The following is a 68,724-nucleotide window of genomic DNA, read 5'->3' as shown; positions in this document are numbered from 1 at the left end:
AGTTAACAAAAGTCTCTCAGTACGTTGGCTGAAGGCCACACGTTATGCATTTGATTAGGGTTTAACTATGCTAGATAGTTAAAGAGATAAATTTACCCCTCGGCGGCTTGGCCGCAATAATAGTAAATAAAACACTTCTGGTTTTGAAGCATAAAAGTTAAGGTAATAACTTTGAGCCCTGGTCTTGGGCTGTAAGTGTCCTTTGGATAAAGGAACTTTAATATTAGTGACTCTTTGAGTCGAACGTTTTCCTCTGACGCTAAAGCTACGGCAGCCCCGCTGCACTTGTCGTCAGTATGACGAGGGAAACCCGCTACGAACCGTCTCCCCTAAAGTGCTGGGCGAGCTAGCTCTTGCAAGTACTCGCCGGATGCTTCTAAGCGCAGTGTTGCCGAAGCTCGAAACATCGCACGTCTGCGGGTCGACGACGACGTCGAAGTGCTGTATGCCTTCCGGGCCGCCGACCCCGACTTCATAGATGACGGTACCGAGGACTACCCTGTGGCGTTCCAGCCTCATATACCGGTCGAAGTGTCTAACGGCGGTGTGAATATGGCATACGTGAGGAGCCTACGCAGGGAATCCGCTCGCCGATGACGGCAAACGACAAGTCGGGGAGAATGTCCCGTACCCGGAAACGAAGGGGTCATTCCAGAAGCTGTGCATCCCGACGAGATGACCCGAGGTCCTGTGACTACCCCTCGCCCGGCCGTCCAGTCAGGGTGGCTCCCGTTGAGCTCGACGGCTCACGTGCCCCTGGCCGAGCCCGTTAGAGTGGTTCTATAAGGTGGTCTAAGAACGCTGATTCTCAGGTATCGTAAGACCAAAACACCTAGCGTCATCGAGTCCCTTCCCAGAACTCCTTGTTGTCCCACGAGGGCGGACGACAGGTGAAGTGAACTCTTCATTCAAGTATAAGTGAAGTGGTGTAGTGTATGTAAGGAAGGGAAGGTGTTAGACCTCTTTTCCAAATAGCTCCCAGTCTTATATTTCCCTCCTTCTACTCAAGAGGCAGCCAAGTCAATAAACAAGCTTATATTCTTTTAAGTGTTCCTGTCTACCGTTCCGGCCACTGAGCAAGACCGTACTCCCTGAACAACCGCAGACTACTCGACCCTTAAAGGAGCAGGTATATGACACAGATGATTAATTGGCTCATTCCATTTACGGTGTCGCTTTCAAGGAGGCCCTTGATGCGAAGGTACTAACGAAGAGCAAATCAAATCGTGTCAAAGTGTGAGTCGTGTTGATCGTTGGTTAGTGTATGTTGCTCGCTAAACATTGTCTACTGGAGATCAATGTCGGCGAGGTTTGTCGATGAAGTTATCTGCGGTCAGCTTCGATCGCAGTTAGAGCAGTAGCACGCACAATATTTCGCACGAAACGCGCCTCACTAAGTACGTATCGACGCAGATTATTGTCGTTTCGGCAGTGATCACCCTGATACACGCTTGAAAGTTGTTTGCTTTGAAAACGACTGGTAGGCAGCAGCAACGACGTAGAGCAAGACGTGCTGGATCTCCATCCGCCCGAGATTGTCTGAGACCTAGGAAGAGATAACTTCATCCATATTGAAACATATATTTTTGCGTATTGTGTTATTGTTGCGTATTTATCAGACGATCTTCATGTTCTCTCCGTCCGGCGCGAACGTCGGCGACGTGGCTAAGACACGAAGTTCCTCTTCTTCTCCTTCTGCTAGCATTGCGCCGCCGTCTACGTCGCTGGCGTCTATTTTCCACAGCAAGTCGATGGAGTCTCCTACTGCGTCTGAATCTTGTCTTAAGCACGTACTTATTCGTGATATGTTTAAAAAAAAAGAACGTTGATTGATCAACTGGCTCGTGTCCGATTCGAAACCTCGTGCAGAGAGTAACTTGGCAATCCATCATACACTCGTGCGTACCTGAAACTTCGATAAAGGATCAAAAAGAATGACGCTATTCTCTTGTTTCCGTAGATGAGCGTGTAGGTCGACTTGGATGTTGAGGATGGTTTCCGCGACACCCACTTTGGTAACGCACAAGAACTGTATCAAAGCCAATCGCGTAGGGAGTACAGTCCACTTTATAGTTCTCCCAGGATGCCGCTCACCGGACTTTCTCCAAATGAGTTAACGAGTCGCGAGTCGATTCACGTCGATACGGATTTGCTGCTTATACGCCACAATCTACCTTTGGGCACCGTTAAAACAAGTCGGCCGGAAACACGATGCTGACTTTGACCGATAAAAGCGCACACGTACTTCGCAACACGATGTCGGTATGGAATGTTATTATTTGCATCGTATGGCATCGTGTACTTACGGTAGAATCCATAAAGGGTCTAACACCAGATGGGTCTGGGTCAGACGTAAAATACGGATACATTCTGATCTACTAGCCGGACCAATAATATAGTCACGAAATTAGTACATAATAGTTCTGACTAGTTCAATGTAAAAGTCACTCAATTTGGTCATTTGGTGGTACCGACCTTAATTTACATCCGCTCGTAGACGTGACGAATATGTAAAACTTATGACCACCTGTTTAATTTCACCTCTCCAACGCGTAAAACGCACGTAATTAGCACTTGGCTATCCAATAAATCTAGAGATGTTCGGCCGTTATGCCTCCAACTTCATTAGCAAGAATTAGCAACAAGTTTGAAAATACAAGGTACAGACAACGACGGAGAAATCCGACAGACACAAAAATCCAAATAGTGATTGTAAGCACACCTCTTTCCCATAGTAACTATTTTTGTATTTTTACCCAGCCATATATTTATACAATAAGTTTTTAATCCAATTACTTACAAAAAAAGGATGAATGGCTGGAGATAAAATGCTTCTTGGGCGTCGGTAATTTTCAAGTCCTTTTGCGCGATGAAGCGCGTTGAGCGGGGGCATTCTAAATGTCGATGAAGCAGCCATACTGTTCGACATGCCGCCAATAAAGTCGTGGGCTGGCAAATGGCGCAAGGACTCCGCGCGAATTTTGGGTGCGGATAAGCACGCCGGTCGAATGACCGCAGTGCTAACCATTCGCGATACCGGTATGTTATTTGATTTTGCAAAAAAAATATGTATTTTTGCTAACCTATTTTTAATTTGTTAGGGATGGAAATGCCTATTTTGTTTATCATCCGTGGCGTCCCTGGTGGCCGCATCGAGAAAAATGAAATAAAGCAGTACCCTGACGACCACTTCTACGCCAAGCAGGAGAACGCATGGATGGACACCAGTGTGTGGAAATTTTACGTAGAAAAACTTTCAAAGGTTGAAATTGATGGTCCCGCTGTCCTTCTAGTTGACAGCTTTAAATGTCACGTTTCCGAAGAAGGACAGCGGCTTGTGGCTGAAGAAGCCAATGCTACTTTGGTCCCACTACCTCCAAGTATCACTGCTGTGTGTCAGCCGCTAGATGTGGGTGTGATGAGACCATTAAAAGCATAAATACGGAACCGTTGTGGTAGACGCACTGATGGAACCGCTAAGGAAAAGCGCATCCGTGCTATAAAGTCTACTAACGTAATTTGCCAGCTGAGTGCGTGATGCCAATTGCGTGCACGATGCAGAATTTCTGCCAATTGTGATGCTTAAAATCAAAATTGCGCAATTGGATTGGTTGATCTCATTTCAGTCAGTTCAGTGCACGCTTTTCAACAACCAGCTAAATAAAATCCACATTTTTCAGACTCATCATTTTTAGAGGGTATTCGATTCTGGCCAACCGCAACCTATTCATTTCAAAAGACACGAAGCAATGGAAGCAGACGACGAAGACGTGGAGTCTACAGCGCTGCGCCGAGGGGTTACCTACACGCTTAAAAAAATACTGGTATATTTAAGCTCTGGATGAAGACGTTTGACTCGTATTTGACAAACAAAAACGTGAAGCGTCCGGTGGTGCTGGTCCTGGACAACAGTTCGACTCATGTCGAAATCGGTAAGTGCTTTTATTTTTATCAAAATTATTTTAATTATTATCAAGGATTTTGTATAAATCAATTTGACGGGTAAATTTATTTTAGGTGAAGTTTCCGTTTGATCACACAGAGGAATTGTGCTCGTCGGTCTCCCTCCAAATGCCACTCACCCCTATCCGCCTCTTGACGTGGCTGCTTTCAAGCCTTTCACGAGCATGATGAAATCTACTTTACTGGCCAAAATGCTGCACAGTTCGGACTGTACTATTGCAAAATCGGATACCATCGAGATAGCGTGCCATGTGTATCGTAACGCGGTGGTGACAAGCCCTGAAAACGCTGTAAATGGCTTCAGAACCATGGGAATCTATCCATCATCCTTGCCTAGTATGAAGGCTTGTTTACGACTATTTGCGAGCGATGGAGCACGCGGAGATATTGGAAGGGCGGCATGGCTCAAGCGAAAGCGTGAAATTCAAGAAGAAATACACAGCAGCATTATACAGCTGCCAACAGCACCTCGCACTAAAAGCAAACGCTCCCGACACACCCTGGACTTTGTAGGGCGTCTTGTAACCAAGGAGATGCTGCTTCAGGGTGAGCTTTAGTCGATAGCCAGAACCGTGCACAAAACCGATAGCCTCAAATTCCATCCTCATCTTTTGAATAACCATTGCACCTCACATGTTCGTTTGTAAAAAACGCAAAAATAAGTATTAGATGCGTTGGTTTTCCCTTTTTGATTTCCAAAGACCCAATTCAAACAACAATTGGTGCCTTTTTTGCTAGATGCACCTTTTGAACATGCCCAAAATCAGGCACTTAACTGGCAAATTACGTTATTACTGCTTAGGAAAAGCTAGAAAAGAAAACGATAATTCGTAGCTTCGAAAAGGCTATCCCGAGGTATCCGGAAGTGAGAAAATAGTACAAACACTATGCGAAATGCAGCCAGCACACACACAGTCTGGGTGCCACACAGATCGTGCGCATGCTGGCTGCTCTGCCGTGTGACAGACTGTCAGTGCCTCTGTACAGTCTGTACAGAGGAATGAATGGTCCATGGATGCGTCCCAATTAACAGCTAATCATAGCTGACTAAGGCAAGGAAGTCAGTGGCTTTCATAACCTTTGTCAGCTCATTCCACAACCTTGCCAGCTGGGCACAAGCGGCGCGGCCTGCCTCGGAACCGATCACCGGTACGGCGGCGCCCATGCGCCATCCCTGACGACCCCCACGACATGCGACGCGTACGTACGGACTACTACGACATGCATTTGTGTATCTGTGCGGCTTACACCTGTCATTGCCAACACGGAAGAGACATTACGGGCTTGTGCGGGGCATGTTGAAGGGTCTAGTCCCTGTACTGTACTTGCGGATGGTCTGGGGTACTGCTGACATGGGGATGACAAGCAGAAAAAGACAGCACCAATGCATTATAAAAAAATATATGTATTATGAGGCTGTTTATACTTGTTTATTCTTCAGAAGCTTCCGCTTCAATGTAGGCATGCGCTACACGGCGGCGCTGGCGCCTTCGGAACGACCGTATTTCGTTTGAAGGAAGGTTAGTGGCCGGCTCCCATGTTGGTTCCCACGAGGAGCGAAACTGCACGTGACCATTAATTCGGCGATCTGCCAGGATGGTTCGCATTTGGTAGGTAGGCCGACCACTTAAGTCAGTTCCTGATGGCAAGACCCATTCTGCCTCACCAGCATCCTTTCATTGAGCAGCTGCCTCGGTGAGGCGGGCCTTGGTGATGCGACCTTGTGGTACGGCATCTAATAGACGCTTAATAGCATCTCCGGTATTTGAGGCACTACCTCGTTGGAAATGTACCCACGACCTCAGGTAATGGGCCGCAGCCTCATCGAGGCGCCCCCACTTACGCGCGCGGAGGTGGGCTTGGTACCACTTGAAGAAGGCTGGAAAGGCTGTTGGTGGGGCTGCGTCAGTGGGGGGCCCGTCGTGTTGGCTTGCCATCGTTGAGGTGAGTTGGAGAATGATAGCTAACCAAGAGTAGTTTAAATTGAAGTTAAAATTAAAGCTGAACGTGATGCTGATATTAACCTAAAAAAATAGACACGAAGCTAAAGTTTCTTTGTTTAGCGAGATGCGACTGTACTTACGGGTAACGAATTTCACTCCGTATTCAACGCATGTCGGTTTACCTGTGGGCGACCAGCAGGCACTCGGACACTAGGAGTATCAGATCGGCGGCGTTTTTTCGTCACGGAACGATTGACTAGAGTCCTTCTTCCATCCAGCCCCGTGTGGTTTTTAATCTGCAGAGCAAAATGCACGTGGATGCAGATTGCAAATTTGAAGTAGTACTTGCATCCGCACGAATTCGTACTCAAATCCACATGCCATCCTCCATCAGGCTGCCCAAACACCTTCATTCGCGCGTAATTAACACCCATCTGGGCCGACACTGGGGCTACTTCGCGACTGCGTCCTAGTTCCGGAAGATAGATACGCTCACAGCCACGTGACATCACACGAATCACGTCTGGGTTTGGGGAAACAAGTAAGATGTCGATGCTGGACCGGCTGGGAGTCGTGTCCACAAGAAGATCTCGATTGCGAAAATCCTTAACCCTTGCATTCAACTGCTGTGTGGCTTCAGGGGATTCCTTGAAGATTCTTGAAGTTACCGACTGGCGTGCGCAACAATCCGCCAGCAGCTGGAACAGTGTTCCACTCTTATGTTTGGTCCGGAGAGTGTAGTCACGCTTGATCAAACGGTTGAACTGCCCCACCGGGTTGTTTGTAGTGGCGTATCCACTAGGGAATATGGAAGCATTGTCATCGCCAAAATGAACTTCGCACCCACATACGCTCAAAATAGCCTTGAAACCAAATCAGCTGCTCTTTTTCCGACCACTTGGTTAGAATCTGTATCACTTGTTCGTCATAGACATCTTGGCTATCCGTGAAATGGAGATCATAGATGTCCGCCATCACTTGCTTGGACAAGTGCTCCGGTACGCCCTTGAGGTTTTCGTGAGCCTTGGCCATCACATGATAGAAACACATCAAGTATACAAATTCACAATCGACACCAAAAACTCGTTTCACTGCGTTCTGTTGGGCAGCTTCAGAATCGGCCATGACGAACTTGACCAGCAGTTGGCGCCCACCAGACACGGAAGTAAAAACCCTGTGGAGCTCGGCCAGCGCTGTCACGTAAATTTCCTCCAAACGTTGCAATGTAATGAAAAGTGCCACGAGATGAAACGAACGACACATGTCAGAGATCCCGCAGACAATGACAGGATACCCGACTTGATTCAACTTAAACGTGGCATCCATGTGAAACACAAATGATTCTGGGTCGCGGGCAGCACTCAGTATAAGACGCTTCGTTGTCAATCCCACCAAAAATGGGTTTTCGTCAGAGCCGTTCCCCCCATCTGGTTTGCCGCGTGCGTCACGTTTCCATCCGAACGAAGATGGAGTTGTCTCTGATATGGTCGGGCCATAAACCAACTGGTCGATCTGGCCCAATTCCTCGTCGAAATCGTCATCACGGTGCAGATGTTTCGTCGAATAACTACTGACGAACCACTGCACTTGACGTTGTGTCAGCATCTCCGTCTCCGTCAACCCAAATCGCGGAGCCATGTCAGTGCAAATCCGAGCGGGCTCCAACCCTTGAGTTGCCATTTCCCGGCCGTAGTCCTTGAGTCGTGGGGTCATTTTGTTTTTTGAGGGCCCCTCACCAGCGTCTCGTGAGCACCAGTCTCCATTATGGTGACGCAATAAGACTTTGGCACGTGAGCACCTTACCCTGCCACCGACACGCGTCATATGGCGTGGCTGCTTTGCATGTTTCTGAGGAACAACGCAGTAGTTGGTACCGCATCTTGTGCGGCTTGGTCAGAGCACACACCACACATGGAACCAGCTGACTCTTCACAATGATATACACCTTCATGTCTTCCATACGCAGCTGGGAATCCTCGCGAGCCATGTCGCTGCAGATAGTCGTCCACTTGGTCGTAGTTGGCATCTTTCGTTGGGGAAGGGGAAGGAGGGCTTCAGAAATTCAGCGTTTTACTGAATGAAGGATATTTGCTGTTAAGAAAGGGTATAAAGGGTGGTGATTGGCTCACGGATTGTCATAGCACTGGCCGTGATTCGCAAATATTCACTGGTGTGTAGACGCCCTAGGTTGGTGTGTTTTGGCCAATGCAAGTGTGGCACACATATAGATTGTGTAGTGTGATGTGACGTTGATGTGTCACACGAATAATGATTTACTCCGGAAGTAACCGTCTGAATATAATCCCTTTTTCATTCACATGTTTTTTCTGTGCTGTATTTGTTTTTTAGAGTGCGTTATTAAACTATCAAATGAAGCGTCGGATTTTTGTGTCGGGCTCTGTGTTTTTTCTTCTACTATGGTTGGATGCTATTCAATGGTGTCCGATTTCTCCGTCGTTGTCTGTAGAACTGGTGAGGTAGATTGTTTTCATTTCACAGCTATCTGTGTTGTGCACAACGTGGATGAAACGGGAGACAAATGTTGTGCTTTTGATTAGCGAATTTATACAATAGCAATATTTGATATACTTAAGTAAGTGATTATCGAACATTTTTCTTGATATTATGACATTTGTGAGAACTTTTCAAGTAACGGTTTTTACAGCAACGCCATGAACGACGGCGCAACGTTCACCTCCTCCGTGTCGAGACTCTACAGCCGTCGAGCGACTATCGAAAAGCGTGGTAAGAAGCCGGGCAAATCCGCTATGGTGGTCGCCGTGGACAGTTATCTTGAGTCCCCAAGTGGTGGTACAGCCTCCGATCTGTATCGAGCAGCGCGGAAACTTTCAGCACACAACGAATTTTTCGCTGCAAACCACACTGCGCTGAGTTTGCAGCTGCTCGATACGTTGGCAGAGCATCTTCTCGCTGTTGTGGCGTCGAATAAGGCAGCAGGCGTACAGGACGAGGCATCAACAGAGTAGGCGCAGTCGACCCAGTAGACTCCAGAGGACTCGCTGCAACTGCTAGAGCTCTGTTACTTGTTTGCAAGGAAAACGGCAATTGGGTATCCGTCACATGTGCTGTGTAAGCTGTTGCAATGGTCGAGAGCGTTTCAGTCTCAGCATTGTGGAATGGTTGCGAAGTGGACACAGGACTGAAGCTGCAACTTCTCGTATTGGCTGAGATGATTAAGATAAGTGCTGGTGTTAGGATTTACGCCAAGGAGATGAAGAAGATTAAGGATTTCTACCGTTCGTTGACGATCTTACTTAACAGCACGGAGGACGCTGAGCTGCTGGTTTTTAGCATGGCTATCCTCGCACGTCTTGTGCTTACGGAGTCTAGCCTGCTTCTACAAATTAGCATATGAGCTATTTTAAAGTCCAAGCAACCAGATTTCAAAATTTTCACTGAAAAATTTGCTTCCCAATTTGTAGAAGCAGGCTAGCTAAAACCTCCAGGGCCGTTTACACTATTTCTATGGTCTGGATCCGGACCTTGATCAGATTTTATCCTTTTGTATCTACACTAATCACAATTGGGACAAAATATTTTCTGGTCTAGACCCTGACCAATTCGGTAATAGACCCTTGAAATGAGACTGCGTCAAACAAAATGTTACTTATGAACCTAAGTACGAATCGCGATTTAAGCACTCTAAACGAAAGCGGGGCGTCTCCTCTATTTTTTGAGCCCTTATAAGCTGCAGAATGCTTAAAACTGAAGAAGTTGTGGTCGCTCAAAAATATTATCTTCATTTATGGGCCCTCGAAATGACGATACATATACTTTTTCAATTTAAGAGATTTAAAAGGCTCTTGTTAAAAGCAATTGAATAAGGGTGGTTTTACAGTTTTTTCGATGGAAGTTTACAATAAATGTCACTGTTTCGGTCAAGTGCGAAAATCAATTCTAAGCTCGATTATCTCGATAACTCTCAAAGGTTCGTAAGTAACATTTTGTTTGACGCAGTCTCAAATATGTAACCGTACTTTAGTAGACCTCACATTAGCGAAGGTGATCTTAAGTCGGGTTCGGAGTCCGGAAAGCTCAGTCTCCAGAAGTCATCCGGTGTCTGGTACGGCTCGAACCTTGCTCGATGACGTGAGCATTTGTTCTTGTGCGCCGCAGCGTCTACCGCACCAAGTGCGCCTAGTGCATCGTAATACTTCTTGCACTCCATGCAGTCGTGTCCTGGCAGCGCCTTCCTCTCTTCCCGATTACGCACCACCTCAACATACGCAAAACCCTTCCGCTTGTCTGTGGTCTGCGCTGTCCGCACGTTCTCCTTGTTGGCACCCGAATTTGTCAGCTCCAGTGTCTTCTCCCATTTGGGTTTCTTAAACATCCTCCGCTTCTCCTCGGCCCATGTGGCAGCCAGTGCGCCACTTCTTCTCTTTACTGCAAGCTTGAATATTGTTTTCTTCTCTTCTTTTGCCTCCTGAACCTCCTGCTTCTCTAGAGCTGGTGCAGGTGCTTCTCTAATAGTTTCTAACCCCGATACATCGCTTGTCTTCTTCTTCATCCACGTCGAAGTTGCCTCTTTAGGTTTGACAATAGTCGTAGTGGTTTTGGTATTGTTACTTGCTTTGTCAATTGTTGTGGCAGTTTGCTGGTTCTTCAAAGAGGAGGTCTGTGCGGTGCGGAGCGCGTGCTGGTACCTGTCAAGCAGCTTCTGCTGCTCCTTGAGCGTCTTCTGCAGCAGTTTGAAGCGCTTAGCGAGGGTCGCGGCCTCCTCTTCCTGCCTACGGATCGTCGCCAGCAACACCTCCTTCTCGTCCGGCCACTCCATACTCAAAGGAAGTCAAAACTGGACGCGCGCAAAAAAGGTTGTCTTTACAAAAGAATACCGTGTTACACCAATTTCACGCCAATATAGTGTTGAGTCAATGTGGAAGAAAATGGCCCGGATGGGACTGTCATTGAGACCATGTGGCTGCAATCTCCCTGACCTCGCACTACCCCCGCCAGCGCAACAACATAGTCAACTAAATGTATTTTTCTAAAGAAAAACACCATGGGCTCCGAGAGCTCAGCATTTTTCTTTCACCCGTCTCCGTTCTTTTAAGGTGCGTATAGCAGTGAATTGACGATTTTAGCCTCGCTGGTCGCACCTACAGTTGGCCAGTCTACCCGCCGCCTTTTCGACAAAACAATCACTCCCGCCCTGTTTTAGTTCACTCGTAGGCCGGATCTCGCGCACAACGCAACAACGTTTCTGCGGCCCAATCCAGCCAGTGTATCACTTCAGTAAATTCTCGTTGACGGTCGGAAGAAACGATTGTCATGCGCTTCGACGGCCTGCGCACGCGCAGCGCCAGCGCGCGGCCCTCGCCTAAGCCCGCGGCGTCTGACGTGCGTCCGAACCGCGGACACAGCGTCATGCCGCCGGCCACGATGCCTATCCCGCACACCATGACGCGTAATATGTCGCGTCCGGCGCCGCCTCCGTCCGTGGCTTCGGCCAAGTCCCATTCAGAGCCGACGCTGCCTCCGGTGGACGAGCTCTTCCCTCGGCCAGATCTGGAGCCGCGTATGAAGAAGCATCTCGTGCGTGTGGCCAATGAGACGTCTAATGCTCTGATCAAAGACACATTGGCTCAGGACGAGCCGGGCAGCGTGCTGTGGCGTCCGGCACAGCGGCCTCGAGGCGCGCCGGGCAATATCCACGTGCTGCGTGGCGCTGCTCGAGACGTTAGTGAAGCCAAAGACGCCACGTGCGTACGAGCCATCAGCGACGACGTCCACGCGAGTATCGAGGAATTCGCGCTCTTGTTCAAACTGGACTCGAGTCGGGAAGCTGCGGACCATTTGTTGCTGTTCAACGCCGACTTGGTGCAACACTCTACGCTGTATACACTCGTATCTCCTTCCGGGCAACAACCACGTCGATATGTGGGCGTGAAATGGGCTCTAGTGGCATCTCCGTCCAGGTTCTTTAGGAACCGAGACTTCTGCTACTTGGAGTGTCAAAAAGAGTTTACAGATGCAAGAGGGAGACGCGGATGGGTTCGATCGCTGCATTCATTAAAGCTTCCTTGCTGTCCGTCATTAGAGAAGGAGCACGGGGTTGTACGTGCCAGTATCTATCGATCTGGCCTTACAGCAGTGGAGACGGACGAACCAGGCGTGCTCAGTGTGACGTACACCATGGAGTTGGACTTGAAAGGTAAAATGGCATTGGAATTACTGCAGCCTACATTCTTAGCGCAACGGGTTGCAGCTCTGGCAACAGTAGACAAGCTGTTGCAGCAACAGCGACTAAGTAGCAGCCCCTTACTAGGCGATCTGGATATCCCAGCGAGGAAACGCACACGTGGCAGTTGCAACTTGTGTTTCCGTGAGTTTGTGACTGCTGGGGGCCTCCGAGACACACTGGCCTCGATTACCAACATGTCGACCAAGTCTAAGCGCTACGTGTGCCGTAAATGTGGCGAGGGTGTGTGTCGACGATGCAGCGACGACTGGTGGCTTGACGTTCCAGTTGTAGGACGCACCAAGGTTCGTATCTGCACTGTGTGCTCCGCAGAAGCCAAGCAGTCGCACATTTCAGCACACACGACGCGTGCCGGCACGTGTCCGGTAAGAGGACACGGCAAGGAGCCGGTAACGGAAGTGGAAGGTGTCACGCATCCTGGTTTACTGGAGCCACCGCAACACGAACGGAGACGCTCGTTATCGATGCTGGACCGACCGAGCGACGCGGCATCTTTTTTTGCGCAACAAGATGAGATCAAACGCGACTTGGAGGTGCGTGCCACTGAGCTAAGTCGACGTGTTCAGCTATGGGACGAGATGCAGGTGTACGACCGCGACTCCGGTATCGTGCTAGACGAGCAGGAATTGGCACAGAAATTGTTTTTACGTGAGGAACTTGAACGCGAAAAGAAGCGTGAGAAGGAGCAGGCTAGAAGTCGTATTCCTTCTTCCCGAGTGGCGGAGCAGCAAGAAAAGGAAGAACCGGAGGCGGAAGTGATGCCTCAACACCCCCAGACTCGCAGTGTGTCCACGAGTGAGAAAGCCGGACGTCAACCGATCGATCGGTTCCCTTCGTTTATGTCGTCGGAGCTCAGTAGTAACCAGGAGCCCAGCGACAACGAAGGCGAGGAGGCTGTCCGTCTCACAGCTGGAGCTGGCGCGCGACTGTCTTCTGACTACCGCGACAGTGACTTGACGGACTATGAAGAGCACACGATCGATGGCTTGGGGGAGATCCGCACTACCACGGACCTCACGCGTTGGTGGCAAGACCAACAACGCGCAAGTGAGACTGGTGAACAGCCAGGTACCCTACCGCAAGGACCTCTATCTCCTGTGGCGTCTCCGAGGAAGGCAAAGCGTCGTGCCAGTGATGATGAGAAGAACAAGACGCATCCAGGCCAGAAACCTCGGGCCTCAGTGGCCGCTGCATCAGTGAAGAAGCAGGAAATGGTTGATTTGTTTAACCACTGGAAGCGGGAGTCTACGAACGAGATGTCTCAGCACCAGAGACACAATTTTCATTCCGAGCAGATGCAGGAGTTCGAAGAGCAGGCTCGTTATCAGGAGGAACAGGCACGTCGTCGTCAGCAGTCCGACTTTGAGGAAATGGCGCAGTATCAAGAGGAGCAAGCTCGTCGTCGACAACAGTCTCTTGAGTCGCCGGTTCGTCGATCCGAGTCCGTTAAACAGCGTGAACCTCAACCTGCTGCGTCGGTGCTGCAACAGATCCAGCAACGCCAAAAGGAGCTGGAGAACCTGCGTCGCCACCGTCAACAACCGCGTGATGACGAGCCACCAAGCAGCCAGTTTTCAGTCGACTCGCAATCGTCTATAGCGGTTAAGGAGCGGTATCTCCAGGAACAGCGACAGCAGCAGCTGGATACTGCTGCAGAACGCAAGAAACAAGATCGTCTACGTGCGAATAAAGCGCTGGATCAAACTGCCGGCGAGGATGTAGAGCTAATGGAAACGTCTCAAGGTGAGTGGGTCCCGGCGCGAGCCAGCAAGGAGACCGACGTTGCGTCGGTGGTGAGCTCACCCCGACACGGACCGGGGTTGTGTGACCACTGCGGATGTCCCGAGTATATGGAGAACGGAACCGTGAAACCTAGTTGCAAGTGCAACACCGTTACGACTCCTACGAAGGCTGCCGGCACTGTTCTATTCGACGGCAAATGGATCAGCAGCCCCACGCCTCAGGAATCGTAAGGCGTACTGTAGTTAAGACAGTGTGTATGTCGTCGACCTACCGGGCGACTGCATGTAGATAGTCCCCAGTCTGTTGGTACCAAGTAAAATATCTGTTGTCCAAGTGAAAAAATCGAAGAAGCAATCTCTCGGTGTAGTTAGACGTCATGGTGCATGTACCTTCAACGTCCTGACGTGCCTTCCCGTTGGGAATGTCAATCCGACACGGAACTTTTTTTCGAGGAGGCTGTCGCTACGATACCTCGGTCGATGACTTGGCCAACGCGAGCCAGTCACTGCAATTGGCGACCCACAACACCCCGAATCCAACACATTCTCGGTGTCGTTGTTGACGAGCGGTCGAGTCGTCAATGACGACTCGACCGACTCTGCGAGACATTCTCGTCCACTGGACGACGACGTCCAGAGCCAACCTCCCAAGGACAATCATGTCCGCTCACGGTGATGTTACAGTATGTATTAGTACAAGTTGCTTGTTGGTCCATTACACGCGCATGCATCGCTCCCAGCGTCTGGATCACTACGATGGACATCATCGCCGCCGCAGACAGGAAATGGGCTATCTGCTATGCCAAATCGCAAAAACTGTCAATTGCGATACAGTAGCCCCCCCCCAGCAAAATAGGCATTTGATGATGACGTTGAGAACCATTTTGCCGTGCCCAGGCGGCGATGCCATCATCGATGGTGGTCAAGGTAGAATCGGCTATGCCGCCTGACCTGAAGGGAAGTCGACCATAGTACAACCTTTGCGCGCAGATAATACTCCTGCAGGAACATTGCCTTCTACAATTCTTGAGGTACTGGTACATGTACATGAGACTCCCAAATTTTGGTCCCAACGACATTTTTTACGACGCTTTAGTATTTTTCAAAACAGATTACCCGAGTATTGTATGCTGGACAGTGGCATTCCTCATTTGATGAAATTATTCATTAATGCCATCTATAGGTTGAAAAGCATTCGAAGCGACATTGACACGGAGGGGATGGGCAATTCCGACCCGACTCTGGTTCAACATTTCATTGTGCACGTCCAGGCAACTCCACAGCGAGAGGAGGGAAGAACGTCAGAGACTGCGCTCGCTTCTTATAACAGCAGGCCGTCACCGCCGCGCCGACCTCAACGCAACGGAGCTCGACTGGCGGTCAAAGTGTGGTTGTGTTGCCGGTCAACAAGCTCCGTCGCTCCAGCCAACTCTGTCGCCTTCCGTGCAACTGGCTCTTTGCATCGCGCGCAAGAGATCCGTGCTTGGTGCGAACTTCCTCAGTCGGCTTCGTGTTCCAAACCTGTTGCGTCAAACAGTGTCGGCAACTTGCAATTGTCTTTTGTGGCAGCTGAGGACGTAGACCCACCGAGACCTTTTGCTCACTCAGGTGTAGGTGCTTGCTTAACACCTGCCACTCACCTTCACAACCGTCTGGCAACAGCGCAATTAACTGTCGGGAATGGCAAGTTTCGGCGCCGACTTCATTCGGGGCTCGACGCACTCGACGTCGCACTCCGGTCGCTCCGGTCGATCTGGACGGTCTGGACGAGGCTCCGGTCGGAATGACATGGACTCATCCATGGCCAACTCGACCAACTGTGCCAACCTGAAACATGGCTACAACAGCTCCGCAGACGGCTACATTCCCGGCAAATTGCCACTACCTGACGACTTTTTCCCCGTGCCACAACTCAGCTCCAAAGAGAACAAATATCTACTAGGTCTCGCGAAACACGCCTGCAAGGAAGTCGTGTACTACTCGAGACAAGACGATGGGCCTATGAAATGGCTACATTTATCATCAGAAGACGGTGTGGACGTATTTCAAGGTGTGGACAACTCCGGGACCAGTGATACGCAACAAGATGCCAAGGCACTTACCTATTTGCGCGGGTCTTGCAAAATTCGTGCAACAATCGATGAGATTTCGGACTTTTTCAAACTTGACACCCCCGAGAAATTATCAGGTTTTGCGCAAACCGTAGGCAAAGACTTGCTGGATCAAAAGACGCTGCTGACTCTTGCAACTCCCACACCGGATAACCCAAAACATTACGTCGCAGTCAAGTGGACAGCAGTGGAATCTCCTAATAAACTCGTTCGACCCCGCGACTTCTGCTACATCGAGTGTCACGACGAGTTTATTGACGCCAACACGAAGCGACGGGGCTGGGTGAGGAGCATCCACTCCATCCGTCTACCATTCTGTCCACCTTTGAACCGTAGCCACGGTCTCGTCCGTGGCAGCTTCTATCGATCCGGATATATCTTCACCGAGTCGGCCGAGAAAGGGTGTGTGGACGCAGTGCACACGTTGCATGTGGACATCAAAGGGAACGCCCCTAATTGGCTAAAAATTCTGGTGATGAAGCGTCGCATCAAGAATATTGCCCAAGTGAATCACCATTTCCAATTACAGCGCTTGACACAAGAAAAGTTACTCGGAGACTTGGAGTTGCCTGGGAAAGAGGGCGTTACGCACTGTCAGCTCTGTGAGACGCGGTTCGGGTTGTTCCATCGTCGGCGGCTGTGTCGAAAGTGTGGCAAAGTCGTCTGCAACCCTTGCGGCAACGAATATCTGCTGGATTACGCCCGCGTTGGTGCTAAAAAGGTGCGCATCTGTTTGGAATGTTCCGAATCCGTAGTGTATGGTGTCAGTGTACCCATGATGGACGGTTCGATTCGAATTGTCGACAGTGGCGTCAAAAAGCTAGACGACAGTCAAGTGCGCCCTGCATACGATGAGTCGATGATTATTCTTGAGAACCGACACCATTCTATCGACGAGAATGAATTTTATTTCGAGAACGAAGATGTCAATGGATTGGCTGATATGGAGGAAGCGAAGCGTATGAATAAAGAGTTCGAGGACATGTTGAAGAAATCCAATAACGCGTTTAACGAGTCCAGAGTGCAGACAGAACGGAGATTCGACAATAACGCCAAGTCTTTGCTTGGTATGAACAGTGCGTCGGGTGAGACGTTGCCAGTTGATACTCCATTAGGTGCAAGCGCATGGGAAGAGCAACTTAAAGACGACGATATGGAAGATGACGAGGAACTAGGCCTGCCACCTAGTAAGAGTGAACAGATGCGTAAACAGTTGCAGTACGAAGAGCAAATGCGTCGCGAACATATTGAACGTGCGAAGAAAATGCACCAGTATGCAACAGGATCGAGTGAACACTGTGACCCGCCTACGAGGCCTCGTGCGCATGGATTCGTACGTAATGAGTCGGGAGATTTCCTTGGATTAAGCTCTGAATATGGCGAAGAGGATCACGCCGGTGTTGGTGCTGTCGGATCCGATGGCTTCAATTCTAATTCTGGTCGTGGGGTGTCTAGATCTGAGCTTTCAGATGATGGACGTTCTAGATCTAGATCTAGAAGTAGTCACGAGTTTCGACACCTTCCTCGTCGTCGTGACACTGGCTTCCGTAGTCGACATGAAAGCGAGGAAAGAGACACGTTCGAGAGTCAGAGACGCACGCAACAGTACTTTGACGCGCGTAATGCTCGCCTTACACAGCTGAGTGGAGGCCAGCATCGCCATACAGCTGACTTTGAGTCGAGATTCCGTTCCTCAGGTGTTGGAACTGGTTCGGATCCTCCTGTACGTCATCAACCAGAGCTGGGGTCTCCGTACACTTCTCTAAGTGACTCAAATCTCGCTGGCGCGTTCACAACTCGCCGTCGACATCGCAGTGACGACCTGGAAGACCGAGACGACGAAGCTTTCCGGTTGGCCATGTCCGCTATGCGGCTGTATGAAGAAGAACGCGGTGCTAGTCTACACGTCACGGAGGAGACAAGACAAGCAGCTTTAGCCAAGATGATGGAAGTCTACGCACGGGAGATCGAACGTAGTCACAATACCGAGGACGGCCCTTACAATCGAGGAACTATCTCGGACACACGTCGTCTTCATCACGACGTAGGCATCGCGCCTCCGCTACGACGAACGGTGAGTGACGACCGTCCGCCGTCCTTTTACGGCTCTCCGCTGCATGTTTTCCGACATGACGAGCAGTTCCCGACTCCGAGACGTCAACGACGTCCAAATTCTAAGCAACACAATCGTCGCGAGGAGGCGTCAAAGGAGCGAAAGCAGAAGAATAGCGAAGACGCTCACGAGTACAGAGACCTGTCGGACCTCACGTCTAGCGCGTTCCAGGCCTTCCAGATGAACTCTCTTGGTCCCAGAGATGTTCCGAAAATACCGGTTGATGTGCCGGATAGCTCCGAAGATTCGGAAAGTAAACCCGAAGACGCTCTACCAGACGTACATATCCAGCGGGAATCCTCAAGTACGACCCATGTACAGCTCAAGTCGGACACGTCGGGAGCTGCGTACGGCAGTGTGGAGAGTAGCGAAGTGTCCAACTTGATCTCCCGACCCAATTCCATGTATGGAGTGGCCTCCGATACATTCAGTGACATGGACTTCACTGACCTCCCACATTTAATGCGGAAGGACGACGCTGCTGGTACTCGAAGTTCGTTTACGGATCTCCAACATTGGACTGAGGTACCGTCAGAGAACGGAGGAGTCGAGTACGTTCCGGAACCTTGGTTGAGTGACCTACTGTCTCCACTTCACTTGGAGGGCGTGCAACACGTAGACGACGACGATAGTGAGAGTCAGTCGTCCAACGCATCGTCTCAACTCGACTGGCAGAACTCCATGTCGAATCCGTACCAAGATCCTCAAATAACGGATTCTGAGTCCTCGTTCGTGCGAGCGTACTCAAATAACTGCCAGAATGAGGCGGAATCGTACTCAGATCTTACCAACACGAACAACGCACTGTCAGCGAGTATGGTTACGCAAAACGACGAGCCACCGCGACGTCAGTACCGCAAGCCTCCGTCACTGTCGGAACTCTTGTCGGAATATTGCGATAGCGAACGCTCGTCACTACCGTCTTACCTGGAATTCGGAGGACAGGCCGAACTGGAGCCTGAGTATCTTGAGGCCATCGCGAATGCGACCAATCAAGATGATGTCCCAGTAGAAGGAGGAAGACGAGGGCATGTACGGAGAAGGTCAAGTATCCCATCTGAGCTGGAAGCCATGACGTCACGTGAACTTTTCTTGTAGACTGTAAGCGTGTTTCTCAATCAAAATAACAAAAAGTAAAACCTTCATTGTGTGGTATTTTATTTATTAAAAGATGTATTTCTGGAAGTGCCATGCGCGAGAGTTCACTGCACGAAGACTTGCAACGATGTCGTCTTCTGGTGGCTGCCATACGTGATCAGGTCTTAGCTCCATCACGCAAGCAGCAAGTGATGCAACAACTCGTCACTGTCGTCTCTGAACAGCAACAACATTGGACTGGTGACTCACTGTCATCTCCACGGCAACGCTACTTGAGGTCGACGGCTCGTAGTATTTTAGAGACAATAAAATAACTTACCGATTGGTATCATGCAGTGAAATTCGGATTGCTCGAATCCGAACTATTCAGAGGCGATGGCGCAGGTTGGCAAATTACGGAACGTGGGTGTAAAGCTTTTGCTGATGGGTTTATTGTAAAAGACACTTGCTACAGAAACGCATTCTGGTGACAGTGAGGATGACTCAGAAGTGGAAGAACCGACAAGGTTCGGACCATCGTACTCTCTTTGCAAGATCTCGTTCCTGAATCTACATACAATATCATGGTGTAGGTGTTGCTCGATTTCGAAAGAGTGCCGTGATGATTCAGAAAACGTTTCGAGGTCACTTCGTCCGAAAGCACAAGTGAGTACATCTCGACCAATGGATACATGTTCACTGATGGTAACGCATTATCCGCTCATAATGCAGGATCGACCTTGTCTCATATATCGCGGGACTTTTGTCAAGAGTGGAACGTCTCCGAAAGGATCGTGAAGTGTATCACTTGAAGTGTGAGGATATGCAACAGGAACTTCAGCAGCTTCGACTCGACGTCGCGATCATACGAGATAAAGTAACCGAGAAAGAGAAAGAAGTGATGAACGTCACTAGAAAAAATACTGCTTTCCGAGATAGCAGTGTCGCTCACATAGACGCAGTCAGGTTGGTTAAAACCTACCAAAACGAAGAAGCGAATCTCGAGGAATTAGCTCATGATCTTGAAAAAGAGCTCCCGGAATTAAGAGACAAAGAACCGGTGGCTCACGTCGCTGCCAGAGTAATTCAAGCATTATTTCGAGGCGTTCATTGTCGGATGAAACAAATACGCGAGACCCAGCGTCAACGACAGACTCACATCCGGTAATGACGGTCATAGTATCCTCATAGAAAAAAGACTCACTTGTTGTATGTTCAGAATGCTCCAATCTAAAGAGTCATGTTACAAGCGCATGCAAGCTGCGTTAACCAGTCGTAACGAGAAAATATGGGACGCAAGTGCGAAAGTCATCGCTGGTCTGTACCATATCCAGCAAGCGAAGGTTCAGCGTTATCTTCTCCGTCGAAGGCGAGCTGGCAGACGAATTTCTCGTTTGTACTTGGACGTTAAAGCCCGAACTTTATGCACTGCAAAGCTGGATTTGCTCTGGTTAAAAGTAAAGCGACAAGCGAAGGAATTCGCAGCGAAAAGGCTTCAAACTTTACTACACCTCACATGGTCTCATTGGCTACATTACGTGCTTAGTGAAAAGCAGAGACGTAACCTCATCGCAGAACGTGAAGAAGCAGGGTTAAATCAGTGGCGTAACATAAAGGCAAAGAGGTTTTTATCGGCGTATCGAGCGAGAATTGTCAAGCGCGAACAGCTGGCATATGGTATTATGCCTCGACTTCATAGCCGCGTTCTTTATCACATCCGTACTGCTATTCAGACGAAAAAAGAAGACAGTGTACTTGATATTTCTTCAACGTTCTTGCTGTTAATTCGAAATGACATTTGGACGTGGCGAGTGCCACACAAACAGCTTTACGCTCTTGCAGACCGGTACAACCTCCCATTGGATTTACTGAACTTAAAGCAAATTAATCAGTGGCTGACAGAAGAATGTCCGAATTTTGTAGATCTCTACGCGCCACTTCCAACACAAACCATTCTCGTTTTAACTTAATTCTCATCGTTTTTTTCACTTCACGCGCGTGTTATGATACAACACCAGCGAGTTCAAGAAGTCTACGAAGCGCGCATGATTGCTCGCGAGTACATTGCGTTATTGTACGCTGGAAACCTTGTGAAAATGTCTGCATCGACCACATTCTCAGCTCATCAACGACAGCGAGCAGTTGATATCTTACGAGAAAAAGATCGTGTGGAATACCTACTTGTTTCAATGAGTACCGATGTGAAAACTAAGCGTCACGCTTTTAATTTTTTTCACTGCGTAAGGAACCATCGTTTGTGTGAACGGTGTTTGGTTGTGAGACCTGAAAGGGATGAAGTACCATCCAAGTGCTCGAACTGTGGGCATAGCCACTATGAAACAAACACTGCGGCAAGTGATTTACGCCTCGAATCGCGTGAGAGGGACTTCAATAAGGAGACAGGAGGCTACACATCCGACCCGACGTGGGTTTCGACTACAGAACGGTGCGATTATGTCGTTCTTAACACGTTTCTTCATGTTTTAGCCCCAGTGAATCATGACAATAGAAAAATTAATACTCTGAATACGTTATGGAAGCTTGCGATGAGAAAGGCTAAAGTACCGTTAGCAGAGCTTGATGACCTCTTGAATGCATCGCGACGAGAATTGGAGGCGTGGTCAGCAGATTACTGTCCTTCAGGTGTGGATGCACAGCTTGACTTATTCATCACAACCTTGAAGGATGAATTAATGCAGGTAGATGCTCAACGTTCGCGTGAAGCTCAAGCTACAACGACGATTTTATCGCAGCAGAAATTACATTTTTCTCAAACGTTAAGGTGAACCGAAAGCAAAACAAGCGGTTGATTCAACAAAGCGGGCGTTTGAAGCCACTTTTTAACTCTTCTCGAGCTCCTGGGGAGTAGCAACCGGAGATAGCGGCTACTTCCTTACCTTGTCTTCTTTTGAAGCTGTAGAAGCCGAGGAGTACGAAACGGTTGTAGCCATAGACCTCAGCGTACGAGTAGTGATAGTATCCACCACCATCGGCACAGCTGCCCATAAATACCACATCGGGCATCAGGTCGTGCACACTACGCATGCCCAGCGCCATCTTGTTGGTCAGTGTTCCAGTCAAGGATCGTGACCTCGATTTGACGAGAAGACCCTCGGTATACCATTCCCATTCGCTTAACGTGTACCGCGAGCCAGCTGTAACAAGACCCAGTAGTTAAAGCTTAAGTTTTTTTCTGTTTGCTAAGATTTACCATTATTCACGTACAGAGTGCATCATTCGACTACGCAACAACCAGATTGAGCTCTTACGTCCCCAGTTGATGAGGTTGTCAAGACGGTACTACATATTATGTCTATGAAAAGTCGGCAGTTTATCGATTGCTCTCAAAGAGCTTTCAGTTTTTGACCACCTACCAGTTCTGTCATGGACCGTCGCATTCTCAACAATAAAGTCGGCAACAGGTGACTTCGGCTTTTCATTCTCGATCGACGAGGTTGTGTGGAAGAATCGAGGAGAGCCGGTGATTCCCGCAGCTTTCAGCATCGTTGCCGATCATTGAGATAGTTGAGGGATCAAACGAGAGCGCAGCATAATGGTCAACGCTGAACACTGAGTGAGGTACTCCAACACCACAAATATTGATACAATCACCAGAGAACATAACCATTAAATCGGGAGGGATCACCTACCATTCTATTCGGACGAATCACCAGTGATTTGGACGATTTCACCACTACAGCAAGCTATATATAAACATGCAATTGTGGTCGTTTCGTACTGGTACATTTAAATCAACGCAATAATAGACCACAAGGAAACACATCGCTACACTTCAGAATATTCAGGAGGCGTCTCTCAATGAACGACCCGCCCACGATGGCGCTACCCGGGGCATGAACATAGTCGCTTAATAACATCGAGTTCTTTTAGTTTACTAACGCAAATCGGCTGTACTTTAGAGTGAGGTGGGCGATACACGACGAGGAAGGCGAATTCCTTGGGTGGAAATCTGGAACACAGCCATTAATCAAGATGTTTCACTGGATGAATTTGTGGATTCTCTGCCCAGTCGAAGTCGTCAAAGAAATACACCAGAGCGATGTACCTTGGATCACGGCAAATTTGATGACGATGAGTCCCTAATGACACGCCATACCATGCGAAGAATTATAACTAGGTGCACTTCCGCTAGATGTAAAGAGACTGAGATAACATGTCAGTGTCGATACCGAGTTTTAACGTGCGAGAAGAGCAATTTGGCTGCTGTATCTGTCGACGGGGACCATACAATGCAGGACACAGCCGTCATGTCACCTACATCAAAACTTCCTGTCTTGACAGATAACATGAAGAAGTGTATTGATAAACGACTTGAAGAAGACTCGACAATTACCCCTGTGGCGCTGTTTGGGATTATATGCAAAAAGATATCCCGTATGACACTAGAAGGACCTCCTCCACTATTGAACCAGGTGCAGAGCCACACCAAACGATGGCGGAAGGCTCATCGAAGAGATATCATGCAGCCCGTGATAGATCTGTGTAGACAACACATGTACGATACTCTGGTAAACATTTCCGATGAGCCCACAGATTTGATGATACTTTGTGATACAAAGCACGAAGAGAACACGATTGCTCCCCAACTGGGAGACGGATCTGCACTGTATCCATTTCGTATTGGTATCACTTCTTTTTCGATGCTGGAAACATACGTGGAGGCGCAGCGCGATCCACGGTGTACAACGATCCTTCATATCGATAGTACTCATAGTATTGTCAAACAGAAATTTCCTGTATTCGTTCTTGGTTTTTCGGATTGCCGGTGCAAGTTCTTCCCAATGATTTACTTTTGCACGTCGCAGCGAACCGGAAAAGATGTAGCATGGTGTATTTCGTATACGAAGCGGATTATTCGAGATTTTTTTGATTGCCTTCTCACCAGCCTTTATCATGTCCGACGCAGACAATGCGCAGCTCAAAGCTTGTCAAGTTGCACTTCCTCAATCCAAGTAGCTAATGTGTTGGTTTCACGTTTGTCAAAACGTGAAAGACCGCACTAAGGGAAAGCTAGAGCGCGTGACTATCGATATCATCTTTCGGGACCTGAACAATCTTCACTACGCACGAAACGAGGAAGAATACCTGAGTAGAAGATCTCTCGTTTTATCGTCATGGCGTTCTGCATCAGCATTTTGTGAGCATTTTCGCAAAGTAGCTGATCATATAATTTCACAGTGGATTTTACATCCTCGTTTCAGTCAATGGCAGGCATTTCATACTCCTCCTGGATACGCAGCTACGAATAATCCACTTGAACAGTACCATAAAACACTCAAGTTAGTGAATAAGTCGAAGAAAGCAGCTCCTTTCGAAATGATTGAGCGCTTAGATCAGTCTCGACACGTTTTTATTAACACAAAGTTTACTTTCAAAAGCTCTCCACAAGTGTCACAGCGCCTAAAATCTCTGTACAATTTGACAACTCGTAAACATGAGCTATCAGCCAAAATTGTACCCACAGCTGATGGCATTCCTGCTCAACTCGTTCAAGTCCAACACTTTCCAAAACGGCGCTATGGTGACAATGAAAGTTGCCCTGCCAACGACTTTTTTGCGGAGCCCGATAACAAGAAATTACCTTACAAGTCGATACACGTTTTGCGTATGCAGTGGAAAAATATGCCAGTCGATGGATGGTTAGTGAACGCTGTGTCCCGCTTGTGTGGTTGCCTCTTCAGTGGTAAGTTTGGTCTCTGTGTTCACATAATTCACGCAACACGGCAGCTGCAAATTCATTGTCCAGGAATGCCCGACGCAGAGCGAATTTTCGCAACTACTGGAGGTCAACTTAGAAGAGAGCGATTAACCACCCTCGAAAATCAAATTGAGAATAGTAAAGAGACAGCGCCATCCGAAACAGCTACTACTGCGCTCAGTATACAATGTATTGACGTCAGACCACTGTACGGACCAAGGTGGAGGGGGTCGCCACCTGAACAAAGCCACCCAGTGAGTTTTTACGCATCTCGTCTAGGTACATATCGTGCACCTCCAGAATTACATGAACCGATTAGCCCGCTGAATCTGAATGGTGAATCTGACCGTCACTTTGGAGCGCATGGATTAAGCTCGAGGAATTCAAACGAATACGAGAATGTATTGACTTTCGTGAGTAATCCAACTGGTTGGGTAAGCTCCAACAATTCGGAGGAGTCGCAGCCCGCTCACATAGCACACGAAGAAGTGACATCAGCAACTTTATTACATGGACCGTCACAGCCTACTCGAATTGTAGAATCATCATCACCTCATCATCTTGTTAATCCACATATCATCGCTGTCCGCGGTGCAAGAATGATACACCCCCTCTCAGAGACTGCGGCAGAACAAGCTTTAAGTGAAGTTGATAGCTGCGAAAATAGTGAGACTACAAGAGGTTGGTTTGAGGAGACAACGGAGAATCGCTCGACCAATACACTACCAAGCACGCGTCGTACTTCTTGTGACCAGACCAAGCGTCGCAGGTACTAACGAACAAATGCAGCGGCCTTTGTTTTATATTTGCTAAACACTTTTCTGTAAAACGACTTTGCCTTTTTTCATATATATTAAAGGCTGCTCGTGACAGTGGAATCACATATATAAAGATATTGTACACCTTCTGATGCCCACTACAAACCAATCCGTACAAAGAGTGTCAACTAAGCATTTGCCATTGGTGATGTTTCCCAACTCTTTGGTGATTTATAACCACATGGTGGATGACCAAATCTTTGGTGATGCAGATAAAATGTATGGTGATGGTGTACAAATCTTTGGTGAGTATTTCTCTCCCTCTGATTCAGAGTCTGAACACTCGGCAGCTGCTGAAACTCAACTATGTAATCATGTACTGTAATGACCTTTGATTATGCATGATGGCTGATGGCCACGTTATCAATTCTAATAAAATAACGTGGGCTGGACGATTTCTACCCGAGAACATGTGCATAATCAGTTGCAAAAAAAGAAAAACTGTTGTTTGTTTTGGTGTATAAGCAGTCGTTGAAGGCCACCATTCATAATGGTTCTAGCTAGAAGATACTCAGGTTGTATTACGTCGCGCAGTGTAGTTTCGATGTGTGGCTGAGAATAGGTTTTGCTCCAAATCACAGTTTCGGACTCAAGCTGCCGACTCGGTGTTGATCAAGCCTTACTCGTATCAAGTCTACAAAGGCTGCCGCGTGGTTTGCTACTTTCTCAGTTTCAAGAGCAGCGATTTGTTACCTTATACTTTTTTTTGGAGCTGGAGGATCCCGAAGACGAGCGCCTCGGCGGTTGGAGGGCGCCCTAGGACATAAATGTCGACGGGGACGATGCGTCGACTCCACGAACGACGGCATATTAAGCCACCACCTTTGGCACAGCTTCCGAGAGATACCACATAACGGGGTCCTGGCATCTGGTCGTAGATTCGACGAAGAATGGGTGCCATCTTGTTAATCAGCGTTCCAGCAACAATCATTACATTCGTCTAACGATACCCAGGCGCTCGAAATCATATCGAGAACCAGCTGTGGCAAGCGATATGAAGAGGGGTGATGAATTAAGTCGGTCTCAAACGACGGGTTGATGTAGATGGACATACCGGCATGCATCCTTTCATCGGCGCAACACGCAAGGCCGAACTGAACGGGCCAGAGAGAGCTCAGTTGACAAGATCCTCAAGCCTGGACACCGCATACTCTAAGTCAACAGGGACGATTTATACTCACAAACACGTCATTGAGTAAAATAATTTAAGGTACCAACACTGTTGCGCGCGATCGCTTTTCCAGCGGAGATGTTTCCACGTTCTGTGACGTCATCGTTCGCTGGACCTCGAATTTGGTCTGCGACGGTAAGGCTTGCGTGTATCGTGCGAGTGGATTTGGCAACTGCTACGGACTTCGTTGCCGTGCGAAGCTGGGAGCCAACTTGGAACATCATGCGAGCTTCAGTTGTAAGATACGAAACTGGTATGCGATTTAGAAAACGGTGGCGACGTCGTGTGAGTGAAAGAAGAAGAGGTCCAGACTAGCAACGAGGAAGCCACCCACCACGAGATTAGTCACGAAGGAAGCGCACACCAGCAAATGTCGACAGCAATTGTGCATGTTGATGTCCACCTCAAATTCATCTACGAAGGCCGTGAGCTATGACCAAGGAATCCAAGGTGCCACCCCTGGAAATGGGAAAGTAAAAGTGTGGTTTCGCTAGCTTAAAGAAGTAGGGTGATGCTTAAGTTCTTGATGCTTGAGTTCTGCCCCCCCCCCCCCCCCCCGAAACCGGGCTCACATTTTTTTTTGTGTTGAGTGCTCGAGCTGCAGACAGGATTTTTTCAGGAAAGTAATGCCAGAACTCCATAAATGTCTACTTCCTCAGCTTCAGCAGCAAGGACTTGTTGCCCTTGATTTTTTTCTGCAGCTGCATCAGTCCGAAGATGAGAGCTTCAGATGTCGGCGGGCAACCGGGGACGTAGATATCGACAGGCACGACGCGGTCGACACCACGAGCGACGGCATACGAGTAGTGGTAGTAGCCGCCACCGTTGGCGCAGCTTCCAAGTGACACCACATAGCGAGGTTCCGGCATCTGGTCGTAGATTCGACGAAGAGCGGGCGCCATCTTGTTGGTCAGCGTTCCAGCCACGATCATGACATCCGTCTGACGAGGCGAGGCACGGAAGACCATCCCCATACGCTCGAAATCGTAACGCGAACCGGCTGAAACAAGACAGTGGCTCCCGCTCCCAGCTTTCATTTTGTAAGCTGGCACCTGGGGGAGATCACAGACAGTGAGCGCCAGGCCGTCTGGGAGACCTTACTGCTTCGCAGCGTGGGAGAAGTGGTCAAACATGGAGAGATCGTTCGGGTTGCAGCGTACTTCCGTGTGGGCCGCCAAGTTGTCAAACGAATTTGGAGGCGTGGAATCAATTCGATGGGAGATCGAGTAGCAGCCGTGGTCAAGTCAAGGAAGAGCGCATGTGGTAGCAACAATAGTCAAGATACGAATACGTTAAAGTGGTGACACGTACCGGCGTGCATCATTTCGACGGCACAGCATGCCAGACCGAACGAAATGGGCCACAGTGAGCTCTTCCGCCCCCAATTCACAAGGTCGTCGAGACGGGAAACCGCATATTCTGCAAATATGGGAACGGAAAAATAGTTACACGATGTTTAGAGAAAGATAGCTAAGAGCCTATAGCCATATTGCCTACCGGCACTGTCTCGGGCTGCGGCGTTGCCATTGAGAAGGTCGGCAACGTTGCCACGCTGCGAGGTCTGCAGCTTCTCTTGAAAAGCTCCAGCCACCGTGGAAGTGGTCTGGATCGCTCTCGACGAGTTAGCAACCACAGGACGAACGGTGCGGCGCAGAAGTTGAGAGCCGACGCGGAACATGGTGATCGATTAAGGTGAAATATACTCAAGGGGGAGACTACACCACAGGAATCTGCGGTCCGAATCACGACAGGAGGTCCAGCCCAAGGACAGCGGCAGATTGCGCTGATCCCTGCACTTGTGATGATGGCCACCTCGTGTGGGTTGCAAAAGAAGGTGAAGTTGCTGTCGGATGAGAGGCCACAACTCATGGGAAAAAGTTTGAGATCACTTGACGACAATCGGCACGGCACTGAATCTGAGTCGAGCTCTAAAGAATTTGCAGACCATAGTGAAAATAAGTCCGTCGCTTAGATAATGGCTTTGCAAGATTACGCTTTGCCGATGATGGCCACCAAAAGTGGACGCTTTATGAAATCAACCGAGAGCCCACCTCCGGCGCAGTCTTACTTGCGCAGCTTGAGCACCAGCGACTTGCTGCCCTTAAGTTTTTTCTGAAGCTGCATGACACCGAACAGCAGCGCCTCGGCGGTGGGAGGGCATCCAGGCACGTAGATGTCCACCGGAAGGATGCGATTCACACCGCGTACTACCGAGTACGAGTAGTGGTAGTAGCCGCCGCCGTTCGCACAGCTTCCCATCGAGATGACAAACTTTGGCTCGGGCATTTGGTCGTAGATACGGCGGAGAGCAGGAGCCATTTTGTTTGTGACGGTGCCAGCGACGATCATGACGTCGGTGCATCGAGGTGACGCGCGGAAGAGCAGACCCATACGCTCAAAGTCATAGCGCGAGCCGGCTATGAGCGCTGTTAGCTACGGACACTTTATTGCAGAGAATCAAGAGACGACGTACCGGTGTGCATCATCTCGACGGCGCAGCAGGCCAGGCCAAAGGAAAGAGGCCACAAGGAGCTCTTCTTACTCCAGTTCATCAGGTCATCGAGGCGAGACACGACGTACTCTTGAAAGGGCAAAGAAAATAGTCAGAAGCAATTGTGTTTTTGAAGTGTTCACGTCACGTACCAGCTCCATTTCGTGCTACAGCATTTCCACCAAGGAGATCTCCGATGTCACCACGCTGCTGAAGTGCAGATTCGTTCGCAGCAGTTGAAGTCGTATGAAAGACACGGTCGCTGATAGCGGCTACAGGTGTTTGCCTTGGCACAGACACACCACGTGGAAGGAGTTTTGAGCTAGCGCGCAGCATCAACTCTGATCAGCTAAATCAGGTTCTCAAGGAAATGAACTGGTCTCGTGGAGGCAACAAGGGATATGACCCCCAAGGTCTCGAATTTGTGATCGTCCGCTTACTCGCAGCGACGATGATGTCAAGCACCCGAGTGCAAGCCAATGAAGGACGAGCTTGTTGAGAGATCCACCTGATTACTGCATGCAAGGAGACGATTGCTCTTGGCAAAGGTTACGGCACGGCCGGCCTTATAACCCAATCGGAAACATTTGCAAGGTACGTTTGCAAATTGACATTGGCAACTTCTGTTGCAAGTTGCACTTTGGCAAATGTTCATTCATTTTGCTTTTGTGTATTCTCTCAACGTTATACAGATGCTCGGAGCAGTATTTACCCCAAGCAGTCAACGTCGCTGTCTACTTCCTCAACTTAAGCAGCAACGACTTGTTGCCCTTGACCTTTTTCTGAAGCTGCATAAGTCCGAACAGCAGCGCCTCGGCCGTGGGCGGGCAGCCGGGCACGTAGATGTCCACGGGGATCACGCGGTCCGCGCCGCGCACCACGGCGTATGAGTAGTGGTAGTAGCCACCACCATTGGCACAGCTGCCCATGGAGACCACGTAGCGTGGCTCGGGCATCTGGTCGTACACGCGGCGCAAAGCCGGCGCCATCTTGTTGGTCAGTGTTCCGGCCACGATCATGACGTCCGTCTGACGCGGAGAGGCACGGAACACCATACCCATACGCTCAAAGTCGTAACGCGAACCAGCTACATTGAGGGAGCAAGTGTCAGCAAATATAGCGACGACAAGAGGGCAACAACGTACCGGAGTGCATCATTTCGACGGCGCAGCAAGCGAGACCGAACGTGATGGGCCACAGCGAGCTCTTGCGGCCCCAGTTTACCAGGTCATCCACGCGGGACACGACGTACTCTGTGAGGGAGCAATGACAGCGGTTAAGGGAGCTTGTGGGTCAAGAGATCGACTCGAGTGGGTCCGTACCGACGCCGTTGCGGGCTGTGGCGTTGCCGCCCAGCAGCTCCTGGATGTTGCCACGCTCGGCGGGAGCCGAGGACAAAGAGGTGACAGGGACCGCCGAGGCGCAGCGGACGGCGGACGTGCGGGCCAGAGCCCCTGAGCGACGTACGAGAGTCAGCATAATCGACTTGCTGTGTGTGAGGTGTCGATCGATTCTAGCCGCCCACTTGGGAGACCGGAACCACCAAAATCCCTGTGAATGTAGCTGTTGGAGAAAACCGATAATGACAGGAAAACGGAAATGGAAGGAGTTCTCGAAGCGAGAATTCATTTTCGACATGATTAAAAGACAGAGGATGCGACCGTCGGAATGGAAAATATGATGTGCCATACGTAACGGACGTTGAAGTCCGGCATCGGGCGTGGAAGACAAAAGCAGGAAAATTCAGTGTTTCAAAGGTACTTGGAAAGCAAGGAGTTTGCCAAGACTATGGACAACATGGCAGTGATAACTTACCGGCGCTCAAGCAGACACTGGATTTACTGACCAAGTTTTCGGGCGAAGCGGACAGTGTAGCTGTTGAAAAAGTACGGTAACTAACTGTTCGACGTAGCAAGTAGCAAAATGAGTAGCCGACCATGGTCTATAAACCTCTCGTAGGCACTAAAAGTGCACAAGTACATTTTTGTCAAGAAAAGGAGAAGAGGAGCTCGTTGAAGTTCTACCGTGAAAACTGTCAATTTCTTCTCTGTGTGATCTCAGCACTTGTAGACGAGCACACCGATCTCGCCTACGTACAGATACAGCATGTGCCTCTGCTGGTAGCTGATGTCGAACCCGTAGCCTTCGCCGATGAAGCAATGCCACGACGACCCGAACTTCTTGTCCATACTCTGCTTGATGAGCTGTGCTGCAGTCTCGTAATTCTTCATAGGAACGTGCTTATCGCACGCCATCGTGATGATCTCGATGGTCTCTGTACACACTTCCGCTGTCATGTCATTGTGCTTTAAGTGCGATCGCGACGAAATCTTGCGGTACTCCTGCCATGTGATCTCCGACGAGTTGTCGTTCTTCGCTGCCTCTGGCATCTTGTCAAATCTTGAATGGACAGTGACTCTTCAAAGTGTCTACTTATAGATTTCTAAAAGGTATCCAGTAGCAGGTATTATTATGGGACTTTTTTAAAGCTCTTACAATAAAAGAAGGACGACCTTAGCGTCCAGGTTTCCCAGATTGAAAAAATACTCAGAAATCTGATTCTCCATGGATAGTCCAGCTAGGGAGCCAGGTTTCGCCCAGGTTTCCTTTTAGAGAACGGAATCAGACTTGGTAATTTACATTCGGGAACTTAAATGACCAAATCAGGTATTTTCCAGGTATAAAACCTGGGATACTCATGTGTGCACGACTTAGGCTAAAGTGGAAATGATCGTAGGCAGTCGACGTCGGAACTCACCGCAACCAATCGTTTTCTTCACCGTTTACCCAGGTATTTTACAGGTTTTAAAACCTGGGCAAATCATGTGTGCGCTACTTAGAAAAATTCTAGAGTGACGGCCGCTGCGGTGTGTCGGCGCTCACGCTCATGGTGGCGTACCACGAATGTACCATTATCGACTTCTGCCACATACAGTCATTGTCCAGGTTTTGCCCAAGAATTGACCATGTATTAAAATCGTTAGTATTTACATGCATGTTGCACTGACGGATATGCACGAATAACTAGCGCGGCCTCAACTTCATGACTGCGTGCAGCATCTCCCACCTCAGCTTCGTAATACCAGCTGGGGACACATCGCTGGGGGATTCGCTGCTCACGCAAGTCCAGAAAAACCGGCACACAAACACACCGCAACTGTCACTGTCCGTTTGCACCGGCTCGGTTACTTTCAAAGCTTTGTAGGAATCGTCACGTAGAGGCCCAGTACGGATTTCTTCAGCCATCTTCTGCAACCGTTTCTTGTTTCTCTTACCGCCCATGCTGTCGTACATCTTGACAACCTTGGTGTCTCGGTCAACCACGAGGCATCCCCAATGCGTGCCACCAAAATTGATAGGAAGAAGCACGAATTGGTGCGAGGCAACACTTTCACCAACTTTGTCGAGCGTGCTTGTAGAGATACGACTTTTGGTGGCCTTTGGTTGGGTTCCATTCTTGGCATCTTTGGCTTTTTGGGGGGGGGCGGAATGACGACTGTACAATTGTTCTTGTACCGTGCGAGACAAACCGCAAAAGCACGCATGGCATTATCGTTTAGCCAAGCGGAATCTCGAAAGCAAAAGAGATTGTTGTACGTCAGGTCGAATCCGAACCCAACCAGCGGTGTATACGGCCAACACTCCAGTATCTTTCCCATTATAATACCCGCTGAAGCGGAGTCACTGACCGCGGGTTTAACAGTGCTATTCAACCAGGTACAGCAAAGAACAGCATTGCGACAAGTATCTTGTAGCCCCCACAAGGATTTCATAGCTTCCAGTTGCTCTCTGGTGAACTGACCAGCTTTTTCAATTGACACCACGTAACTCTCAATGCTGCCCATTCGTTCACCGTCACTGTCCAACTCAATTTCTTCATCTAGCGCCAATCCGCCCCTTAACTTATCCAACGCATCATCAACAAGCGATTCGACTAGCCGGAATCGCACTCGATCTGGCACGTAATCTCCGTCGACGCGCCACTGAATTGACCTTCCCTCACCATTCTTGTTGACCGGAAAGGTAGTAAGGAAAGACCCAACTTCGCGAACTCCAGGCATGATCATCCATAGAGTAGACACCACATCGCAGACGTCGTTATCTCTTAAAAGAGCGCGTAGTTTCATCCCGTTATTGTACTCTTTTAGTGCTAACGCCGCCTTCACTTTCATCGCCGAACGATTCAAATGAGGTCGCCCGGCCCTTCTGACCTTACCATTCAGCTTGATTTTTGGTGGTTGGGCTGCGGTCGTAGACATCTCTGCTGCTTGAGTCGCAGGACCAGCCACCTGAGTGGGCGGTACGTCGTCGGAATCATCCTTGGTAGCCACATTCGCATCGCTAGCCTCAGTATCTTGCTGTTGTTCAGAATCCACCCCTGCTCCACTTTCACCTGCTCCTCCATCCGAGTTGTCATCATCATGTCTGTTGTCACCGTCTCGATTGGGGGCAGAATGCTCTGCCGTGGGTTGTCCATTCCTCATGTTGTACCACCATTGATCCAACTGCGACATCGCACTAGCGAAGGCATCGTCTTCGAACCTCGCAAGCTCACCACTGATGCGACTAAGTGCCTGCTGAGCACGTCTGTATTTCTCTGCTTCACTCAACCTTCCACCAGCAGATTGTGAATGGGCTTTGTATATCTTAGCCACAAACGGTGCCGCCACCTCTGTCAACTCCTGTTGCGAGAGCCGGCTTTGACCAAACCACCTGCAAAACACATACCTGGTTAATACCTGATGAAAACATGGCCAATACCTGGACGCAAAGTCAACATACCTTGGCGCAATTGTCGAGAACGGGATAATGAATGGGTTGCCACAGCGCTTTCGGTACATCATGGCGTGTCTGCAGGGAAGCTTCATGGTCTGAGCAAACTCACAGTCGCACAAGTAACCCTCTTTCTCGATAAGATACTCACGTTTACCACCGCTGACAGTGACAGTAGTGCCATTGTCGGTAAACGTGTAGTTGTTAGCAACAGCATCATCCGTAGCAACATCGTATTGAGCATTGATCGCTACCGCCACCCAACGTGTTGTCATTCCCAGCGCTACATTTATTTCTTCTGAGTAGGACACGTCCCGTAAGGTGCCAGGCATCTCGACCTTGGACCGATAGTCTTCCTCTTTGCGTCGCTGGTAGTCCAAAAGCACCTTCAAACTAGCTCTCATTGTAAAGTGGCCTTTGAGATGCCGTTTGAGCTTACCAAATAGGCTCTCCACGCGGTTGTTGGTGTGATTTCCGAAGTGAGGCAGATCAACGCGATACGCCATCACCCACATCTCGCAGCAGTCGCTCCAGTTTTTGTCAAAATACTCCCACAGATCGGTGCGATCATCTCGGCAAGCGAGGCTCTTAAACTCTTCACGGTGCGTATGGTAGTCTTCCTCTGTCCTGGAGTAAGTCATGTTGGTGATGGCTTGTTTCATCTGCGCTAAAACATCCTCGTCGTAAGCACCGTACGACTTAGATTTTCTGATCGTCTCATGCAACCACTTGATCACGTGAAAGTGGCAATACAGCACCCGAGCTTCGGGAAGCTTCTTGCGAACCACCTCGACTTCGCGCATGTCCTTGTCGACGATCACAATACGGACGAACCGCCAGTGTTCGTTCGCACGCTTGAAATGATCCAAGCACTTGGCCATATGCCAGTCACCGTTCGTTTCGATTAACGAATACTGGACAGGCTGGCCTTGGCCAAACTGGTCCATACCAACCATCGTAAAAAGCTGGTAGTTGTACCTAACCATACACAAAGTCTGGTCAAAATCTGGTCATACCTGGGGAAAACCTGTCCAATTACTACCATGCAACTTACTGATTGGTTTTGTGCGTACAGTCCATTTGAATCACCTCGGGGAAGTTGTCCAACATCGCACGCATATGCTCACTAGTGAAGGAAAGCACACCGGTATCTCCACGTGCACTTTCGTGCACCGAAGAAACATTTGCCGATGACTCTCTGTTGAAGTCCATAATCATCTCAGCCACGGCATCGTTATCAGACAACTCCACACCTGCGAATACATCAAGTTAGAGGGGAACAAGACGACAAGACATGTAATCAAACCAAACATTTACCTTGATTACGCAGCCGGCGAAGTAGATTGTGCACATCATCCATGGAGACTCGGTGCTTTGAGTTCTCTCGAATGTAGTTGTACACGCTTGTTGTCCCGGCTTCGGATTCAACCAGCAGCTCAATACCTGGCATCAAAGGTGAGTCCGCCGGAACCTGGCGAATACCTGGATAAGACCTGTAAATGTCTTCGGAGACACAATGATTATGGGCGTACACTTCACGCTTCATCACAACGCTCCATTGACCGTCACTACGCTTGGTAGCTTGAGCCAGCATCTGAAACGGACAATCGGTAGTACTCAGCTTGTGTGACGTCCGCTTTCCCGTTGATCTGTCACGTTCGGACCACCCATGCGTACAGATAAACTTGCGCTGATAAGGTTCCATCTCTGCAGGGACGAGAGGCAACTCTGAGTCAGGAAGCCCTTGGTACCTCACTTGGCGCCGAAGATCAGCATTCCTGCGGGCTACATTGATCACCTCTTTCACCACGATTTTTTGGCGCGTCGCCTCCATGTATTCCTTGAGAGGCTGCTCCAGCGAGGCCCACGAATCATGATGCGCCTTAAATACAGGGACCTGAACCAGCTCTTCTTCTTCGACATCGGAGACGGTTCTTTTCTTTCCTTGACGACGCTTACTCGTTGGTTCCGTCTCCACTTCATCTTCTTCCACTTCACCCTCTTCCCCTTCGCCCGAAGCGACCTTTTCCTCCTCTGCATCCTCTTCATCTCCCACCGAATCGTCCTCTTCATCGCCCGTAGTCTTCTTTGCTTCACTCGACGTGTCCACACCTCCCTGCCCTTCCTCGCCATCTCCTACTTCATCTGCGACGTCTTCTGTTGCCTCCTCCACTCGCTCTTGAGCATTGCTGTCCTCTGCTACTTCAGTTGGACTAGGGCGAGATGTCTCCATACTTTCTCTGGCGTGTGCTCTCTCTGAGCGCGTACGCGCCGCACGCAAGAGAGCGAGGTTAGCCTGACGAGCTTCCTCGGCCACACGCTCTTGCTCTGCCATCTTCGCCTTGATCTGGGCAGTCTTGTTCGTGCGTGCCATCCTCGGGGCGTTGGGGGGGGGGCTGCCACGTGTCTCCCTAACTGGTGGCTAGGAATCAAAAGAAGAAAATGAGAGTAATTTAAACCGTTAAAACTCTACCTGGACAATACCTGCCGGTATACCTGGACAATACCTGAGTGATAAAACCTGGACAAGAGGGGTGCCGATAAAAGAAGTACCAGCTCTCGATTGGAAGGAAACACGACTATTTTTTAAGAAATCTATCCCAAGGTTGTACTACCAATCTGAGAAAGCCTTACTCCTCCAGTCCTCCTAGGAGTCCTCCTGCCACAATGGATAATCGGTATATCCCACCTTCAACGGGTCGGTCCACGCTCGCGGATAGAATGTTTTGGTGTCGAATTTACTCAGAGGCTTGTCGGCCTTGAGACGCTCCACAATGTCAGGTGTGCCGATGAAGTCTCGTCCGAAGGCAATGATGTCGTCGTAGCCTTCCTCGACGTTCTTGATGGCAGTCTCACGGTTAAAGCCACCAGCTGCAATGATCACACTCTTGTACATTGGACGAAACACCGGTGAAATGCCTCCTTCCGGGACCAACGGCCCCGTGAAGTGCCAACCATAAGGCTCAACTAGGTGAAGGTAGGCTAGGTCGAACTCATTCAACTTACGGATCACGTAGCCATACGCTTCCAGCGGATTCGAATCCGTACAGGCAAAGGTGATGCCATATGGTGAGAGGCGAATCGCCACCTTACTCGAATCTGCCACAGAGAGGATGCCTTCAATCGCCTCCAACAGAAAGCGCGCGCGGTTCTCAATCGATCCACCGTACTGGTCGGTACGCTTGTTGGTCGTGTCGCAGAGGAATTGTTCCAGCAGATAACCGTTAGCAGCGTGCAGCTCCACGCCGTCAAAACCTGCAGCGAGGGCATTCTTCGTCGCTGTTTTGTAGTCCTCCACAATTCCAGGAATCTCGTCAGCTTCTAGAGCGCGCGGTGTCACGTGGTCCTTACGACCCTCAGCAGTGACAGCGTGGCTTGTCACCGCCTCCATGCTGGTGGCGCTGGCCGACACGGGCAATTATCCGTTTGGTTGGTTCAGTGGATGGCTCACACGACCCGTGTGCCACAATTGTGCGAATACCTTGCCACCCTTCGCATGGACGGCCTTGGTGACAGGCTTCCACGCCTCCACTTGCTCCTGTGTGTACACTCCAGGAGCTCCGAAATAGCCGTTGCCTTGCTTGGAGATGTCAGTGGCCTCCGAGATGATCAGACCGCCGTCGGTGGTACGACTCAGAGGCGATGGATTTGGGTTCACCTTCAGCTCCCGTACGAAGTCTTGTCAGAGGAGCCATGGCCACTCGGTGTTTGAGCTGGATGGGGTTCTTGCCGCCTAAAGTCACGGGCGTGAAGAGCTTTGGAGTCGACGGAGCCATTGTTCGAAGTCTCTAATCGCTTGTGCTTCGGAAAAAAAGTTTGAAAGTGAGCAGCAATGACCACGAGCAGCTTCGACCTTGGACGCGCGCAAGCTTACACGACAACTTGGGTCAACGTAATATACATGTAGCACTATCGCCCTAATCTTCAGCTGTAGTCACCCGAGCTTACACGACATGTTGGGTCAACGTAATCAGCAAATACATGTACAGAAGTCCCCCTGAATAAGCATAGCTTGTACTACCCCTTTATATCGGACCCCATGGATTGGGGATACTGTACATGTATTTTACAAGAGCGCTGAGAATTCCCTATGCAAAATAATCAGACGATCCCCCCATACGATTATTGAAGGGGACTTCTGTACTTTGAACCGCTCTTGTTTTGTAAAACCTTAATTAACATGTACCGTAGATGACAAAAACACACACACGACAAAAGTTTTTTTTTCGAGAAAAAGACACATTCTCCTACTCCCCTAACAATCGGAAGATACCGGTACATGCCTGCGTAGCCAGGTAATCATGAAGAGAGATGTTCTCTCAGATTCTTTTCATTCCTGACATGAAGTTGAAATTATTAACAGTGGAGGCCTTCACAATTATATTTGACATTTTAGCATTATGACATAATATTATTATGTATACATGTAATTGCGGCTACATATAGACAACGCTTCTCCACCTACGCGATGTAGGTTGTTTGTGTATAGCACTTCACAAAACAGAGCACAACAAACCTCCCTTTACAAATACCTCTGTAGCTCACTTTCGGTATACCAGGAGGCAGTCTAATTATCGCACCACCAGCCATTCTTGCAGCGGCATGACACCACCGCTGCTCGCTTCTCTAAAATCACTTCTTCTATTCTCGTATTTTCATCAAGTACTCCTAGGCTCTCTACGATACATGTACCTGCCATAGGATATGAGCCCAAGCCAAGCCTCAAGCGACGACTTCCCCCGACTTGTCGGCACCGACGACTTCGACGTGTGGAAGACCCGCGTGTGCGCAGCCCTCGATGGCAAGCACCTCCTCGGCTTTGTGACCAAGCCTGAATACGATGGCATCTCCGACGAGGAAAGTGAAGAGAGTGGGAGCGACATGTCCGACGTGGACGACCCGCCGATGTCCAAGCCGGCAGATGTCGCCCAAATCGACTCCGACGCTGTGGACTACGACGAGAGCGACGACGACCTCAAGCCGCCGTCCGGCTCCGACGATGAAGACTCCGACGAGAGCTCTGACTCTTCCGCCAAGGCCAAGAATCTGCCGGTCGTACGCCCGATCAACCTCCGCAAGATGCGAAAGGAGTGCCAGCCCCTGAGCCAGCGCGAACGCCGTCGCCAGGAAGCCAAGACCAAGGCGTTCCTGATGAAGACCATGGATAACACGCACGTTCGGCTGGTCCAGCATCTCACGACTTCGTACGCCATCTTTTCGTACATTTGCGAGAAGTACGAAGGCGCAGCGTTCAATGGCGACCCCTACTTCATCCAGCACTACTTGATGGAGATCAAGTACGAGGAAGGCTCAGATCTAACTGAGCTCTTTCTGAGGCTGGAGAACGCAATGAAAGCCGCGCCTGAAGATACCGAATCGGTGATGACCGAGAGACAGAAGTCTATCTATCTGTTCCACTCGATGCCCAAGTCCTGGAAGAACGATCTCCGCATCTGGAAGGGACAACGGAAGTACATCCCGTATGAAGACCTCAAACAGAGTATCGAAGGCAAGGTCCGCGACATCCAAGCTCAGGAACGATACACGCTCTCGAAGGGAACACCCGAGACAAGTGACACCAAGAATGAGCGTGCTCTAGTGGCTACCGGACCTTCTGCCCAGCGTAACGACACTCGTGGTGAGGATATATGCTCCTACAGTGACCGTCCACGTCACAACATTCGTCAATGTCGCGGTCTGCAGAAAGATCTGCGGTCGAGTCAAGGCTGACACTGTCTTGTCTGCCAACTTTGCATTCAAGAACACCGTGACTCGAGAGCATCCCTACCGCGGCTCCAAGAACTGGAAGCAAGGACGCCCCATCAGCAGAGGTGCTAACAACCACAGAGACAAGAACCGTGGTGGCCGTGGCGAGGAGCACAATCATGCGAATAGTGGCAAGTAACGCGGTCGTGAACAAGGCAACAATCGTCCGTTTGAATCTGACAATGACGACGACGGCGACAATGACGGCGAGAACAGCCGAAAGGTGTTTCATCAAGGCCGTCGCGATGTCGGTTTGATTGCAGTTGCGACGTCGATCAACCCACCAGTGAGCCTCACAGTCAAAGCCAGTGTTCAAGTGGGCCCTACCTGAACCATCGCCTCTGGATGTACGCGCCACGTGACGCACGAATCTCAGTGCTTCAGGGAAATTTTCACAAGTGATGGATCGATCACTGTGGGAGGCAACAACCAGATCCCAATAGAAGGCTTTCGACGTGTTGAACTGGAAGTCACTGACTCCAAAGGTAACTCGAAGACGATCACTCTTCATGAAGCTCTGTACGCGCCGCTTCTGCAGTTCAACCTGCTGTCAGTCCCGGCTGCCGTGAAGCAAGACTACCGCTTCAGCTTTGATCGCAAACAGTGTGCTGTACAGACAGACCAGCGCTTCAAGATCAAGGTGGCAATGGCGACCAACACTGATTTGTATCCGTTTCAGGCTCAACCAGTGGTGACCGCAAAGGCACTTGTGGCCTCGGGTAAGCATCGAGCTTTTCTGCTTTTGCACAAACATCTTGGCCATCCTAACGCTCGCATTCTGCACGAACTATCAAGGAGCCAAGCCATTGATGGACTCGATGACTCTGCTGCTGTAGACCGTTCAGCTCAGCTCTTCTGTACTTCATGCACGTTAGCGAAGTCACATCGTGCACCATTCTATCCTAATAGCGTTGTTGAACGTGCCACATCTCCCTTGGGAAAAATGCATTCAGATATCTGTGGTCCATTTCCTGTGACTAGCCTTACTGGTTGCTGATACTTTGTGATCTTTATCGATGATTTCTCCCGTATCATGCTCACCTATCCTATAAAGAGCCGTAGCGAACTATACGAATGCTATGAGACTTTTAGGAGGAAAGCTCTAAACATCTACCGACGCGACGTCAATGTACTTCATCATACTCACGACATTGAAGACCACGACATTCAACGGTTTCAAGCGGATAATACGAAAGAATACGAGAAACTTGGCCGCATAATCTTTCAAAAGTATGGTACCCACGCTCAGTTTACGAGCGCGTACACACCTCAGCAAAATTGTGTTGCTGAACGACGCATGCGAACTATCATGGAACGGGTACGAGCCCTACTGTTGGACGGAAAGCTCCCAAAGCAACTCTGGGCGGAATGTGTCTGTCACGTGACCACGCTGATCAACATGACACCTAGCTCCAAGACAGCCCAACGCACTCCATTTGAAATGTGGTATAACAGACTACCATCCACGCAGTAAATGAAAGTGCTCCGATGCAGTGCATACGCTCACATTCCTGATCAATACCGAGACAAACTCGACGCCAGAGCTAGACTGTGTATGTACCTTGACGTCCCGGATCACAAGAAAGGATATCGTCTGATGGAGCTCAACACCCATGCTATTGTCTACAGCAGGGATATAGTATTTAAAGAGGATGAATTCCCCTCTCTCGCCAACTTGACGTACAACACAGGATACGCAGATGCTACAATCTGCACCTCCACCAGTACCTGAAATTGCAACGCATGCACCGCAATGGTCACATCCGTACCGCCTACACCTGCGGAGATCACCAAATAGCGCAGACCTCCATCATTCAGGGAGGCGCTCGATGATGATAAAGTGGTACACTATTAATTTAAAACGGAGACGCGATTTGATCCTCCATCTCCTCCTGCCCCTAAGTGGCCCCGTCTAATACATGACACGGAGGTAACGTTCAATTCTGAAGAAGACTTACAGGAAAAGGAAGAGCGTAAACAATTACTGTACACTTTACTCGCTATTCGGTATGTGTCAGAATCCACTACGTATCGAGAGGCCATGCAGTCTTCTCATGCTCATCAGTGGTCCAAAACAGCAAATTCGGAATACGAGTCCCTCATGGACAATGAAACATGGGTGCTGGTACCACCACCTCTGGGACGGAAATACTTACAACCCGATGGGTCTTTGTAGTAAAGTATACCGGCACAGGATATATTGACCGCTTCAAAGCGCGTCTGATGATCAAAGACTTTCTTCAGGAATATGGCATTGACTACAATGAGATCTTCTCCCCAGTGATTCGAATGGAGGTCCTCCGACTCCTCCTTACGATCGCAGCCTTACTCGATCTAGAAATCCATCAGATGGATGTCAAAACATCATTTCCGAATGGATTCTTGGAGGAGATCTACATGGCTCAACCGGAAGGTTTCCAAATCCCGGGTAAGGATCACCTAGTGTGCAACCTTCTGAAAAGGCTGTACGGGTTGAAACAAGCCCCCACGTGTTTGGTATTAGACACTATCTGCCTTCCTTGGGAGTCCTGGGTTTCACAAGCTTATCAAAGACCGCTGTGTTTTCTGTCGCACGCGCAGCAATGTTACTTGCTACATCGCAGTGTATGTCGATGACTATCTCAATATTGCACCAGCACCAGCCCTCGTTCGCGAGCTAATATCAGCCCTAAAGAACAGGTTCTCCATGACAGATTTAGGGGAGGTGACGTACTTACTCGGCTGGTCTATTTGACGTGACCGTAAGAACCGAGCGATCTTTATCCACCAACACAAGTACGCTACGAAGGTCCTTGACCGCATCAGCGAATACATTCCGTACCCGATTACAGCTTCAGCAGAGAGGAACGTTAAATTTTTCTCAAGCAGTCAACCTAGCAATGATGCATAGAAAGATGCGATGAAAGACATTCCGTATCGTGAAGCAGTTGGTAATGTAATGTACCTTTTGGTAGGCACCAGGCCTGACATGGTATTCTATCTACGTGAGGTTAGTCGATTCCTAGCTAATCCAGGAATGGAGCTCTGGAGTGTTGTCGTTCGAGGTCTCAAGTATCTCTCAGATACAAAGAGCTACGGCCTTCTTCTTGGTGGATCACCTGATATCACACCACAAAACCTAGCAAATAGCTTGACAGCGTACTGTGACTCTGACTACGCTAACTGTTCCGACACGAGACGATCTGTCCGTGAATTTGTCCCTATGTTAGCAAATAGTCCAATCTCATGGCTCTCATACACCACACGGTGGTACTTTCAGCAACAGAGGCAGAATACATCGCCCTTTGTCACTGCATGCAAGAGGTGGTATCCCTCAAACTGCTCCTCATAGAGCTAGGCTTTGCCACAACCAAAGCAAACACTTTTCATGAGGACAATCAGAGCTGCATCAAGATCTGTTACAATCTAGAACTGCATGGGAGATCGAAACACGTACACACCCGGTTTTGTTTTGTACAAGAAAAAGTAGAACGACACGAATTCACCGTCGACTATTGCAACACAAAAGAAAGGGTTGCTGACATCTTCACTAACGTCTTAGACAAGCATCAGTTCAGAGAATTACGAACCAAACTTAGGATGAAACCCTTTTGAGCGTATAAAGCTCATTAGTGTATGAATATCACACAACCGCATGAAGCGTGCCCTCTCTAATGCAATCTTCTCTTTTTTTCAACTGGGTTTTTGAGTTTGTTCGCGACAAAGGTTTTTCCTCATTGAGGTCTCCCTGGTCAATGCGCCGAATTTTAACAGGCACATGAATATGTAATAATCCATGCACAAAGACAACAAATGGCTGGGAAAGTTTATTATCAATAAGGCAAAGCCGCGGAAATCCCTACCGACTCTTACCACCTACTTCTTAGTGAAGACGATAAACGGACGAATGAAGGACACGAAGTTGATTCAGGTAGCTTGATCCGGAATCATGACGCCGTCTTCATCAAGCAAGAGTCGTTTCACACCTTGTACATGTAGCACGAATGCATGATCATTGAAGGAGTCATTGTAAGCCGCACAGATGTAGAATCCATCGCGAAGCTCCAATTTCTCAAACACACGAGACCCGCGTCGACCACCAGTTGCGAAATTGTTCTTGACGAGGGCCTTGAAGACGAAGTCACGACGAGCATCACGAAGACCACGCAGAAACTCGAGAAAGATCGCTCACAATGTACCTTGAGACAGGTCAAATCCATACTCCTTGCGCATCTTCTTAACGCGGTCGTCGATGTCCTTCTGGGTAGCAATGTCTCCGTCGTCCAGCCAGCTTCGCCACCTGTACAAACGCCTTGAACATGCACAATCCAGACGTATCTGCGCCGATCGTGTGCTTACCAAACTCGTCTTGCTTGCATAACTTGTCGAATTCGCTGACGTCTGAGTCTTTCCACCTACCGACGAGAGCAATCTCCTCCTCGAAGCCGCCCTCCAGCAGCGGTTGTCTTGGCTCCCACGTGTGCTGGTAATACCGGCGGTTATGGCGGTGATACACCGCCCACAAGACGCGATACTCGAAGCCCAACTTGCTTTCGCGCCTGTTGATAAGTCTGGCAATCTGCCAAGTCTGCTTTGTCGTGGCAAACTTGTCACCAGCTGTGACTCGGGATAGACCATAGTACTCACCGTAGATACGGAAGTACAGCTCGGAGGTGTCGATCGTAGCAGTGCCTTAGTCTGTCGCAGTAGCGGCTCGGTCAGGTTCAGTATCCGCTTGATTTGTCGTAGTAGCCGTTTGGTCTGTAGGAGTAGCTTGCTCTTCAACCTCGCGGTCTGGCGATTCGGGTGCTAAATCACACCGCAGAACTCTACGGTTCCTGCACACGCGAGCGGCAGTCCTGTTGCCCACCGAGCACAAGCGGCAAAACCAGTCCTGGTAGTCCTGCTCGGTAACAGCTGCCGCTAGCACATCAAGTGCTGTTGCCGGATTGGAAGTGGGTACAGCACTGTCACTAAATTCACCCATATGAGTAACATTCTGTATGGCTACAGACATGTCACTAGATTGCCCCTATGTAGTGACATTGGATACGCGTGCAGCGTCAGCGCGTGCTGCACCATCGTCAGACACGCGTCCTCCCGCAGCCACGCCGCTCCCGCCGCGCGCCTTGTCGCTGCTGGGGTCCCTGGCGCTTTCTCCCGTCGATGACCCCGCCACCGAGTCCGCTGAACCGTTTTCCGCCAGCGCTGCACGCCGGCGCGCCTTTGCACGCTTTCGCGCTCGAACTTTGGCAGCCGTGGACCGCTTCCTCTTCCCCGAAGTGAATGGCCTCCGCCGAAGTCGCTTGACCGTCCACCATGGCCTGCACTAGAACTAGCGCTTCCCTCGCGAACTTTTTTCTGAAAGAACAGCTCTGATTTTATGCTCAACCTCTTATATCGGTATACTTTGTGAGTTATGTAAAGATGCAGGGATGCTGTTAGTGTATAGCTCTTCACATAACAGAGCACAACAAACCTCCCTATACAAATAAATCTGTAGCTCACTATAGGTATACCAGGAGGCAGTCTAGTTATGGCACCACCAGCCATTCTTGCAGCGGCATGACACCGCCGCTGCTCTCTACTCTAATATCGCTTCTTCTTTTCTCGTCTTTTCATCAAGTACTCCTACGCTCTCTACGATACCTGTCATATAGGTGAAGAAGCGTGAATGACCTAGTTTAACAAATGATTGCCTATCTATGAGTCCAGGAGAGACTTACATACCTAAATTCAAAAAGATTTTTTCAGTATGATATGCCTGTGTGCCTCCACGTTTGACCTGGAAACGCACAGCGAAGTACATTGCATTTTATGCTTCTCTAAGCCGGCATGCTTCCTCACCTCGCTCATATGCGTGATGCTGGAGCCTTTTACCGACCTTCTAACTCTAGCCATGACCTGTTTACTGAAGCCGACATGAGTAACATGATGTGCTGCTATACCTGATAGAGGAGTCGTTCACGGGTCAGGTAGGAAAGGTTTTACTGTAATTATTAGCGAGCCTTGCTAACTTAGAGTAAATTCTTCAGTAGAATTTAAACCTCGTCGATTTAGCGTCTGGATAGATTAGACCGAAAGGGTAGTGATTACAATATTAATAATAAAAACCAAAATGAAAACACAGCAATAATTAAATCCCTTATTTATCATGAAATACAAGGTATTTCTTGATTTGCTCATTATTTCCATTTTACGTATTGTATAATTTGAGCGCAAAATTTTCTGAAAAATTGTGTTTTTTTAAATGTGACTTGTCACTACATAAACTCTTAAAAACAATAGGGCTAGGTGATTAACCCAAAAACATCAAATTATAAAGTACGCAGGGAGATGGCTACAAGGGGTCAAGTAGAAGTGAACTTCAACGACATACCACTCGACAGCACATTTCGAAACCGGGTAGTACATGATCTCAAGAGTGCAAAAATAAGATTATCTCGAAAACTCGATAGTATAAAAATATGGAAAAAAAACGCTGGTTGCAGTGTCATCAACGAGAGAAGGTTCGGAAATCTTTAATGAAGTTAAAATGCCTGGGAGAGCTGCGTTTGATCTGGGTCTTGCTATGCAGGACGGTGGTACGGTGTGGGACGTTGCGGAGAAGCTCTGACATGGTTTGGACGCGCTTGTGGCGTTCTGGTCAATGGTGCTGCCAGTCTTTCATCGCGTCGCGTGCAGTACGCTTTTTGACTGCGGGCACGCCTCTCTCTAGTTTCACAGCCATCGACTGATAGCGCGAAAGGACGTTGCGGTAGTGGGCGCTGACGTCGCTTCGAAGGAGCATGTAGCTAACGTGGTAGTTCGTTAGCGCAAAACATAGCCGAGCTAGCATGTCGTAGCGGGCCTCACTCCACTTGTACGTTATGTACATCGACTTCCACAGCGTGCACACCCTGCCGAAAACATTTTCTACCAACACTCGATCCGACGAAACAAGACGATTCCGTGCAACGTCTTGGTGGATAAGCTCTGCGCCGCGAGGCTTCCGCTTTGGTTGGATGGTTCGAATGGTACTCTCGGCGCCTTGGTAACCTCTATCGACAAGCACACCCCATTGGAGAGGATACCTTCGCCGCTGTCTTCGAACGCTAACTCCTTCGCCACCTTCTTCAATAACTCCATGTGAGACGCCTTTTGCTCCAGAAACATAGTCAGATCCGACTTGGATCCAGGCTCGTGGGAAGACAAGTCAACAGCCACCCTCGGGTATGCCACTGGGCACTCAAGCTTGTATCCACATAGCTTGTGTTTACCGCTATAGTAGGTTTTTTGTTCTGCAAATTGGCCACTTGGACGGTACGCCGGTTGAAATTTTACATCCGTAACATACAAAGCATACGGGTAGTTGCGAAATGTTCTCCCGTTTTCACGTTGCTCAGTCATCGTCACGTTCTTAACAAACTCCTTGAATAAAATAAGTTCAATCACTGTAAAGGCTTTTAAATTTTCTTTTTCAAAGTGTTCGGATTCAGGCCGAGGTCAACTGCATGCTTGTCCCACGTGTCGTAGTGTTTCAGTATCACCAAGCCCATGAACATGGCGTCCTTCGCCATTGTTTTGGTCTTGCGTCCCCGTCCCACATTCCATGTTGCGTGCAGCTCGCCCTCTACAAGTCCCCAAAGTACTTCAAGCTCGGCTTGGGTGAAGTTTGTCATCGTTTTAAGCACACTATCCCCTCCTTAAAAGTAGAAGGAATCCATGATGGGCGACTCTGATTCCACTACCTCCTCTTCGACGTAGTCTACGTAGGCCCCAAACCTCTGGCTGCTGGTAGCGAGGTTTTCGTCTTCATCTTGCTGCAGAAGACGCAGTCGAGCGACTACGTCCGCTGCCTCCATGGCGATTTCCGAACTGAGGAACTAGGTATTATTCCTAGCTTAATAACGCGGAGCCCCAACCAATTTTGGTTGGTTTCAATGTCGAGAGCACGAGCACCTTAACATGGTGACATTCATCTGTGATCGAGATGCATAGTATTTGGGATATTTATCAGGATAATGATACAACGAGCGATCAATATATCAGAAGAAGATACAATGAATCTGATTGGCCAGAATAATATGCGCTACATTCATTCATAAAAATAAAAACCTTAAGGAACATCATAAATATTTGTGGAACAGGAAGCCACCGTCAACAGAGGACTATTGTCGACGCGTGGGCCCCTCGACGTCACGCGCGCAGTTCACTACCACGCACACAAAATGTGCATCGTGGTAGTTTGTACACTGCACCAGTTATGGACGAAGAAATTTCCGTGGGCGGTTCAAGGTGTAGATTGACTTCTCGAGTGGGTGTAATGTGACTAAACTAATGACGTTGTTTAAAAGGCATTCAGCAGGGTGAATATCGTCCAGAGCAGCATTCTACTCAGCTGGAACAAAAACGCAGATGTGTGGGTCGAACAACTCGTTGTGTTGAGCGTTTCGTTGTTGCTGACATTGGTTATGCACCTGTTGGTTTCTGAAGTGTTGATAATTGGTGCCGAAGCGAGCATATTGACGCTCAAGTTTGGCCGATAGTGCTCTAACCCCGCTCACATACAGAGGTACGCGTCAAATCTGCATCACTATGTTGTCAACTCTAATCTCTCGCCCACGATACTGCATTAAATGTCAACTAGTTGACACTGACAGCCTTGGATGAAAGAACTTTATTGCACCCTCAGACATGGCATTCATTACCTAGCGTTGCTGCTAAATGCACACTCCTCATAATACGGTTTATTGCTATTTGATTAAATAATGAGCTCTAACAACAAAACTTCAATATGAGAAAGGTGTTGTTGTTCTCGGCTCGCTCTTTCTCGACGTCCATTTATTCAAAGATTCTCCAGCTTCCTCTATCTCCATCAGTGGTGTCGTGCAGCTCCTCACGTTATGACCGGCTTCTTTACAGCGGCTGCATGTGTACGTTTCTCGTTTGCTTCTCCGCGCGCCCTTCACTTGCGAGTTGAAAAACTCTGCAATTGCCTTGCTATCATCATCGCTGTGTACATCACTAGGCACAAACGGACGAACTATTGGAGCCGTTGACCCAGCACATTCACCTCGGTTTGGTGTTCTTCTTTTACCAGTTGCAAAGTCTCTGGCTTCTTTCGAGCGCTTGCGTGATTGGCCAGCTTGACGATATAACGGTGGAAGCTTGACTTCGTTTGTCTGCTCAAGTTCGTCAAACAGAGGAAGACTGATAACAGTGGAGTCAAAGGCCTCTACCATTTTCGACACAGTGTAAGCTTCATGGAAGTAGTACTTGATATCATAGTCCGGAAGTCCACTATTTGTCTGCCTTGATCTCCAGAAAGCGACTGCCTGCATGTGACGGCAAGGGACTTGCATTTGTTCAGCAACAGTGCATCGAGTACAAGTTCCACAATCCATGTTTACTTCGTAGAGATGTGCGTCCCCACCTAAACCGCGGCTATCGAAGGCGTCAAAGACGTAGAAGAGAGACTCGTCTCTCTGCACGACTGTCTGATGAGCTATTAGTTCTTTCTCCTTTTCGAACTCCTTCAGAGCGTGAGGAGTGATATCAAAACTTGCACTATTCCACTCCTGGACGAGCTCCTTACGCTTCTGCAAAACTTTGAGTGCTCTTGTACAGTACGTCATGACTGAACCTAGCACAAGTTGGGTCCGCACACGTCCCCATAGTAGCCCGTTGTTCTCTCCTTCGACAGCACTCGTAGTACGGATACCAAACAGAGGCAAAGCGTCGCCGTGCTTTGGGACAGAAGACCAGTTATCGTCTATCCACTTTAATTCATTTGTTGTTGCCTTCATTTTACCGACAGCACACCAATCTGTGTGATGAATACTGCTAAGGTAGCTCCAAATGTGCTCCTCTACGATCTTCACCGCGAAAACCTTTGAAATTCCGGCAGGATACTTGGATGCTATTTTATTTTTGATGAGCTCATACCCTTCGGTTGCTGAAGCGCCTTGAAGCGAAAAAATATCGTCGTTTACGGACTTCAAGTTTAACCTCAGAGATTTGAATTTGTCCATGGTGTTAAACCTGATATGCAGTGTGCAGAACTTCAAGTGTATTTTCATGTTGATGCGAAGCAACAAGGCTTGAGCTGCTAGCTGTTTTCCTCTGTCGCAAAACGCAGGCCAAATGTTCATCTTTATACCAGCGACAATACAGTTCCCGAAAAACCAGGCAAAGTTGTCGACGGTCTCTTTGTGAACGTAGGCCACTGCAATAGGCACATTTTGCTTGTTCCCGTCTATACCAATAATTGTCAAACAAATGCCATTGTATGACGGATCCTTCATGTGCGTGCCATCGCACTCCCAAACAGGTAAAAATGCGTCTTGCACATTCACAGCACTACCAATAGATAAAAAGGCTCTATAAAACCTCCCCTCTGAGTCCAACTGACAACAAACCCGTGAACCAGGGTTTTTCCGCGTAGAAAACTAGGAAGGCGTCCGTACTCAGCTACCGGGTCAAATGGGTTCTGGTTTTTTGCTTGTGTAATGGTACGGTAGGCCATTGCAGGTTGCTTGGAAATGTCGACACCGTGAATTTCACTCATTGTCTTTACTACCCGCGCTAGTGAAGTGCTATGACCAGGAAGAATAGCTCCACGAAAACCAGGATGCTCCAACAGAAACTCAGTAGTCATTACAGCAATCCCAGGGCAAAGTTGTGCGTGGTTTAGCTCAATTTTAGAGATATACCATGATCCACTTGGAATATGTGAGAGTTTAGTTGTAGGCTTTTTCCGCCGCTGCATGGTCGCTTCTTCATTAATTTTTGATTGACGTTTGCGTGACAAAGCTATAAACCAGCTACAACCGTTTTTGCGCTCAGAACACAGCCATTTTACGTGGGTCCCGCCACCTCCTTTCTTCCTCTCGGCACTTTTGTTCATGTTAAAGGCGTAGTGTTTGATAAAAGAACCTACCGTCTCCAAACTCACAAAGTGTATGTACTGCTCAGTTTCTGCATATCCAAAGCGAGATTTCAGATCAAACTTATGCGCCTTACCCTCTGAGGAACTCATCCTAACCGGCGAAAGCTTAGGTCTGCAGCTGTTGGTTCTTCTACCAACCTTCGTACTAACAAAAGGTTTATACTGGGAATACCTCAGAATACCCAAACAGGATTAATTTTAACTAGTGCAAATATAGAGACCTCGTTATTTTATTCTGACCAATCAGATTAATTGTATCTTCTTTTGATAAATTGATCGCTCGTTGTATCATTATCCTGATAAATATCCTAGTATTTGTTTCTGCTGCTGATTTGTATCTGGATGGTTAGTGTATATCGTGGTTGTCTTTGTGACTAATGGTATCTCATAATCTACTAGGTACCTTCTAGTATAACGATCGTATTTGAGATGGGACAACTTGAATCGACTCTTTATGGCTATATCTTCATTAGTTCTAATATTAATTATTAATTGAAATATCTGACCTGCTCTAAGCCTATTTTCCAAACAAGCTTTGCACCAGAATTTAAATTTGTTTCCGTTAGAAAACATTTAAATAACGTTAATTCTGGTTCTGAGTCCGAATCTATGGTCCGTTTTTGCTAATTCGATCTTCATTCTCGCTGCCGAAAATACCCACATTTGTTACAGAATTCTTTGCTAAAATTCATTAAATAGCACTGAATTGCGTTGGTATTGTTTTATTGCTTCGTCGGGTAATGTGCACTGTAGCAGGAACTTTCAGCTCCTGTGGTAATATTGGATTTCTACTCTCTCATGACACCTAAGCGTATGCAAATACAAGTGTTGTTTGTTATTATACCCAATTATTTTCAAAGCCTGGCGCTCGCCAGCATGCAAAACTACACAACATGAACTACATACAACTCAGACTAAGGTCCCTAACTGAGGGATATCCCTCTCGTCTGAGGCGGTGGAGTAGGCACTGTATACGGTATACACATGCTCAACAGGGTTACTTCCAATGGTAACCCTCGCTCTAGAAGCCATCCATATCAGCAAGCTCACGTTCGAGCATTTCCTTGTCGCTGTTCATGGTCAGCTCGTCTAGTTCGATATCATCCACATTCATATCGGACGGACGAATCTTCGGACTGCCGTGGGTCAGACTGTGTTTGCGCATCTGGTGCAGCGCCGGCAACAGGTCCGAGCACTTCCGGGTGATCTGCTTCTTGATCTCACTGTCATCCGACGTGCTAATCGCCGACGCTCGGGTCTCGTCCATCCACGGGTGGGCCAGAATACCCGACGCATCGAGACGCTTGGTACGATCCACAGTCAAGAGTTCCGTCACCAAATCCTTGGCCTCATCAGACACTTCGTCCCAGTATGGCGACTCGAACTTGTACTCGGCCTTCACGACCTTATCAAGTACTGTGGCGTGGTTGGCACCCGGGAACGGTGGGTATCCACACAGTAGGATAAAGAGAATAACACCAAGACTCCAGCAATCCACTTCAGCTCCGTACGGTTCGCCCTGTACCACTTCAGGGGCGACGTACCCGGGTGTGCCACAGGCAGTGCCGCGACGTGAGCCGTTCATGGGTCTAGCGAAGCCAAAGTCCGCGATCATGACCTCGGCTCCAGGAGCTGAAGTCTTGAGTAGAATATTCTCCGGCTTCAAGTCGCGGTGGACGATACCACGCGAGTGGAGGTAGTCGATGGCACTGGCCAGCTTCTTCATCAGTACACGGGCGTCTTCCTCTGTGTAGCTCTTGCGCTTCACGAGGTCGTCGAACAGCTCACCACCCGTACACAACGGCGTTACGATGTAGTAGTATCTGTCCTCCTCAAAGTAGTCCAGCAACGGGACAATATTTGGGTGGTCCAGACTCGACATCACCTCTACTTCTTGCTTCAACGAGTGCACGTCCTGAGGTCCCAGACTCGCCTTCGCGATACACTTGACAGCAACCTGCTTCCGCGTCTCTCTGTGCGTTGCAATGTGCACCACAGAGAAGGCGCCCGACCCCAGTTTCCGCCCGAGTTTGTAGAATCGATGGAACGACGCCAAGTCCACGTTATTCAAAGACCGGTTGCTCGCACTCGAGTCCATACTGCCGGCTGAATTCTGCCGCGTGGCGTACGTAGGCGCTCGAAGTGTCGGCGCCTGACTGCTAGGCTCTTGTCCCGACGACGCCGTCTGCAGCGCCTTCATAATATTAGCGTACGCCGTCTTCACGTGGGTCGTCCAGATGTGCTCCGAGTGCTCCAGTTTCACCTCGCCAGCTGTAGCAATGAGCTTCTTGATGTACCCACTATTGGCGCCATCCTGCACTTCTCCTAACACTTGATCCAGGATGTAAATCATCTCGTCCTCTTTCTTACAGTCGTGCAAGTCACGGATCAAGTTCGCAAGTACCGGGAACTCCTGTTCGACTGTGCGTCCGGCATGTGAGGCCGGCGATAAGGCCGCCGACGAGCAGTAGTCCCCCATCACCGACCGGGAGGACCCGCTGCTCACTACTTTCTGTCCGTAGCGGTAGTTGCTGTACTCGTTATTCACAATATAGCTGAGAATCCCACGTCCCAGCTGGGCCGGGCTCTCGCCCTCAATCCAGCGTTGTAGTGCACGCATCCAGCGCTGTCGTTCGACTTCCTTACCAGCTTGAAGGTAGTAGAGCACGACAGGCCCGTCGTCCAGTCGGCGCGAGTCCAAGTTGCTCTCCTTACGGTGCTGGAAGCAGTTGCCGCCCGTGCTGCTGAAGGTGACGGCGCTCCTCGTTGTGGCATCATCGTTGCTGCTTAAGATCCCCAAGCGTCGCGAACGCTTGCGTGCCACGAGAATGAAGCAGAAAGGGTGGTGCTTAAAGGCGTCCGTGGACTCGACGCGGATGGCGTCGGCTCTGCTCACTTCCATCTTCAAAAGTTTCTTCTCCAGCCGCGCCACGTCTTTCTGCTGTTGCTGTACGTACGGGTTCTTCCTATATACTTGAAGAGCACCGCGAGATAACACCAAATGGCGAGGCAGCCACGCCTTGAAGAACTGGCCGCGTTTATTCAGCGCTCCGCTGAGGATAACTTCGTGTCCCACGTTGTTAGCGCCAGCGCTCACGCCTCCCGTGCTGCTGAGAGCTGTACGAACGCTCTCGATGGCGCCGAGATGCTGATAGGACGGCGCGGACGGTGGAGGCGCCGGGACCTGGCTGTGTCGTCGGCCCGCGGCGTGACGACGGTCCTCGAGGCTACGCAGACGGTCGGAGGAGCCGCCGGTGAGCTGCTTACGACGCTGACTCGCGGACATGGGCACAGAGGCCTGAGGTTGCTGTAGTACGAGCGCGGGGGACGGCGCGTGCGCGCTCCGTTCAGAGTCGCCCTGCGTCTTCATCACGCTGGCTTCCCGGCGCGCTTTCTCTAACTGGGGAATTATGGAAATGGCCGTTAATATGGAGGGCGGGTTATGCGAAAAGCAGCTGGAAAACGCCATAGAAAGTTTTATACTGAGAGCAGTACAGTACAATAATCAGGCGAGAGGCAGACGACGCTGTTCTGAACAGTTTTTCGCTGTCCTACGTCGAAAATGGCGGACCCTCGATGTGGCGCAAGAAAGCTTGGCGCAAATTGCGCGCGCATGCTTGTAGCGACCGCGGCAGTGTGGTCTGCAGGCACTACCTGCCTCGGCCATGATGAAGCAGAGTGAATGCCGCTTCCACATCTTCCTAGTCTCAGATCTCAAGGCGGATCCCATGAGCAGCGTGACTGAAATCAGTCACCCCACTGAATTCCAAGAGCGAAGGCTTCTCACCCGAAGCTAACCGCTGACAGCGGTTAGTTGCCAACACTGGCCAACATTGGCAACATGTCTTGGTGCTTTCTGCTGCTTAATCTTGGATCTTGACTCTTCACTGCCGACGCGCGGATTCTTCACGCGATCTTCACATCCGCGCGGAGGTCAAGTTGAACAAAACTTCAACAGCTGCGCAACCGCAACGGCGTCAACACTGTCCAAGTCATCAAACAGTAAAATGAAGACCTACAACTCCATCGATTGACTTCGAGACGGTTGTTCGTTACTTATCACTATTCTTCGCTTTCCTGAGCTCGTCCAAAGGACATCCGATCTCCTCGACAATAAGGGCTCTGTTGCACTCTACCTCCGTCGTGGGTCTCGGCTCAACTTCTTGGGATCGGGCTGGCCAGGTAGGAGACCTGGGGGTGGACCGGCCATTCCAGGGGGTCCTGGTGGCGGACCTCCTGCCATTGGCGGCCAGCCGTTCATGGGCGGCGGGGGCATCCCAACGCCGACATCATCGTCGCGAGCACGTTTCATGCCAGCAAGAATATGCGGCGGGGGCGGCGGAGGCACCAGCAGTCCTGCCGCGGGAGGTGGAGGAGGCATCATCCCTCGTGGAGGGAATCCCCGAGATGATAGCGGTGGGGGCGGAACAGGACCCGCCCCACCCGAACTCATCGGAACTCCAGTGTTAACTACTAGTGGAGCTCCTTGAGGACGGATCTGACTTAGCAACGCGTTGATAGCGCCATTCCCATCCATAGGACAGTCCTGCTTCCAATGCCCCTTTTGCCGGCATTTGTGGCAAGTATACGACGGCGGCGGCACCTTAGGTTCGGTACAGTCGGAGATGTAGTGGCCTGGAATGTTACACCGCTTGCACAAATACCCTTCAGGCGGAACCTTGCGCTGCATCTGACCACTGGGATTATGTTGGTCCTTCGTGGGGCAGTCCTCGATCCAATGGCCTTTGGTCCCGCAGCGATTGCAAGTGTACGAATCGGGGGGAGGGCGCCGACCGCCATTTCCACGGTTGTCCGGGACAGACTTGTTGAATGTCTGGAAGTTGGCGGCATTGATCGCGCTGGAACGAAGACTGGCGGCTCCGTCCGCCATACCAGGAAGCACTTCAGCGCCATCTGCACCTCCACGCACATGCGTCATTGCCTCTCCAATCTCGTGTTCATTCAGCACAGTCTGTCCACCATTGTACTTGTCGTCCATCGGGTCTCCCGGTCGATTGCGACACCAAAACTTGGTGCTGTGGTCATTACTGTACAGAAGACACGTTAACATGTAGCCTTAAGCCATCCAAAACTGGCTGAGTAGACGTACCTTCCCGTCGCGACAACGTGGCCAACAGGATGCCATTGAATGTCCCACACAGCAGTATCGTGAGCCTGTGGAATGGATGCCAGCGCGTTCTCCTTCCTGTGAAGCACAAGTATTTATCAATAATCTGTGCGTCTACCAATAGTAAAAAGCACAGAAGAACGTACCCAACTTCCCAGTACATGAGCGATCCGTCGTACGAGCCACTGACAAAGAGACGTTCATACCACGGGTGCCACGCGATGGACGTGACCTCGCGCGCATGGCCCTTGAGTGTGGCAAACTCCTTGAGCATCCGGATGTCGTAGATCTTGATCAACTGGTCACGACTGGCTGTGAGTAGCCAGTTGCCGTTCGAGTTCCAGGCCACCTTGAACACCGTGTTCTTGTGTCCGTGTAGGGTATTGAGACTGTTGCCCGACTTTGGATCCCAGATCTTCACCAGGTTGTCCTTACTACCACTAGCCAGTAGACATTTCTGCGGGTGATAAGCCACACATTTGACGTCCCAACCGTGTCCAGTGAGCACGCGCTCCTCGCGTCCGCTCTCAAAGTCCCAGATCTTCACCGTCGCGTCATCAGAGCACGAGACGAACTTGAAATCCGTAGGTGAGAAGCTCAGCGAGCGCACTGCTTCTCTGTGTCCTTGCAACAGCTGCACATTGGTCATACTCGACTGCCAGTACTTGATCACCCCGCCGTGATCGGCCGTGACCAGCCAATTGTCATTGTGGGACCACACCATGGCCCGAACAGCGTCGTCGTGCGCTTGCAGGATGGTCTCGAAGTTGAAGGCCAGGCCGTTCCAAAGCGTGAACTCGCCCACCGAGTTGCCCGTGATGAGGCGGCGGCCTTCGGGTGTCCACGTAAGGCAGTTGACGGGGCAACGCTGTTTGTTGGTAGAGCAGCGGCAGAACTTGGTGCACACGCAAGAAGCCAGATCGTCGTCTCCTGGATAAGCCATGGGTGGCAGCATTTGCTTCTTGTAGAACGAGTGAGGCGGTAGCGCGTGGGAGCGCACGCTGCGCGCCTGAACAAAGCGGCGCTGCGTTATGTAGTTAATGAAGGTGGCGTTCGGGTCCACACTCTTGCGCACGATGGGCTTGCGCATGCGCTTATGGGGCGGCACGCCGCCTGCATAATGACAGGATCCAACGTCGTGGCCGCACTTGAGCACCTGCGCCGGGTGCAGCTCCCCGCTCTCCTGCATTACGAAAGTGAAGGTGTGCTAAAAATACAAGTGCGAATAATATTTTTATAAAAAAAATTAAAACAAAGTAAGCAGCTTTTTCTTGGGGTAAAACCTTTTTTAGGTGGTTTTACTCCTTAACCAATTTGTTTTTTTACAAAACTGAAGAAAAGTTTTTGAGTCGTTTTCATTTTAATCAAAACAAAAAAAACGTGTTGACTTGGTTTCAGTCTGTAAATGAAAACAGCAAGAAAACATTTTTTTAAATGCGCGACGTTTCGTGAAAATGCTGGACGTGTTGATCAAGAAGTCGTCACCAGCGCTGTGGCTGTGCATCCAAATTTTACGCTTGGTGCTTAGCATTAAAGAGGTATGTGAGCTGTTTCTGCTTGAGCACTGGTAGAATCTGACGGTTATACGCAGCCAGAGCTCACCGATGAATCTTTTCGAGCTCACTTGCTCGATTTTCCGGATGAAGTTTTGGCGCAATGCAAGACACTTGAACCGGAGGATATATCGCAGTTGACTCACGAGCAGCTCTGCTCCTTGATGGACGACGCTGATTACGACCCAGCGTTGGCAGCACGTGAGAGCGAGTCCGGCCTCTTCTTAGATATCCATACCACGCTAATGGAATTGCGCAGTAGGATGGAGCAAGGTACGTTTACAACGGAGGTCATACGATAAACGTTGATATGAATGTACGGATGATACCTGCGTGTGCTTTTGCTACAGAGCACTCAGATAACAAACGTCTCTCTCCGACGGCAAAGTTCATGGTCGGAGTTGATGGCAGCCGTAAGTTCCCACACCTCACTTCGAGCATTCCTAACTTCTAAATATTTAGGTCAATCCTATCGTGCTTTTGAGCTGGCGGCACGCTTGCGACGGCAAGGGCAACTTGTGGTCATTAACGTGGGCGAAGAGCTCGCTGCTAGTCGCCAGCTCCCGCAGATTTCAGGAGAATTCATCACTGAAGGTGCTTCATATTTTGTCAAAATCCGTAGGTGTCTTTCAACTAACGAAAATATACAGAATATAAAGCTCATTGCGCGCGACTGCAACTACCGACGAATCGTGTCACAATTATCTGCGAGGAAAGTAAAGCCACGAGCTCAGCTGCAAAGCAACTCTTGCTGATAGCGGAGCGAGAGCGGGTCGACTTCCTCGTCTTAGGAGCCCATGGAAAAGGTGGACCAGCAATCGACCAAGTGCATCACGTTCCACGGGAAGTTCTGCGCCGTGTCACTTCAATCCCTACAATAGTCGTGCCTCCAGCCCCTGTGAGCTCAGTCTTCAGTAAGCAGTACGTGTTCGTTGTTGCCGTGGATAAGTCAACGACTGCAGCACGTTGTCTCAACGCCACACTCAAGCTAATGCGACCCGTGGATATTCTACGAATTGTCCATTTCTATGAGAATCCGATCACTGGAGAGTACGACGTTGAGCCGTTCGAATGGTATAAAGGCGTCATTGCAGGGGCACAGGTAAGCCGTGTGTCAAGATGTCACGACCTTCAGTTCTCTTTAATTTGTTTATTTGTTCTGCTGCTTTTAATGCAGATTGACGGTATAGTGGATATTCAGCTTATTGAGCGCACTAGTACCATTGCCGAGAGCTTGCAAGATTACCTTTCGACGCACACGGCAGCTTACTTGGTGCTTGGTGTGAATGGCGAAGGTACCGAAAAGAAAGCTGAAGACCCTGAAGCCGAAGAAATTGGTGAACATGGCAAACATATTGGTCGACTAGCATCCGCCATGCTCTTTTCACCTCGCTGCACGTTGTGCCTGTGTCCGTAGCATTTCAACGTCAATCCTTTCAATTCTGATATATTACAGCCCCATATCTTCTGCCTCTTTGAGTGCGATTTGTGTTTGAATCGCTTCTTGTGTCATGAGCTCACAGAAAGCCTCAAAATCCAGTGCAGACAGCAGAAGCTGTAGATTTCCCGTCGCGTCCTCGTGCTTGGGACTTCGCTGCAACACCCGACAATGCGCAAAGGACTCGTCGGGAGTAAGCTACAACACCAACGGAAATAAGCACCTTAAGTAGTATACTTCGTATCGCGAGGAAAGTTACCTGTTCTTCGTGGAGGAAGGTCGCAATGACGTCTTCAAACACCTTCTCGTAACTCTACAGTAAAAAATATTAGATTGACACACATCGTCAAGGGTAAGCCCACGCACCTCGAACAGCTGATGCACCTCGTGACCATGCTCTTCATCCGCTGCCACTCCGTGGAAACTAGCAGCATGTCTGGCAAACCTCATCAATGGAATGATAAACTACCAAACTACCGTTAAAAACTACCAACTTTTGCACAAATCCCGATAGCTTGGCCTCCACGTCCTCTAACAGCGCAACTCGTCAGAGTTCCACACAGTCCTTAATGGGTTAATTGCCCCGAACCTTGGTTGCAAAAGGCAACAAGTCTGGCCACCACGGGGTCCGAGTTCGTCCATTTATTTTATTTTATTCCGTCGCTTCAACTTTTGAGTTCAATTTTTTATACTTGCATTTTGTATGACGTGAAAAACGACACCATCTACACCAGATACACGAAAAACCATTTTTCGATTTGAAATTGGCAATGGAAGAGCGCGATGCCATCGTTTGGTGGCTGGAGCAGAATAGCAACTTCTTGCGTGTAACAGTGTCGTCCCCGTTCTCTTCTTCCTCGCGTCGTGGTCGTGTGAACCTTCGTGAAGTGGTGCAGACAGAGAGCCACGCACTGAACGAGCTAGCGGCGTTCGTGAACCGGAACCTCCCGGGCTCAAATTGGGACGCTAGACACGCCAAACAGATGCTCCAGCAGTACCTGCTCGAATACCGCTCCACAGCGGAGGCAGCGGCCAACCCGCAGTTTATACTGGACGAAAAGGACGAGCTGCTTGGCATCCAGACGGTACAGGCTAAGCTGGACGGCATGTGTCGTCATTTTCGACGTCTGCAGCAGCTCCATGACCCAGGGACGATTGCCTCAAGGGAGAGGGAGAGGAAGAGGATGGAGAGAGGGCGCGAAAACCAGCAAAGCAATGGACAGAGGCAGCAACCGACTGCGAAGCGTACAATGTCCGTAAAGGTGCATGTTAACTTGACGGAGAGGCAACGCAGTGAGAGGGAAGAAGTGGTGCCCGAGAGTGAGTTGAGTAATTTGCATGAGAACAGTGAGACCGACAGAGATACTGCGCTCCAGAGTAACTTGACTGGAGGTAGTGCCAAGATGCAGGAGAGAACATCGAAGAAAGCGATCGTGCGTGTACAAGGAAATGGAAATAAAGATGGAGACTTGAAACATTCAAAAGGAAATGGAAATGTTACCGCGGCGCAGACGCAAAAAAGGCAAGAGGCAAAAACGACTTCCATAGTTGCGCAAACTTCTTCCGGAAAGGGGAAAGATGAAACATTACCGAAGTCGAAATGTTCCACTCGCGTAAAGAAACGACGGACGAGTGAAGGGAATATCCCGAGGGCGAAGAAGAAGCAACGGCACGTGGACACTCCATCCGAGAAGAATGGTACAGTGGACGTCGTGGACTTGACATTGTCTCAAACTACGCAAAGTACCAGCTCTGCGTCAGAAGGTTCGCAGGATTCCCCATTGCTCGATGAGAACACAGCAAGCGGTAACATTCACAGTGGCAAGACGCAATCTTCAGGTCACAAGCGTAACATTGTCCACACATTGGAACCTACTATTGAGGCGTCTCGACAGACAAGGCAAGGCACTCAGCACAGCTCTAACCATCCACTATCGACTCTGAACACGGTCGTAGCGGATGCGTTGCGCTCGGCAATTGCGCAAGTTGTCTCGCAGCGTCAGCAGCTTTTATCTCGTCAGCGCAGTCGGAGTGAAAGCGACTCTGATGTCGATACACCTTCGTTAGACGCCAAGCCACGAGCATCCCGTAATATGCCGCCTGCAGATACTCCTCGTAGTCGAAACGAACCGGTTCCGTCAGCAGGTTTTCTTCCCCCTCTAATTGCCAAGTCAAAAGTCTGTAGTGCAAAGGCAAATTTGGAGCGGAAGCGGGCGTTCTTCCGCGCCAAGGAGCTCGCATTTGAGCAGCTGAGATGGCAGCGTGAGAACGAACTCCAGCAGCTTGAGTTGGCCTTGCTGCGTCGCGAAATGGAAGCGCGTCAGAGTCTCGCTAAAGACGAGCTGAAGCTTCAGAGGATGCGCGTGCGGGCTGACCTCATCCAGCCTCTAATTTCTGCAGGTGTTAGTGTCACTGACATTGCCGAGCGATTGAGGTTACTCTAGGTTACAGTATTTCTATTTCTAAAATGAAGTGCGTTTATGCGTGTTACTGGGGAAAATGACAAAATGTGAGTGGATACACTAAAGTTGTGACAGAAAGTTAAAGGATGTGCCAAAACGTGAGCAAAGTGGAATCGGTATCGCCGGTGTACCAAGTGAAACTCGCGTCAGTAAGTGAGGAATTTAGGGAACAAACGTCAGAATGTGAGTCCACTCGATTGAATGGCTGAAACAAGGTGGGCCGGACCCAAACCCCAAAACCCGCTGTATACTAATGTTCGCCATATGAGGACCCAAATCGTACACCCTTAACTCCCAGAACCACTTGTTACGACTGAGGGACAAAATGGCGGAGGACATCGACGACATCGCTGATGGATTGGAAAGCGGCGATGAGGAAAACACTATTCAAGTCAAAATGACTTTTGATACTGCTTCACATGCTCTTCATGCTGTTCAAGACTACGCTTTATCTCATGGGAGGTCTGTACGAGTAACGAACCGGAGTGGAAACCACCGTTTTATCAGCTGCTCGTCAAGGAACTGCCCGTTTTCCGTGCGTGTCTATCGGGCCCAACGCAGAGGCAATTCCTTTGGTACTTTGCGGGTTTCTTCAGTGACCTTGGAGCACGAGAATTGTGTATCAGCTGCCAATCCCACTGGTCGCCAGATTGCAGAGCTACCAACGTTCAGCAGCGCAGTTGCCGCTGATGGCACTGTTTCAGCTACAGCATTAACCGCTCAGGTCCAGTCAAGAGACCGGATTTTACTGGTGAAGAAGCGCAGAACGCTTTACAGAGCGCGGCAACAACTCAACGATGTCACTAGCGATCAGCTGACACTTTCGTACCAACGTATCCCTAGCTACCTGGCTCAATTTGCGTCACTCAATCCCGGTGCTGTTGCAATCGCTGAACAAGACGATCAAGGACGTTTCAGAAGAGCTATCATCGTTTTGAAAGTCTTTGCAGAGGCTACTAAGGATTGTCAATCTATAGTTGGGATTGACTGTAGCCACTCAAAGTGTCCAACGTATAGTGGCATGCAGATGCACCTTGTTGGACGAGATGGCAACCTGCGGAATGTGACGCTTGCGTTTGGATGGTGGAATCTGAGGATGCCGAAAATTACACGTGGTTTTTTACGCTACTCAAACGCAATGGTTACGTCTTCACAAAAACGCCTATGTTTTGTGATCGCAGTGCTGCTATGATATCTGTGGCAGCTAACATGGGCTTCGATTTGAAGTTTTGCACGCTGCATATTATTCGAAATATTTTGGGACGCTTTCGAAACTTCACTCATCACCACAAGAATCTAATTTGGTCGCTGCAGAGCTCGGAGACTGAGGAGCTATACAAAAGTCGTCTAACCTGGATTGGTATGGAGCTCGGAGATGATGTGAAAATATATTTGGAAGGCATCCCGCCTATTCATTGGTGTGTTTTCGCAAACATTGGTATATGTCCGCTTTTCGGATGGTGCACATCCAACTTTGTTGAAAGCGTCTTCGGAAGTCAGCTAGTAAAGGGAATGCGCCATATGCATCCTCTCGCTTTTATACAAGCGATGTGCACGAGTTTCGTAGATGAATGCTTCAAACGCTCTGAAAACGCAGCGTCATGGTTAAACACAGGTCTTAAGCTGACACCTGCCGCGACAAAACTGTTTTCGAAGCAGGCCTCGCGTATAGGGCAATATTCCGCTCAACAGGCGTCGTCGGAAGTCTTCTACGTACACGAGACTTCCTCTACTGTGAAAGTTCGTCGACGAGTGAACATGTATATAAAATCGTGTACTTGCTCCGACTTCCATCAGATGGGCTTGCCATGTCGACATCTTGCTGCTGCACTGGAACATTTAGGAAAGTTGGAGGATGTCTTCACCTTTTTTGAAGACTGTTATCTCGTGAATACGTACGCTACGGCTTTTGGACCCAAATCCGTAAATATTCCAATCGAGTCTGAGGTATTTAGTGATGCATCTTGGTTACCAGCAGTGTACGTCAAGCGCGTGGGGCGCCCCAAGACGAAAAGAATCCGAAGCGTCGGTGAGGAGGGATCAAGTTCCATGAATCGATGCGGAATTTGCCATCAAAGAGGTCACAACAAGCGCACATGTAGTGTAGCTTAGCTTTCAGGTCTGGAAAAGCCTCCCTCAGTCGTAATACGGCCCCAACGAATTTTTTTTCATTTCTATATTTACAAACAATCAGCTCACACCATACTCAGTACTGCGACCTCTGCAGCATTACATAGTTTCACGCAATACCCCCCAGTGTCTGGTTCAGAGAGCGAGAGACAAGTCTTTGCAGACCTATTACAACACGTGGCTGTGTTTGTAATATTTCTCCCGAAGTCAAATTAACTCGCGCGAGTTAATTTGACTTTCTCCCTGGTTCAGATTAAGTCGCGCGAGTTAATTTGAATAATCTGAGTCTGATTCGTTTCGTACGGTTGGTTCCAGTGGCCATTCTCGAATTAAGGACGTGATGTCCAAGCGCAAGTGCACCCAGCGGACCGAGAGAGAAAAGATAGAGCTGCTGAAGAAGTGGAAAACCCATCCGGCATGGACTGTAGCAGACGCTTCGCGAGAGCTAAACGTCCAGGAGCCTACCCTGCGGGGATGAAAAAAATAATATTGGGATAAACTAGACTCTGTGGAGGGGTCGGAGCGCAAAAGGAAGAAGGGAGCTGGTCAAAAGCGAAAGATGAAGGCTTACGAGGGCAGAGTTTTGAAATACTACGATAACTTCAGAGGCGATGTCAAATGCACGGTCTCGGATTTGTTATTCTATTGTCAAAGCGTGGAAGAATTCGTTCAGGACCTTCCAAACGAACACAGTCAAAAGACATGGGTCAGGCGCTTCATGGTCCACTACTCCGGCGAGGCTGCAGACGATCAATTGCCAGCTGAAAAAAAACAGCCTAAGAGGCCCACACGAGTGTAGTGTGGGTGAAAGTGTTGCTGTATGTGAAATTGTGGAAGATGGGGATCAATGCGGAGCGGAGGGTGGAAATGGTAACAATCATCCTGCTGGCCTAGTGCCAAAAGCTGTTGACACGGATGCAATATCGGAAGTGGGTGAAATGTGTGATAAATCAGCGACAGCGGGTGATACATCAATAGTAACAGAACCAGAACCTTCTGTATCCATTCTCCTCGAGGCCATCGAAAAAGGTGCTTCGTATAAGTATGCACCAGCGCTACGTGCCCTATCGATTTCCCGCAACAAAAGCCCAAAAGTAACTGTACACCAGCGAAAAACTAAACTCCCGACGCTCACGTGTAAAATTGCGACTGTGTTGCCGACCCAAACACTAAAATCGTGTAACGATAAAGTCGCTGCATTCCAGAATCGGTGGTTTAGTGACCACGACAAACCGATCGCCCAAAAAGATATTACTGTGACAGCTGGAAAATGGGTATACGATATACGTAGTCTGAAAGCGATGAGGTCGTGGCATACTGCAATCTCTAATTATAATGGGATCGATTGTGCTATTAAATGGGTGAGCAAACAGGATCGATTGCATTGGGAGCCTCTCGACAAAGTTTGGAGTCAAGGGGTTTTGGATCCGTCAGCAGTAAAGCAGTACCTGAAAGAAGTTGACGTACTCAGTAACTACTATTGGGCGACTTCTCTATGTGGAAAAGCGCTCATTGAAGGACCGTGTATCCATCTCGCAGTAGAAACAATTATTCAGCGAAACTGTGAAAACGCTACTGTTTTTACTATCCCGAAAGATATTTTACGCTACCCAGTATTCGACCGTGCATGGATTAGAGCACAAGATACATGGAAGGTTATGGAGGATAAAGCAACGACTGTGGATGTGGACACGGAAAGAATTTGGTTTTTTGGTGTGATCAATTGCAATCTGAATCACTGGTGTGCGGTAGCAGTTGATTTTCGTGAGAACCAGATTTATATTTACGATCCACAACAAACCGGAAACAGATACAAAGAACTCAGAGCGTACCTGAAGGAAGAGTTGCTCCCCCTCTTACCTCAGCCAAAATCACCGAAGCGGTACCGCTTCAAGAGCGTAGACTACTGCGCCCCACAGTACGACAGCTACAACTGTGGCATTTTCATCCTTTTGTTTTTGAAATATGTCTGTATGGAGACGAACCTGCAGGGATAGAAGGTAATAGCTCAGCTGCGATGCAGTTTTTCCGCTACAGGTACCTTAGCCATATTTTAGCTTCAATGTAGTACACTTGATTTTTTTAATTCGATGAAGACGTACTCGCAAGTGAATTCATCTTACGATCAACTCACGAGATGATTGTAGTAAATTCCCCTTGAGGAGCGGCCCATTTTGTCGTAACGACACTGCTCAACAAGCGCGCCCACCTGTGCCTGTTTTTCGATATACCGGTATGTCCTGTTGTTTTCAAGATTTGCAGCCTTCAGAAACAACTTGAGTTAAGTAAGGGCGATCGGTGAATAAGATAGGGGGTTCTGTGATTATCGTCTCCCCGGGATTTGATGAATGCCAAGTTGCGACAGTATGTGAGTCGGTACGAAAGCTGTGTTCACCATCTTCGTCAGTGATCAATTTACACATTCTGTCACAACTTTCATGTATCCACTCACGTGGTGTCATTTTCCCCGTGTTACTGTGCCCATCTGGGGGAAAATGTGACGAGGCATTGGTTCCCACCCGACACCATCCGACACCATCCGACTCCCACATACGACCATTTGTGCCCATCTGATCCCAACTACCGAAAGAGCCAGTAATGTAATATTTTGATGCGTGTCACGCAACTATACAGGTTTGCTGCGATTAACCGGACTCCTATACGGTGATTAACCGGACTCTTATACGGCTTTGTCTGTCTTGGACTGACAGCAAGCTACGGCTGAAACATCTCACAAGCGCATTTTCATTCGCATCTTACTACTGGTTTGGTCAAAAATGTAATGTATTTAAATGCACAAGCTAAGGTATCTGTAGCGCAGATACTGCAGCGTTTTCTTGTCGATTAGTCTCGGCGACTGTGCACCTGCAAACACCTCGCAGGCGACTAGAACATAGATACCACAATTGTAGTTATCTGTTTGGACTCCGAGATGGCTCTCATAGCTTTGGACGCGACACCCTTCGAATCCTTGCACCCGAAGCAAATTTTTGATGTGTTCTGCAGCTGAACGGACTCCAATCTTGTACGTCGACTCCATCGGATCGTAGAAGTAGATTCTGCGCTTTTCGAGGTCAATCATGATAACACACCAGTGGTTCAGGTTACAGTTGACTGAAACCAACACTTGCTCCGTGGATGCACCGAAAAACAGAGCGGGCAAAGCATCATCGTCGGTCCAAATTTCGCCGCTAACAGGCACACGTATTGAGCCTGGACTTGCCACTCTAATCATCGGATTTGGACCGATCAGTTTTGTCAGCAACGTGCTCATAGTATCGTCGCTAAGTTGCCCCTTTGCAGCAACATCTAGCACGTGCATCTGTACCCACATAACGTCACAATATGTCAGTGATTGAACACGTATTATGGACAACATGAACGAACCTCATCTGATAATATATGCAGCTCCTTCAGTTTTGTGCTCATGCTCGCGTCTTCTTGTACCTGAAACGTACTGTCCACGGGTAGGTTGAAGTTTATAGTCGAGATCCAATTCACGGCGCTCTCGACTAGGCGTACCGCCGCTTTCGCTCGATGAAAACGCTTCATAACATTGAGAGTGCTTGTCTTGAATACCCCAATGCCTGGAATTTTCACTGCGATGTCAGGCTCGGCTAGGCCTCTACGTTTTTTCTGCAAGGCGGTAACTTTGGCAGCACACTTACGCAGAATTTCATTTGCAAAAGCCCGGACTACTTGGTCATCTTCGAAAAGTGTCTTGGATGATGGCAGTTTTCTCAACTCCCATGCAATAGGAGCCTTCGGTTTTTTGTCGAACACAAACAGGTTAAACTTTTTCAAAGTTGAAGCCGCGAAGTTGTAAGTTGGTTCTGCAGCTGTCATATCGGCCACCGTCTTCATGCTTAATTCCATGCTGTGCATGATGGAGTCATCTTTTGCCATCGAGATTGCTGTGTTGCGCTTCGCCTTGACAGCTGAGGGTTTTGCTTTGGGGCGCCCTCTGGATTTTGGAGGAGACGCGATTTCGAAGTCGTCGCTCGCATCGAGTAGCTGCATCGTTTGGGTTTCCGTTTGTCGGTCAGATGGGATTACACCCATCTCGGTTGGGTGTTGAAGTACCTCAGATGGGACCACACCAACGTTAGATGGTAACTCGATTACCTCAGATGGGAGCTCGATTACTTCAGATGGGATCACACCCGCTTCAGGGTGGGTAATGTTTCCTTCAGATTGCGGTGGTTCATTCAGAAAGACTGTCTCTCCTTCAGTAGCGATACATCCTGATGCCTCGACAGATGATCGCTCCATGCTTGCATTCTCCACATTCATATCCGTTTCGTGGATTGGCATGCTCTCACTTACCACTTCTAATGAGGCTTCCAGTCTTGCATCTAGTTCAGACTCAAATTCATAATCGCCGGCAGCATTACTCAACTCCATCTCCTCATCTCCTTTACCGCCATTGTAATCGGCATCCTCATCATCTTCAACGGAGGCAAACGTGGACGACAGGTACTGCTTCGCAAATTCTTCGCACTCACCACGTTTAAATAGGCGTGACAGCTCCTGTAAAATATTCAGTGCTGCGCGGTACTGAGGCATCCCGAAACTACTCATTGTTTCGCTGATCTCGCTAGCTAAGTACTTAGCCTCCCGATACTTTCTGTTGGCATCCCACGGCCTGGCCTTATCGCACAACACAGTTTCAACCGAAAACGCTTTACCAGGGATTTCTTCAAGCGCGACCTCAGATCGAAGCGAGGATAGCATCCACCGCGACGGCAACAGCTGCGTTGGAATTACGGTCTCCATACCAAGCACCTTGCGCAAATAAAATACATGTCGGCAGGGCAACAGACGCGTTGACATGAAGAGGCATGAGCATTCCCAGTTGATAGTGTTTACCGCGTACTCAGCCCTTGGTTCATCAAGTACGTCATCTCTCCTAGAGATGTTCACAATCAATATGATTTCAGGGGTTGCTTCGTTAAATTCATACTGCGCGTTTCCACCCATTGCGAATGAATATTGCTCGAAGATCAATTCACAGGCATGGTGACTCACCAGATTCGCGAGCAACGACATCTTGCGATCGTACTTCGGGTCGTGTACTACTGAAATTTTGTTTGTTTGAGCCTCTGTTGGATACGTTACCATCTGGCCCCAACTCAGTTTCAACGTTCCCATCCGACCCCAAGTGATTACCATCTGAAGGTAAAGCGGCATTCGT

At 49.2% G+C, this 68,724-nt stretch overlaps 11 protein-coding genes across 11 annotated transcripts; 4 read left to right on the top strand and 7 right to left on the bottom strand.

Moving 5' to 3' along the window:
* Positions 1 to 11,198: 11,198 nt before the first annotated feature.
* Positions 11,199 to 14,102, top strand: PITG_09021 (uncharacterized protein; the record flags this gene model as incomplete). The annotated part of the gene is made up of 2 exons (XM_002903002.1): positions 11,199 to 12,081; positions 12,196 to 14,102. The coding sequence occupies 2 exons, from the start codon at positions 11,199 to 11,201 to the stop codon at positions 14,100 to 14,102; spliced, it is 2,790 nt and encodes a 929-aa protein (XP_002903048.1).
* A 1,557-nt stretch (positions 14,103 to 15,659) lies between these two features.
* Positions 15,660 to 19,193, top strand: PITG_09020 (uncharacterized protein; the record flags this gene model as incomplete). Its single annotated transcript, XM_002903001.1, has 6 exons — positions 15,660 to 16,954; positions 17,021 to 17,097; positions 17,143 to 17,254; positions 17,666 to 18,101; positions 18,204 to 18,320; positions 18,387 to 19,193. 6 exons carry the CDS (start codon positions 15,660 to 15,662, stop codon positions 19,191 to 19,193), a joined length of 2,844 nt encoding a protein of 947 aa, XP_002903047.1.
* A 2,386-nt stretch (positions 19,194 to 21,579) lies between these two features.
* Positions 21,580 to 22,229, bottom strand: PITG_09019 (uncharacterized protein; the record flags this gene model as incomplete). Its single annotated transcript, XM_002903000.1, has 2 exons — positions 21,580 to 21,608; positions 22,070 to 22,229. The coding sequence occupies 2 exons, from the start codon at positions 22,227 to 22,229 to the stop codon at positions 21,580 to 21,582; spliced, it is 189 nt and encodes a 62-aa protein (XP_002903046.1).
* A 327-nt stretch (positions 22,230 to 22,556) lies between these two features.
* PITG_09018 (uncharacterized protein) lies at positions 22,557 to 23,276 on the top strand (the record flags this gene model as incomplete). The annotated part of the gene is made up of 2 exons (XM_002902999.1): positions 22,557 to 22,594; positions 23,093 to 23,276. 2 exons carry the CDS (start codon positions 22,557 to 22,559, stop codon positions 23,274 to 23,276), a joined length of 222 nt encoding a protein of 73 aa, XP_002903045.1.
* Positions 23,277 to 27,527: 4,251 nt separating this feature from the next.
* Positions 27,528 to 28,558, bottom strand: PITG_09016 (NADH ubiquinone oxidoreductase, putative; the record flags this gene model as incomplete). The annotated part of the gene is made up of 3 exons (XM_002902998.1): positions 27,528 to 27,880; positions 28,192 to 28,299; positions 28,378 to 28,558. 3 exons carry the CDS (start codon positions 28,556 to 28,558, stop codon positions 27,528 to 27,530), a joined length of 642 nt encoding a protein of 213 aa, XP_002903044.1.
* A 1,459-nt stretch (positions 28,559 to 30,017) lies between these two features.
* PITG_09015 (NADH ubiquinone oxidoreductase, putative) lies at positions 30,018 to 30,863 on the bottom strand (the record flags this gene model as incomplete). Its single annotated transcript, XM_002902997.1, has 3 exons — positions 30,018 to 30,458; positions 30,517 to 30,624; positions 30,694 to 30,863. The coding sequence occupies 3 exons, from the start codon at positions 30,848 to 30,850 to the stop codon at positions 30,106 to 30,108; spliced, it is 618 nt and encodes a 205-aa protein (XP_002903043.1).
* A 4,331-nt stretch (positions 30,864 to 35,194) lies between these two features.
* PITG_23315 (uncharacterized protein) lies at positions 35,195 to 35,978 on the bottom strand (the record flags this gene model as incomplete). Its single annotated transcript, XM_002902996.1, has 2 exons — positions 35,195 to 35,397; positions 35,471 to 35,978. The coding sequence occupies 2 exons, from the start codon at positions 35,976 to 35,978 to the stop codon at positions 35,195 to 35,197; spliced, it is 711 nt and encodes a 236-aa protein (XP_002903042.1).
* A 795-nt stretch (positions 35,979 to 36,773) lies between these two features.
* On the bottom strand, positions 36,774 to 37,920 carry PITG_22873 (12-oxophytodienoate reductase, putative; the record flags this gene model as incomplete). Its single annotated transcript, XM_002902995.1, has 2 exons — positions 36,774 to 37,545; positions 37,760 to 37,920. 2 exons carry the CDS (start codon positions 37,918 to 37,920, stop codon positions 36,792 to 36,794), a joined length of 915 nt encoding a protein of 304 aa, XP_002903041.1.
* Positions 37,921 to 51,840: 13,920 nt separating this feature from the next.
* PITG_09010 (calcium/calmodulin-dependent protein kinase, putative) lies at positions 51,841 to 54,189 on the bottom strand (the record flags this gene model as incomplete). Its single annotated transcript, XM_002902994.1, has 1 exon — positions 51,841 to 54,189. One exon carries the CDS (start codon positions 54,187 to 54,189, stop codon positions 51,841 to 51,843), a length of 2,349 nt encoding a protein of 782 aa, XP_002903040.1.
* Positions 54,190 to 57,401: 3,212 nt separating this feature from the next.
* PITG_09009 (uncharacterized protein) lies at positions 57,402 to 58,917 on the top strand (the record flags this gene model as incomplete). The annotated part of the gene is made up of 7 exons (XM_002902993.1): positions 57,402 to 57,485; positions 57,539 to 57,773; positions 57,851 to 57,913; positions 57,963 to 58,094; positions 58,151 to 58,194; positions 58,243 to 58,602; positions 58,678 to 58,917. The coding sequence occupies 7 exons, from the start codon at positions 57,402 to 57,404 to the stop codon at positions 58,915 to 58,917; spliced, it is 1,158 nt and encodes a 385-aa protein (XP_002903039.1).
* Positions 58,918 to 58,950: 33 nt separating this feature from the next.
* On the bottom strand, positions 58,951 to 59,388 carry PITG_09008 (uncharacterized protein; the record flags this gene model as incomplete). The annotated part of the gene is made up of 3 exons (XM_002902992.1): positions 58,951 to 59,136; positions 59,198 to 59,251; positions 59,305 to 59,388. The coding sequence occupies 3 exons, from the start codon at positions 59,386 to 59,388 to the stop codon at positions 58,951 to 58,953; spliced, it is 324 nt and encodes a 107-aa protein (XP_002903038.1).
* Between the last annotated feature and the right edge of the window lie 9,336 nt (positions 59,389 to 68,724).

This window comes from Phytophthora infestans, genomic scaffold, assembly GCF_000142945.1.
Source record: "Phytophthora infestans T30-4 supercont1.16 genomic scaffold, whole genome shotgun sequence".
Classification (NCBI taxonomy): domain Eukaryota; phylum Oomycota; class Peronosporomycetes; order Peronosporales; family Peronosporaceae; genus Phytophthora; species Phytophthora infestans.
The sequence above is the reverse complement of the archived record's forward strand: the minus strand, read 5'-3'. Positions and strand labels throughout refer to the sequence as shown.